The sequence below is a fragment of the Humulus lupulus genome, chromosome X (genome assembly GCF_963169125.1).
Source record: "Humulus lupulus chromosome X, drHumLupu1.1, whole genome shotgun sequence".
NCBI classification, from domain to species: Eukaryota; Viridiplantae; Streptophyta; class Magnoliopsida; order Rosales; family Cannabaceae; genus Humulus; species Humulus lupulus.
Genome location: NC_084802.1, coordinates 160,682,126 through 160,754,214, shown reverse-complemented (window position 1 = coordinate 160,754,214; position 72,089 = coordinate 160,682,126).

The following is a 72,089-nucleotide window of genomic DNA, read 5'->3' as shown; positions in this document are numbered from 1 at the left end:
TTCCTAATGAAAACCGAAAATTACATCAAAAAGACTATTGGACTCACACAAGTCAAGTGTTTGACTTTTCACAAAATAAACAAAGACTAAATAAGAAAACGTGATTAAAATAAAAAAAAAATACAAGATGCCAAAATCCAATAAGACTCATTACAAGAAGATAAATATTGATCAAGCTCCTAAACTGGTGTCCTCATCATTCCCCCCCTCTTGAGAAAGATTTGACCTTAAATCGTCACCTGCATCAAAAGGACTCAAATCAGACACATTAAAAGTAGCACTAACAGTATACTCACCAGGTAAATCGAGTCTGTAGGCATTGTCATTGATCCTTTCTAGCACTTGAAACGGCCCATCTCCTCGAGGTAGCAATTTGGAACGTCTTTGTGCTGGGAATCGCTCTTTCCTCATGTGTAACCATACCCAATCACCGGGATCAAAAACCTGCTTGTGACGACCCTTGTTAGCATCAAGTTGGTTAGTGTTTAAAAGAGCCTCCTTGTACAAGAGTAAATTCTGTGGCTGTTGTGTACACAATGCTCGCGTAACCTCACTTTTTTTTGCATAAAAATTATTTTCTTTTCTCTCTAATTTTCCCTCATTGATCGAACTCTTCTCTTTCTTTTCTCTCTCACTTGATTCGACCCTTTTCTCTCTTTGTTTCTCTTTTTTCTCACTCTCATTCATCTTTTCACTCTCCTTCTTTTGCTCACTCAATTTTTTTTTATCACTCAATTTTTGCAACCTCATTTGGTCTTCATATACTTGCTTTGGCGTCAATGGAGCTAGAGTGATTGTTCGTTGACGGAACGTGAATGAGTACTTGTTGGTGAAGCCATCATGCTGGACTCGCCGATCAAATAGCCAAGGCCTTCCTAGAAGGAGGTGTCCAGCTTGCATTGGAACCACATCGCACAATACCTCATCCTCATATTTGCCAATTCGAAATGATACCATAACTTGTTTTGTAACCCTCACTTCACCACTATCATTCTACCACTGCAACTTGTATGGACGAGGATGTTTAAGCGTTGGGAGCCCTAGCTTTTCAACCATGGAAGAACTAGCAACGTTAGTGCAACTACCACCATCAATAATAACACTGCATACCTTGTCTTTCACATGACAACGAGTGTGAAAGATGTTCTCCCGCTGCACCTCTTCTTCCTCTTCTTTTGCTTGCAAATTTAAGGCTCGTCGTGTGACTAGTGCAAGCATCTCACCAGATTCTGCCCCAAATTCCTCACCACCCATAGAAGCGTCCTCCAATGGTGGCATGTCATCAAGATCACCTTCCTCTTCGGAATCTATCTCCCCATTATCCCGAATTACCATAACTCGCTTGTTTGGACATTGGCTAGCTATGTGTCCTCGCCCCTGACATTTGAAACATTTTATCTCACTAGAACGGGACGAAGTAGGGGCTGTTTTACCTTGAGGGGTCATGGCTGTTGTGGCTGGTTTTGTGTAAAGGATGAAGTAGGTTGGTCTTCTTTCCTTGGATAGTTCGACCTCCAAGGTGATGAGGACACCAAGACTAAAAATCCAAGTCAAGTTCCAGTTGATCCAAGTCAAGAGGGGAGGAATGATGAGGACACCAGTTTAGGAGCTTGATCAATATTTAGCTTCCTGTAATGAGTCTTTTTATTTTTAATCACGTTTTTTATTTAGTCTTTGTTTTGTGATAAGTCAAACATTTGACTTGTGTGAGTCCAATAGTCCTTTTGTCTTTAATTTTCGGTTTTTATTAGGAAGACAAAGGTTGTCTTTAAATTTCAGTTTTCATTAGGAAGACAAAGGGTTGTCTTTATTTTTCGGTTTCATTAGGAAGACAAAAGGCTTGTCTTTAATATTTCGGTTTTTAGGAAGACAAAGGGGCTTGTATTGATGTAATTTTCGGCTATATAAGGCCTTGAAAACATTTGGAAAAATCAGATTATGTTGAATGAAATTGTGAGTTTATTTCTTCTTGAGTTCTTGAAGAAACTTTTGAACTTATCAAGGAGATTCCTTGTGGCGTTCATCCTGACTTATCAAACGGATTCCATCCCCGTTTGTGGCGTCTTCCTCATACCAAGGTTCATGCTTGGCTAAGCATTGGGTCGCGGTTCCATTCCAATCTCGTGTGTTCTTGGTGGCTGTTCCATATTTGGTGTCGGGTTTCGTCACACTTGTTGGCGTAGTTCGTATCAGTTGGTATCAGAGCTTAGGATCATTCGGTTTGGCCTATCCTTTTTTTTTTATTATTATTCTTTCATTTGTGTTTCTATTCTAGTCGTATTTCAATTTTAGGGTTTCTGAAATAAAAAAAAAAAAAAATCTATCTATTCGTGTTCTTGATTTTCTTAGTCTTTGTTCTTGTTTTCTCTAAAAATCCGAAACCATTATAGTTAATCTCTTTATTCCAGATTGTTTCTTTGTTCAAATCGTGTTCTTATTTCCTTGTTTATATTAGTTCTTTGTGAAATCCCTTGAAATCCGAAACTAATCAACTGAAATTGTTATTGAGTTTGTGAAAATCCTTGTTTCCTTTGTGAAAATCTGAGATTGTTATTGAGTCAATTGTTTACTTTGTGATAGTGCCACGGATTGATTGGTCCTTTTCTATTTTGGGGTTGTTATTTTTGGGAATATTTGTTCTCTGTTATTGGGAGTGTACCACCAATTGAAATTTTGTTTCCCTTTATTTGGGAGAAATTCGAGATTGTTATAGTGCTACAAGTCTATTTGGGTTTTTCTGAAATTGGGATTGAGGGTTCTCTTATTCTTATTGTGAAATCTGAAATTGGGATTGAGAATCTGAATTGGGATCGAGTTTTTTTTTTCTCTGGTTCTTGTTGTGAAATCCGAATTGGGATTGAGTTCTCTTTTCTTATTGTGAAATCCAAAATTGGGATTGGGGTCTCTTGTTCTTGTTGTGAAATATCTAATTGTTCTTGTTCTTGTTGTGCAATCCGAGTTGTATTGTTTTCGAATTGTTGTAATTCCACCAATTCTGATTCTTCTTGTGTCTTGTATCTGCATTTGAGAAAAAAAAAATAATAAATAGAAAAAAAAGAAGAAGAAAACAAAGAGTCTGGAAACCTCTCTTAAATTTTTTTGTTCTAATCTTGTTCCTTATGGTCTAGAGGCCTTTTTGCCAAAACCCCACACAAGTGTTCCAAAAAATCATCATTTTTCGTCATTTTCACCAGTTTTCGTCGGTGTTCGTTTGGTTTGTTTGGTTGGATTTGCTGCTTGAACCTCCATATTACTGTTTGATTAGTTTTTAAAGGGCTTAAAGAAGAATACGAGTGGAAAAAGGCAGAGGTGTGAGCCTATTTGAGGGTAAAAGCCATTGAAATTGAGTGAAACACGAGGGGATTTGAGTGAAAATATTATTTGAGCGAAACACGTGAGGGAGTGTGGTGAGGTCTTTTCTCCATATTATTCTAACCTTATTTTGCAGATTTCCATCATGGCACAAAATCCAGAGAAAAATGCAAGCAATGATATTCCACCACTTGAAGTTCCGAATCTGCAAATGCAAGCACTAATTGGGGAGATGCGAAGGATGATGAGAGCGGAGTGTGAGCAAATACATGAGAGATTGGATAGGGTAGAAGAAGGAACACAACGGAGGCCACGGAGGAATAGGGTGTACCAAAGGGAGGATGAGAATGAAGGGGATTTGGAAGGGTTAGTTTCTGATGAAGAGTTTGATAGGATGTCGGCGGGTAACCATAGGAGGTATGGTCGGGATAGAGAAGCTAGGAACCAGGTAGATGATTATTTAGGAAATATAAAGATGAGAATTCCAGCATTTCAGGGGAAGAGCGATCCTGAGGCATACCTTGAGTGGGAAAAGAAGATCGAGTTAGTTTTTGATTGTCACAACTACTCCGACATGAAGAAGGTAAAACTAGCTGCCATTGAGTTTACTGATTATGCTATTGTTTGGTGGGATCAGTTGTGCATCAACAGGAGGCGGAGTGGAGATCGACCTATTGACACATGGGAGGCAATGAAGAGGGTGATGAGGCAACGGTTTGTACCAACTCATTATTATCGAGATCTATACCTTAAGTTGCAGGGCCTTCGTCAAGGTTCCAAGAGTGTTGATGAGTATTACAAGGAGATGGAGATGGCTATGATTAGAGCCAATGTTGAAGAGGATCGGGAGGCAACCATGGCAAGGTTTTTGAATGGGTTGAACCGAGAGATTGCTAATCCAATTGAGCTACACCATTATGTGGAATTGGAAGATTTGGTGCATATGGCAATCAAAGTTGAGAGGCAGCTCAAGAGGGGAAGTACAAGTTCAAAGCCAAGACCGAGCCCACACCATTCAAGTGCAACACATTGGCAGTCGAACTATCCAAAGAAGGAAGAAGACCAACCTACTTCATCCTTTACACCAAAACCAGCCACGACTCCTCAAGGTAAAACAGCCCCTACTTCGTCCCATTCTAGTGAGATAAAATGCTTCAAATGTCAGGGGCGAGGACACATAGCTAGCCAATGTCCAAACAAGCGAGTTATGGTAATTCGGGATAATGGGGAGATAGATTCCGAAGAGGAAGATGATCTTGATGACATGCCACCATTGGAGGACGCTTCTATGGGTGATGAGGAGTTTGGGGCAGAATCTGGTGAAATGCTTGCACTAGTCACAAGATGAGCCTTAAACTTGCAAGCAAAAGAAGAGGAAGAAGAGGTGCAGCGAGAGAACATCTTTCACACTCGTTGTCATGTGAAAGACAAGGTATGCATTGTTATTATTGATGGTGGTAGTTGTACTAACGTTGCTAGTTCTTCCATGGTTGAAAAGCTGGGGCTCCCAACGCTTAAACATCCTTGTCCATACAAGTTGCGGTGGTTGAATGATAGTGGTGAAGTGAGGGTTACAAAACAGGTGCTGGTATCATTTCGAATTGGCAAGTATGAGGATGAGGTATTGTGCGATGTGGTTCCCATGCAAGCTGGACACCTCCTTCTAGGAAGGCCTTGGCTATTTGATCGGCGAGTCCAGCTTGATGGCTTCACCAACAAGTACTCATTCACGTTCCGCCAACGAACAATCACTCTAGCTCCATTGACGCCAAAGCAAGTATATGAAGACCAAGTGCGGTTGCAAAAATTGAGTGATCAAAAAAAATTGAGTGAGCAAAAGAAGGAGAGTGAAAAGATGAATGAGAGTGAGAAAAAAAAGAGACAAAGAGAGAAAAGGGTCGAATCAAGTGAGAGAGAAAAGAAAGAGAAGAGTTCGATCAATGAGGGAAAATTAGAGAGAAAACAAAATAATTTTTATGCAAAAAAAAGTGAGGTTAAGGAGGCTCTTTTAAACACTAACCAACTTGATGCTAACAAGCAGGTTTTTTATCCCGGTGATTGGGTATGGTTACACATGAGGAAAGAGCGATTCCCAGCACAAAGACGTTCCAAATTGCTACCTCGAGGAGATGGGCCGTTTCAAGTGCTAGAAAGGATCAATGACAATGCCTACAGACTCGATTTACCAGGTGAGTATACTGTTAGTGCTACTTTTAATGTTTCTGATTTGAGTCCTTTTGATGCAGGTGACGATTTGAGGTCAAATCTTTCTCAAGAGGGGGGGAATGATGAGGACACCAAGACTAAAAATCCAAGTCAAGTTCCAGTTGATCCAAGTCAAGAGGGGAGGAATGATGAGGACACCAGTTTAGGAGCTTGATCAATATTTAGCTTCCTGTAATGAGTCTTTTTATTTTTAATCACGTTTTTTATTTAGTCTTTGTTTTGTGATAAGTCAAACATTTGACTTGTGTGAGTCCAATAGTCCTTTTGTCTTTAATTTTCGGTTTTTATTAGGAAGACAAAGGGTTGTCTTTAAATTTCAGTTTTCATTAGGAAGACAAAGGGTTGTCTTTATTTTTCGGTTTCATTAGGAAGACAAAAGGCTTGTCTTTAATATTTCGGTTTTTAGGAAGACAAAGGGGCTTGTATTGATGTAATTTTCGGCTATATAAGGCCTTGAAAACATTTGGAAAAATCAGATTATGTTGAATGAAATTGTGAGTTTATTTCTTCTTGAGTTCTTGAAGAAACTTTTGAACTTATCAAGGAGATTCCTTGTGGCGTTCATCCTGACTTATCAAACGGATTCCATCCCCGTTTGTGGCGTCTTCCTCATACCAAGGTTCATGCTTGGCTAAGCATTGGGTCGCGGTTCCATTCCAATCTCGTGTGTTCTTGGTGGCTGTTCCATATTTGGTGTCGGGTTTCGTCACACTTGTTGGCGTGGTTCGTATCACAAGGTGTTGTACTTGGATCGTGTGGGCTCGGTCTTGGTTTTGAACTTGTACTACCCTTCTTGAGCTGCCTCTCAACTTTGATTGCCATATGCACCAAATCTTCCAATTTCACATAATGGTGTAGCTCAATTGGATTAGCAATCTCTCGGTTCAACCCATTCAAAATCCTTGCCATTGTTGCCTCCCGATCCTCTTCCACATTGGCTCTAATCATAGCCATCTCCATCTCCTTGTAATACTCATCAACACTCTTGTAACCTTGACGAAGACCTTGCAACTTAAGGTATAGATCTCGATAATAATGAGATGGTACAAACCGTCACCTCATCACCCTCTTCATAGCCTCCCAAGTGTCAATGGAACGATCTCCATTTTGCCTCCAGTTGATGCACAACTGATCCCACAAACAATAGCATAATCAGTAAATTCAATGGCAGCTAGTTTTACCTTCTTCATGTCAGAGTAGTTGTGACAATCGAAAACCAACTCCATCTTCTTCTCCCACTCAAGGTATGCTTCAGGAATACTCTTCCCCTGAAATACTGGAATTCTCATCTTGACATTTCCTAAATAATTATCTACCTGGTTCCTAGCTTCTCTATCCCGACCATAGCTCCTATGGTTACCCGCTGACATCCTATCAAATTCTTCATCAGAAACTACCCCTTCCAAATCCCCTTCATTCTCATCCTCCCTTTGGTGCACCCTATTCCTCCGTGGCGTCCGTTGTGTTCCCTCTTCTACCCTATCCAACCGCTCATGTATTTGTTCACACTCCTCCCTCAACATCCTCCTCATCTCCCCCATTAAAGCTTCAATTTGTAGATTTGGAACTGTAGGTGGTGGAGTGACATGATTGAAAATCTGCAAAAAAAATAAGGTTAGAACAGTTATAGAAAAAGACCTCACCATACTCCCTCACGTGTTTTCACTCAAAAATTGTCACTCAAGTACACTCAACTTTGATGGCTTTTACCCTCAAATAAGCTCACACCTCTGCCTTTTTCCACTCGTATTCTTCTTTAAGCCCTTTGAAAACTAATCAAACGGTAATATGGAGGTTCAAGCAGCAAATCCTACCAAACAAACCAAATGAACACCGATTAAAAATTCGCGAAAACTGATGGTTTTGGGAACACTTGTGTGGTGTTTTGGCAAAAAGGCCCCTAGACCATAGGGAACAAGAATAGAACAAAAATTTTTAAGACAGGTTTCCAGACTCTTTTTTTTTTTTTAGATCGGATCCTCTTGATTTTTTCTTCTTCTTTCTTTTCTGTGGTATCCTCTTGATTTTATCAGTTGGTATCAGAGATTAGGATCATCCGGTTTGGCCTATCCTTTTTCATTTGTGTTTTCTATTCAATTCGTTTTTCAATATTAGGGTTTCTGAAATAAAAAAAAAAATTATTCTTCATCTAGTCGTGTTTTGAGTTCTTTGTCCTTGTTTTTTTTTTCTTGTGAAATCCAAAACTACTATAGTTAATTTCCTTATTTCAATTGTTTCCTTGTTCAATCATTTCCTTATTTCCAAAGTTTCCATTATTTCTTTGTGAAATCCCTTGAAATCCGAAACTAGTCTACACAAAGTTTCAATTCCTTTGTTATCCCTTGTTTCAATTGATTTTTTTTTGTGAAATCCGAAAGTACTCTAGAGCCACAAATTGGTATCGTTAATTCCCTTGTTTCAATTGTGTCCCTGGTTTCAATTGTTGCTTTATTTGTGGTGAAATCTGAGATTGTTTTGGTGCCACGGATTGATTGGTTCTCTATTATTGGTTTTGGGGAATATTGGTTCTCTGTTATTGGGCGTGTACCACAGATTGTTATTGGGGGAGTATGGGTTTTCACAGATTGGTTTTCATGTTATTAGGAGTGTTGTTGAATCATAGATTGGTTTGTTCTTGAATCTGTTTTAGTAACACAGATTGCTTTATTTTTGGGTTGGCTCTTTGGTATTCATTTTTTTTTCTTTTTAGAACTTGAGTATCTGGTTTATCAAAAAGGAAGAAAGAAAAGGAAAAGTCAAGGGGATCCGAGACCTAAAAAAAAAAAAAGGAAACAATTGAAACAAGGAAACAAATGAAATAAGGAAATTAACATGCTCTAGAATAGTTTCAGATTTCACAAGGAAACAAGGACAAAGAAATCAAAACACGACTAGATGATGATTTTATTTTTCTTTCAAAAACCTAATATAGAAACACAAATTGAAAGAAAAACACAAAGGAAAGGATAGGCCAAACCGGATGATCCTAAGCTTTGATACCAACTGATACGAACCACACCAACGATTGTGGTGAAACCCGACACCAAATATGGCAACCACCAAGAACACACGAAATGGGAATGAAGAACCGCGACCCAATGCTTAGCCAAGCACGAACCTTGGTATGAGGAAGACACCACAAACGGGGATGGGAATCCGTTTGATAAGTCAGGTTGAATGCCACAAGGAACCCCTTGATAAGTTCTAATAGTTTCTTCAAGAACTCAAGAAGAAAAACTCACAAATTTCATTTCATCATAATCTGCCTTTCCCAAACGTTTACAAGGCCTAATATAGCCGAAAATTACATCAAAGACAAGCCCCTTTGTCTTCCTAATGAAAAACCGAAAATTACATCAAGACAAGCCCCTTTGTCTTCCTAATGAAAATCGAAAATTACATCAAAAGGACTATTGGACTCACATAAGTCAAGTGTTTGACTTTTCACAAAATAAACAAAGACTAAATAAAAAAAATGTGATTAAAATAAAAAAAAATACAAGATGCCAAAATCCAATAAGACTCATTACAAGAAGCTAAATATTGATCAAGCTCCTAAACTGGTGTCCTCATCAACTACTTGTGACTTATGGGTTCAAGCCAGTTTATGAACGTTTCAGAAAGCAAGCCCCACCGACCTTTGAAGGGAAAGCTAATCCTTTGGTAGCGAAAGATTGGTTAAGATTAGTTAAGGCCATCTTTGATCGTATGGAGTTAAACGATCGCCAGAGAATCTCTTATGTAGCCCACTTACTTAAGTTGAATGCGTGGATATGGTGGGATGTGATTAAACAGAATTGAGACCTAAAAACCATGACTTGGGTAGATTTCGTTCAGGCTTTTAGCAAGAAGTATCACAGTGGGGCTGTGTTAGCAACCAAAGTAGACGAGTTCGTGACTTTGGTTCATGGAAACCTATGATGAGGACACCAAGACTAAAGATCCAAGTCTAGTTCCAGTTGGTCTGGTGACGAGGGCGCGAGCCAAAAGACTCAGTTTAGGAGCTTGATCAGTCTTATTGTATTTTGTCATCTTGTATTTTTTAGTCTTTGTTTCTTTTGTGAAAAGTCAAACACTTGACTTGTGTGAGTCCAAGAGTCCTTTTGTCTTTAATTTTCGGTTTTCATTAGGAAGACAAAAGGCTTTGTCTTTAATTTTTGGTTTTCATTAGGAAGACAAAGGGCTTGTCTTTAATTTTCGGTTTTCTTTAGGAAGACAAAGGGCTGTCTTGATGTAATTTTCGCCTATATTAGGCCTTTGTAAACGATTGGGATTGACAGATTTTTATGAAATGAAAATTGAGAGGTTTTCTTCTTGAGTTCTTGAAGAGACTATTCGAACTTATCAAGGGTATTCCTTGTGGCATTCAATCCGACTTATCAAACGGATTCCCATCCCCGTTTGTGGCGTCTTCCTCATACCAAGGTTCGTGCTTGGCTAAGCATTGGGTCGCGGTTCTTCATTCCCATTTCGTGTGTTCTTGGTGGCTGCCATATTTGGTGTCGGGTTTCACCACAATCGTTGGTGTGGTTCGTATCAACCTATCTATCACTGATTATGCACAGAAGTTCGATAGGTTGGCAAAATTTTCTCCTGAAGTTGTACCAACTGAAGCTCTGCGAGTTCAAAGGAGGGGACTCAAGTCTATGATTGCTATGGACGTTAAGATGATCAGTGCTGAAGTGGTCAGTTATGCCAAAGTACTAGATAGGGCACTTGAAGCATAATACTTGGAGGATTGGATATGGAAGGACAATGCTGCCCGAAGGGGGGCCCACCAAAACAAGGGCTTCAATGAGGGCAATAAGAGGAAATCTAATGAAGGGATGAATAGTGGCACCAAAAAGAGACTGAGACCCCTGACCACAAATAACAACAGTCACAACACTCAGAACCACCCTAACAACCGTAACAGCCGCTATAATGATCGGAACCATGGGAATCACCAAAGAAACAGAGTAGAGCACCCCACCTGTCCTAAATGCTCGAACCGAAATATGGGAGAATACTAGGCTAGCACCAAAAAATGTTTCAAGTGCGGTCAGGCAGGACCTCTGAGAAAGGATTGCCCACAATGGAAGACGGGACAGAACAGTAACAACAATCTAGTGTCAGCACAGGTTTTTTCCTTAACCCAGAATGAAGCAGCCAACAGTAACACCGTAGTCACAGGTTAACTCCCTATATCTGGTATGATGTGTAGAGTCCTTATTGATTGTGGAGTGACTCACTCTTATATTTCTATGAATATGATTGATAAGTTGGGTATGCCTTATAAAATGTTTGAGCATAGTTTTAGTACAATGTTACCGTCAGGAGACATGATGTTGTCAACTAGGTGGTTACAGTCAACACCTATAATGATAGAGGGCAGGGAGTGCCAGACAGACCTTATAGAACTAAGTATACCAGACTATGATGTCATACTTGGCATGGATTGGTTATCCAAACAGGGAGCGTCGAATGACTGTTGGAAGAAACTTTGGAGTTCAAACCAGAAGAAGGGGAACTCTTTTCTTTTAAAGGAAAATTAGCGGTTTTTCGCACACCCATAATATCGGCACTGGAAGCACGAAATATGATGCAACATGGATGTTCGACATTTCTAGCTAGTGTGGTGGATAAATCCAAGGAAACAGAGTTGAAACTAGAGAATGTGCATATTGTTTGCGAGTTTCCGGAAGTGTTTCCCGAGGAATTACCAGGATTACCCCCAGACAGAGAAATCGAATTCGTGATTGAACTTGCACCAAAAATAACACCGGTCTCTAAAGCACCCTATCGAATGGCACTTGCAGAATTGAAGGAACTCAAGATCCAACTACATGAATTGTTGGATAAAGGGTTCATAAGGCCTAGTCATTCGCCATGGGGAGCACCAGTCCTATTTGTGAAAAAGAAGGACAGGAGCATGAGAATGTGAAAAAGAAGGTCACCATTAAGAACAAATATCCTTTGCCTAGGATAGATGACCTTTTTGATCAACTGTAAGGGGTAGCAGTATTCTCAAAGATTGTTCTATAATCCGGGTATCATCAGTTGAAAGTAAAGGTGGGAGACATTCCGAAGACGGCTTTCAGAACTCGCTACAGGCACTATGAGTTCCTAGTGATGTCTTTTGGACTCACTAATGCCTCAGCAGCATTCATGGACATGATGAACATGATATTTAAGGACTATTTGGACAAGTTTGTAGTAGTGTTCATAGACGATATCCTTATATACTTGAAGACCAAGGAGGAGCATGAGGAACATTTGAGGTTGACCCTAAAAAGACTACAAGAACATCAGTTATGCGCTATGTTCTCTAAGTGTGAGTTTTGGCTGGAGCAAGTAACTTTCCTAGGGCATATAGTATCCAAGAATGGGATAGCAGTAGATCTGTCCAAGATCGAGGCCATTAGGGATTGGCCCCAGCCGAAGAATGCCTCAGAGGTTCAAAGATTCTTAGGATTGGCGGGTTATTATCGAAAGTTTGTCGAGAGATTTTCAAAGATCGCCACACCCTTGACCAACTTGACCCGCAAACATCAGAAGTTTGCATGGACCGAGAAATGTGAAGAAAGCTTTCAGACCATGAAGGATAAGTTGATTTCTGCGCCTATCCTTTGTGTTCCCACAGAGGGCGAGAAATTTGTGGTGTATTGTGAACCATCAAAGAACGACTTAGGGTGTTTGTTGATGCAGGATGGGAAGGTGATGAGGACACCAAGACCCAAGTATCAAGTCAAGTTCCAGTTGGTCCAGTGACGAGGGCACGAGCCAAGAGATTCAAGGAAGAACTTAACAGCCTAGTCCACAAAGTCCTAAAACAAGAGGAGACCGTGGTCAACATTGAAGGAGAACAAAGACTTGTCTTACTCATCAAAGTTGACTGAGTTTAGGAGCTTAATGAGTCTTTTTATTTTTAGTCACGTTTTTTAGTCTTTGTTTAATTTGTGATAAGTCAAACATTTGACTTGTGTGAGTCCAATAGTCCTTTTGTCTTTAATTTTCGGTTTTCATGAGGAAGACAAAAGGCTTGTCTTTTATTTCGGTTTTCATTAGGAAGACAAAGGGGCTGTCCTTAATTTTTCGGTTTCATTAGGAAGACCAAGGGTCTTGTTTTCATGTAATTTTCGTCCTTATAAGGACTGCCAAAACAATGTGAAAAATCAGATTATGTTGAATGAAATTGTGAGTTTATTTCTTCTTGAGTTCTTGAAGAAACTTTTGAACTTATCAAGGAGATTCCTTGTGGCGTTCATCCTGACTTATCAAACGGATTCCATCCCCGTTTGTGGCGTCTTCCTCATACCAAGGTTCGTGCTTGGCTAAGCATTGGGTCGCGGTTCCATTCCAATCTCGTGTGTTCTTGGTGGCTGTTCCATATTTGGTGTCGGGTTTCGTCACACTTGTTGGCGTGGTTCGTATCAGTTGGTATCAGAGATTAGGATCATCCGGTTTGGCCTATCCTTTTTTTTTTTTCATTTGTGTTTGCTATTCTATTCGTATTTCAATTTTAGGGTTTCTGAAATCAAAAAAAAAAAAAATCTATCTATTCGTGTTCTTGATTTTCTTAGTCTTTGTTCTTGTTTTCCTTCTAAAAATCCGAAACCATTATAGTTAATCTCTTTATTCCAGATTATTTCTTTGTTCAAATCGTGTTCTTAATATTCTTGTTCCAATTGTTTGTTGTGAAATCAGAAACTATTCTAGAGCTTGTTGAAATCGTGAATTAGGGCTTTGAGTTTTTTTTTTTTTTTTTCTCTTGTTCTAATTGTAGAATCTGAATTTTCATTGAGTTTCTAGTGCTGTTTTGTTTTGAAATCCGAATTTTGCCTTGGGTTTCTCTTGTTCTTGTTGTGAAATCCGAAATTGGTATTGATAATTCCCTTGTTTCAATTGTGTCCCTGGTTTCAATTGGTTCCTTTATTTGTTGTGGAATCCGAGACTGTTATAGTGCCACCAATTATTTTGGTTTTGATCTTATTGTTTGAATCACAGATTGGATTTTGGGAATATTGGTTTCTGTAATTGGGATTGAGTTTTCTCTTGTTCTTGTAGTGAAATCTGAATTGAGATTGGGTTTTATCTTGTTCTTATGGTGAAATCTGAGTTGGGATTGAGTTTCACTTATTCTTATTGTTAAATCCGAAAGTGGGTTGGGTTTTCTCTTTTCTTTTTGTGAAATCTGAATCTGCATTGTTTCTCTTTTCTTTTTGAGTCTCCATTGTTTCTCTTGTGAAAACCGATTCATTTTTTTGCTTTCAAATTCGTTCCTTGCATCTGCATTTGAGAAATCAAAGAAAAGAAGAAAGAAAGAAAAGAAAGAAGAAGAAAACCAAGAGGATCCGAATTTAAAAAAAAAAAAAAAAAGAGTCTGGAAACCTCTCTTAAAATTTTTTGTTATATTCTTGTTCCTTATGGTCTAGAGGCCTTTTGGCCAAAACCCCACACAAGTGTTCAAAAAAATCCTCATTTTTTCGTCATTTTCACTAGTTTTCGTCGGTGTTCGTTTGGTTGTTTGGTTGGATTTCTTGAATACTCCATATTACCGTTTCATTAGTTTTCAAAGAGCTTAAAGAAGGAAATAGAGTGGAAAAAGGCAGAGGTGTGAGCTTATTTGAGGGTAAAGGCCATCATTGAGTGCAAACACGAGTGTACTTGAGTGACCATTTTCTTTGAGTGAAACACGTGAGGGAGTGCAGCGAGGTCCTTTCTATAATTGTCTAACCTTATTGTTTTGCAGATTCTCTATCATGTCACAAAATCCAGAGAAAGATGCAAGCAATGATAATCCGCCACCTGAGGTTCCGAATCTACAAATGCAAGCATTAATCGGGGAGATGCGAAGGATGATGAGGGCGGAGTGTGAGCAGATACATGAGAGGTTGGATAGGGTAGAAGAGGGAACACAAAGGAGGCCACGGAGGAATAGGATGTACCAAAGGGAGGATGAGAATGAAAGGGATTTGGAAGGGTTAGTTTCTGATGATGAGTTTGATAGGATGTCGACGGGTAACCATAGGAGGTATGGTCGGGATAGAGAAGCTAGGAACCAGGTAGATGATTATTTAGGAAATATAAAGATGAGAATTCCAGCATTTCAGGGGAAGAGCGATCCTGAGGCATACCTTGAGTGGGAAAAGAAGATGGAGTTAGTTTTTGATTGTCACAACTACTCCGACATGAAGAAGGTAAAACTAGCTGCCATTGAGTTTACTGATTATGCTATTGTTTGGTGGGATCAGTTGTGCATCAACAGGAGGCGGAGTGGAGATCGTCCTATTGACACATGGGAGGCAATGAAGAGGGTGATGAGGCGACGGTTTGTACCACCTCATTATTATCGAGATCTATACCTTAAGTTGCAGGGCCTTCGTCAAGGTTCCAAGAGTGTTGATGAGTATTACAAGGAGATGGAGATGGCTATGATTAGAGCCAATGTTGAAGAGGATCGGGAGGCAACCATGGCAAGGTTTTTGAGTGGGTTGAACCGAGAGATTGCTGACCCAATCGAGCTACACCATTATGTGGAATTGGAGGATTTGGTTCATATGGCAATCAAAGTGGAGAGGCAACTCAAGAAGGGTAGTTCAAGTTCGAGGTCAAGACCGAGCCCACACGATCCAAGTACAACACCTTGGAGGTCGAACTATCCAAAGAAAGAAGACCAACCCACTTCATCATCTACACCAAAACCAGCCACCACAGCCACACCACCTCAAGGTAAAACAACTCCTACTAAGTCTCATTCTAGTGAGATAAGGTGTTTCAAATGTCAGGGGCGAGGACACATAGCTAGCCAGTGTCCAAACAAGAGAGTCATGGTGATTCGAGAAAGTGGAGAGATAGATTCTGAAGATGAAGATGATCTTGCTGACATGCCACCTTTGGAAGATGCTTCTGACAATGAGTATGGACCAGAATCTGGTGAGATGCTTGCACTAGTCACAAGGCGAGTCCTGAATTTGCAAGCAAAAGAAGAGGAAGAAGAGGTGCAGCGAGAGAACATCTTTCACACTCGTTGTCATGTGAGAGACAAGGTATGTAGTGTCATTATTGATGGAGGTAGTTGTACTAATGTTGCTAGTGCTTCCATGGTTGCCAAGCTGGGGCTTACAACTCTTAGGCATCCTTGTCCATACAAATTGCAATGGCTGAATGATAGTGGTGAAGTGAGGGTTACAAAACAGGGGCTAGTCTCATTTCGAATTGGCAAGTATGAAGATGAGGTGTTGTGTGATGTGGTTCCCATGCAAGCTGGACACCTCCTTCTAGGAAGGCCTTGGCAATTTGATCGGCGGGTGCAGCATGACGGCTTCACCAACAAGTATTCATTCACATTCCGTCAACGAACAATCACTCTAGCGCCTTTGACACCAAAGCAAGTGTATGAAGATCAAGTGAGGTTGCAAAAATTGAGTGACAAAAAGAAAATGAGTGAGCACAAAGAGAGTGAAAAGATGAATGAGAGTAAGGAAAAAGAGAGACAAAGAGAGAAAAGTGTGGAATCAAGTGAGAGAAAACAAAATAATTTTTATGCAAAAAAAAGTGAGGTTAAGAGAGCATTGTGTACAAAACAGCCCATGATTTTACTCATGTATAAGGAGGCTCTTTTAAATACTAACCAACTTGATTCTTCGCTGCCAAGTGTTGTTGTGTCTATTTTGCAGGAATTTGAGGATGTGTTTCCTGAGAAAGTACCACATGGATTGCCACCTGTTCGAGGAATAGAACATCAAATTGATTTTGTTCCAGGTGCTTCCATCCCAAACCGACCAGCCTACAGAAGTAATCCTGATGAAACAAAGGAATTGCAAAGGCAAATTGAAGAATTGATGGAGAAAGGGCATGTGAGAGAAAGCATGAGCCCTTGTGCTGTTCCAGTGATTCTAGTTCCCAAGAAGGATGGAACATGGAGGATGTGTGTTGACTGTCGAGCCATCAACAATATAACGGTAAAATATCGACATCCCATTCCTCGTTTAGATGACATGTTAGATGAATTGCATGGTTCTTGTGTGTTTTCCAAAATTGATCTTAAAAGTGGGTATCATCAGATACGTATGAAAGAAGGGGATGAGTGGAAAACTGCTTTTAAAACTAAACATGGATTGTATGAGTGGTTAGTCATGCCTTTTGGACTAACTAATGCACCTAGCACTTTCATGCGCTTAATGAATCATGTATTGCGTGCTTTCATTGGAAAATTTGTGGTTGTGTATTTTGATGATATTCTTATTTATAGTAAGAATTTGCATGACCATGTTTTGCAATTGCATTCTGTTTTGGATGTTCTTAGGAAACAGAGTTTATATGCTAACCTCAGTAAGTGTACTTTCTGCACCGATAAGCTTGTTTTCCTAGGCTTTGTTGTAAGTGCTACAGGTATTCAGGTGGATGAAGAAAAGATCAAAGCCATCCAAGAGTGGCCGACCCCTGCAACTATAGGTAATGTTAGAAGTTTTCATGGACTTGCTAGCTTCTACAGGAGGTTTGTGAAAAATTTTAGCACCATCGCCGCACCACTTACAGAAGTTATCAAAAAGAATGTGATATTTAAATGGGGCGAAGCTCAAGAGGAGGCATTTCAGCTACTGAAATACAAGCTTACTCATGCTCCTTTACTTGCTTTGCCTAACTTTTCTAACACTTTTGAAGTTGAATGTGATGCTTCTGGAATAGGTATTGGCGCTGTTCTTATGCAGGATGGGAGACCACTTGCATACTTTAGCGAAAAGCTAAGTGGGGCTGCCCTCAATTACCCCACCTATGACAAAGAATTGTATGCACTAGTGCGTGCTTTAGAAACATGGCAGCACTATTTGTGGCCAAAGGAGTTTGTGATTCGCACAGATCATGAATCCTTGAAACATTTGAAAGGCCAACACAAGCTCAACAAGAGACATGCAAGATGGGTTGAGTTCATTGAGACATTTCCTTATGTCATTCGCTATAAACAAGGTAAGGAGAATGTGGTTGCTGATGCCCTTTCTCGCAGGTATGCCCTAATCTCCACTCTTGATGCTAAATTACTTGGGTTTGAACACATAAAGGAGCTGTATTCTGCTGACCATGATTTTGGGGAAATTTATGGTGTTTGTGAAAAATCTGCTGAAGGAAAATTTTATAGGCATGAGGGTTTCTTGTTTAGGGAGCATAGGTTGTGTGTACCTAATTGTTCTTTGAGAGATTTGCTAGTTAGAGAGTCCCACGGGGGAGGGTTGATGGGACATTTTGGAGTTGCTAAGACCCTAGCTATGTTGCAAGAGCACTTCTTTTGGCCCCACATGAAACGAGATGTTGAGCGAATTTGTGGTAGGTGTGTCACTTGTAGGCAAGCTAAATCAAGAGTTCAGCCAAATGGCCTTTACACACCCCTACCTATCCCTAGTTCACCATGGGTTGACATTTCAATGGATTTTGTGTTGGGTTTACCTAGAAGTAAGCGTGGGAGGGATTCAATCTTTGTGGTTGTAGACAGATTCTCTAAGATGGCTCATTTTATTCCTTGTCATAAAACTGATGATGCCTCTAACGTTGCAGATTTGTTCTTTAGGGAGATTGTGAGATTACATGGTATGCCTAGAACAATTGTATCAGATAGGGATGCCAAGTTCTTAAGCTATTTTTGGAAAACATTGTGGGGAAAACTTGGGACAAAACTATTATTTTCTACTACTTGTCACCCTCAAACCGATGGTCAAACAGAAGTAGTTAATAGGACCCTATCCACCTTGTTGAGGGCTATCATAAGTAAAAATATTAAGACTTGGGAAGATTGTTTGCCACATGTTGAGTTTGCTTATAATCGTTCAATGCATTCTGCTACTAAATTTTCACCATTTGAAATTGTTTATGGTTTTAATCCTCTAACTCCTTTGGATTTATCACCTTTACCTGTTTCTGAGCATTTGAATTTAGATGGCGAGAAGAAGGCAGAATTTGTGAAGAAAATCCATGAGAGGGCGCGACTCAACATAGAGAGAAGGACTGAACAATACATTAAGCAAGCTAACAAGGGTCGTCATAAGCAGGTTTTTGAGCCCGGTGATTGGGTATGGTTACACATGAGGAAAGAGCGATTCCCAACACAAAGGCGTTCAAAATTGCTACCTCGAGGAGATGGTCCATTTCAAGTACTTGAAAGGATCAATGACAATGCCTACAGACTCGATTTACCAGGTGAGTATAATGTTAGTGCTACTTTTAATGTTTCTGATTTGAGTCCTTTTGATGCAGGTGACGATTTGAGGTCAAATCCTTCTAAAGAGGGGGGGAATGATGAGGACACCAAGACCCAAGTATCAAGTCAAGTTCCAGTTGGTCCAGTGACGAGGGCACGAGCCAAGAGATTCAAGGAAGAACTTAACAGCCTAGTCCACAAAGTCCTAAAACAAGAGGAGACCGTGGTCAACATTGAAGGAGAACAAAGACTTGTCTTACTCATCAAAGTTGACTGAGTTTAGGAGCTTAATGAGTCTTTTTATTTTTAGTCACGTTTTTTAGTCTTTGTTTAATTTGTGATAAGTCAAACATTTGACTTGTGTGAGTCCAATAGTCCTTTTGTCTTTAATTTTCGGTTTTCATGAGGAAGACAAAAGGCTTGTCTTTTATTTCGGTTTTCATTAGGAAGACAAAGGGGCTGTCCTTAATTTTTCGGTTTCATTAGGAAGACCAAGGGTCTTGTTTTCATGTAATTTTCGTCCTTATAAGGACTGCCAAAACAATGTGAAAAATCAGATTATGTTGAATGAAATTGTGAGTTTATTTCTTCTTGAGTTCTTGAAGAAACTTTTGAACTTATCAAGGAGATTCCTTGTGGCGTTCATCCTGACTTATCAAACGGATTCCATCCCCGTTTGTGGCGTCTTCCTCATACCAAGGTTCGTGCTTGGCTAAGCATTGGGTCGCGGTTCCATTCCAATCTCGTGTGTTCTTGGTGGCTGTTCCATATTTGGTGTCGGGTTTCGTCACACTTGTTGGCGTGGTTCGTATCAGAAGGTGGTAGCTTATGCTTCAAGACAACTCAAGGACTATGAGGAATGATATCCCACTCATGATCTTGAGTTGGCAGCAGTGGTGTTCGCACTAGATATGGAGACATCACCTATATGGGGACAAGTGCAAAATGTACACTGACCAGAAAAGTCTGAAATACTTCTTCATTCAAAAGGAACTGAATATGAGGCAACGAAGGTGGTTGGAATTAATGAAAAACTACGATTATGAAATTCTATACCACCCAGGCAAGGCCAATGTGGTTGCAAATGTATTGACTAGGTGGGGACATGGGAGTGTCTCAGAACTGAATACAATAGAGATGCCTCTTTAGAAGGAGAATATAAATGTCGGCATTGAATTCATGATAGGAGGCCTATCAAGGAGGTAGTTGATCTCTAAACCTTATTTTTGATTTTGTTGTTATATTGAAAAGATCTTGAGGTTTTGATGGCTATTTGAATCCTTGCTATGTGTTGATTTGGGTTGTCTTTGAGATACTTGAATAAGATGCATGGTGATTTTGATTATTTGGATGGTGGGTTTCGGCCAAGCATGTATAGGGGTTTCCTTTATATTTTTAAAATTTTATTATTGTTATTTTATGTTAGGTCCATGTTCTAGGGTTCTATGTGTTTTCAGCATAATAAATGATTTTGACTCTTGTTATTGAATCCATGAATTTGATGAACATGTTTATGAGAGTTATATGCATGGGTGATGATAGATACATGCTAGGTTTCATGTGAATGTAAATGAGGATTGTGGTATTTTATGTTTATTTTCAAGAGGGTTTCGGCCTAGGGGAGATTATTGATGCATGTTGTTCAATTTATTTGATGTCACCTACACTAATTAGAAATATGCTAGGTTATTGGGTTAATTGAGAATTTTTCTTAAGCCTTTTATAAATGTTAATTTGATGATACATGAAAGTTGTAGTATGAGTTTTGAGAAGCATGATGTAAAGATGAATTTCATGATTAAATATGATTGTTGATTTTGTGTATAATTGGTGAATAAGTTTGGTGAAATAATGATTTGCATGCATAAGTGATGTTCCAAATGATATGTTGATTTTAATGTAAATAAAATGGTATTTTTACTCAATCAATACCTACAGTTTTTTTTATATATATTTTATGAAGAAAATATAAATTTTAATCCAAGTTAATGATTTTTGAGTGAGCAATTTGTTGCTGGAAGTTTTGGGTAAAAATAAGAAATGCCTTTTTAAATGAAAGAAATAATGCGTGTTTATTGAAATAATTTAATACCCTAAACTATGTATATAATAAAATGATATTTTAAAATATAATCATGAATTTTCACATTTTTAATAAGTGAGGTTCTCTTTATTTTTAATAAGACAATGTTTGAGTTTAAATTCACTTGGGACTTTTAAACAAAATAAATAGTTGCTGAAAGTTTAGGTTAGTAAATTAAAAATAATTATTTTGTTTTTCATATATGAGTTACACTACATAAATTAAGCCTTAACTAATACAAGCAAAAATATATATTTTTTTTCCACATTAAAATTATATTTTTCTCACATCAAATCTTGTAATTTTATTAATTTAAATAAAATGTTATTTCTAAAGGAAACATGATATTTATAAGTACCTTTAGATAATTTCAAGCTTTTGTTATTTTCTATGCAATTTAAAAATAATAAATGATTTTTTTTAAATGGCTAAATAAATTATTTTTATGAAACAAAAATAATGTCTTAAGAGGTTTTTATCAACTTAGGGATTTAAAAGAAATAAACAATGGTGAGGAAATTTATGTCACTAAATCTTTATTTTTGAAAAGGTTAGAAATAAGCATGTAGAAATTATCGTTTTTAACGTCACGTTTTAACAACGCTCCAATGTATGCATGCCGCATGCAAATGCACTTTTACGTTAAAAAATATGTCTTTTATTCAACCATATAATTTTGACTTGAAAACCATGCATGGATAATAGGTAGAATTGACATTATTCTTTTGTGATTCTATGTGAAAAATGTGCATGTTTGGAAATTATGTGTAATGCACACATGGGGTATATGAGTTAGGCACAAGAACATTATATGTGATGCTAAAGAATGCTATTTGATGGTTATAGGCTCCTTGTGAAGTTTGTTCAATTTTTGCTTTGCTCGGACCTGAGGTAAGGAAGTTAGATAGAACCTTTTATTTATGCTACGAACGGTAAGATTGGTTTGAATGAGGATATATGCTATGTATAACGAAGTACCATGTGATATGAAGTATGAAATGCAATTTTGAGATGATGTGATGAATTTGATGAATCATGTATTTCCTTTTGTGTTGATATGACTGGATTGCATGTGTTTTGTATGTTGTATGAAAAGCAAATGGTTGTTAGCGTGTTGAACACGACACAACAAAGGGGTTATTAAGAATGTAAAGACATAACCCGAGTTACTAAGGTACGATGTAACTCATAGGGCGGACGCGCTGAAGTTATTCAAGGACTAGAGCCTCATGTTTACCTCAAGATGTGACATGGACAAGAGAGGGGGGCCATGTTCACAAGAATGTTATGATGATGTTTGAATATGTTAATGATATATGGTGCATGATAATGATGTATGATGTATGATGATAATGTTTGTGTATGATGATGACGTTAATTATGATGTATGACGATATATGGATATTGATGAGGACACCAAGACTAAAGATCCAAGTCAAGTTCCAGTTGATCCAAGTCAAGTTCCAGTTGATCCAAGTCAAGAGGGGGGGAATGATGAGGACACAAGTCTAGGAGCTTGATCAATATTTAGCTTCTTGTAATGAGTTTTATTGGATTTTGGCATCTTGTATTTTTATTTTAATCAGTCACTTAATCACGTTTTATTTAGTCTTTGTGTTTTATCTTGTGAAAAGTCAAACACTTGACTTGTGTGAGTCCAATAGTCTTTTTTTTGTAATGTTCGGTTTTCATTAGGAAGACAAAGGGCTTGTCTTTGATGTAATTTTCGGTTTTCATTAGGAAGACAAAGGGGCTTGTCTTGATGTAATTTTCAGTTTTTCATTAGGAAGACAAAGGGGGTTGTCTTTGATGTAATTTTCGGCTATATTAGGCCTTGTAAACGTTTGGGAAAGGCAGATTATGATGAAATGAAGTTTGTGAGTTTTTCTTCTTGAGTTCTTGAAGAAACTATTAGAACTTATCAAGGGGTTCCTTGTGACGTTCAACCTGACTTATCAAACGGATTCCCATCCCCGTTTGTGGCGTCTTCCTCATACCAAGGTTCGTGCTTGGCTAAGCGTTGGGTTGCGGTTCTTCATTCCAATTTCGTGTGTTCTTGGTGGCTGCCATATTTGGTGTCGGGTTTCACCACAATCGGTTGTGTGGTTCGTATCAGATATGATATTTTATGAGTCTTACGATATGATTATGTCTTTGTTGTGTTTTCTTTGTGTTGACCTGCAGAATTGGCAACATATCGTATGTACAATATACGACACATTTTGAACGGAATGAATACAAAATATGACAGAGTACATGATGAGGACACCAAGACTAAAGATTCAAGTCAAGTTCCAGTTGGTACGGTGACGAGGGCGCGAGCCAAGAGATTCAAAGAAGAACTTAACAACCTAGTCCACAGAGTCCTAAAACAAGAGGAGACCGTGGTCAACACGGAAGGAGAACAAAGACTTGTCCTGCTCATCAAAGTAGACTCAATTTAGGAGCTTGATCAATATTTAGCTTCTTGTAATGAGTCTTATTGGATTTTGGCATCTTGTTTTTTTTTTAATCAGCCACTTAATCACGTTTTTTATTTAGTCTTTATTGTTTTTGTGAAAAGTCAAACACTTGACTTGTGTGAGTCCAAGAGTCTTGATGTAACTTTCGGTTTTCATTAGGAAGACAAAGGGGTTGTCTTTAATTTTCGGTTTTCATTAGGAAGACAAAAGGCTTGTCTTTAATTAGGAAGACAAAGGGGTTGTCTTTAATTTTTCGGTTTCATTAGGAAGACAAAGGAGCTTGTCTTGATGTAATTTTCGGCTATATAAGGCCTTGAAAACATTTGGAAAAAAACAAATTTTGATGAAATGAAAATTGAGAGGTTTTCTTCTTGAGTTCTTGAAGAGACTATTCGAACTTATCAAGGGTATTCCTTGTGGCATTCAATCCGACTTATCAAACGGATTCCCATCCCCGTTTGTGGCGTCTTCCTCATACCAAGGTTCGTGCTTGGCTAAGCATTGGGTCGCGGTTCTTCATTCCCATTTCGTGTGTTCTTGGTGGCTGCCATATTTGGTGTCGGGTTTCACCACAATCATTGGTGTGGTTCGTATCAGTACAAATATCTTAAATAAACACACGGGAATTTATAGTGGTTCATCCCTGTTTTGATGAGCAGTAATAACCTAATCCACTTAGTCTTTAATATTGAATCACTTGATTGACAATTACAAATACGAATTGAAGAGTTCACTCGTCAAAAAGATCGATCCCAAAAATTCCAGCCAAAGAGATCCCTTGAAACGAAGCCCTCAGTCCTTTATTTATAGTACTCAGGGGTTGTTTCATGATTAGTAAGAGTGGGGATTTGGTACACGATCATTGGGAGTGGAGATACTTGTCCACCCTCCCATGATTAAGGGATCATGGGTCTTCCCATTGTCTTCTCTGGATCGTGGTTGATAATGCATTATTGCGACTCTTGAGAAAACGCTAAGTCTTGATTGGTCTATGAGACTTAGTGATGAGGACACCAAGAATAAAGATCCAAGTCTAGTTCCAGTTGGTCTGGTGACGAGGGCGCGAGCCAAAAGACTCAGTTTAGGAGCTTGATGAGTCTTTTGCGTTTTGTCATCTTGTATTTTTTATTTAGTCTTTGTTTTTTTTTTTGTGAAAAGTCAAACACTTGACTTGTGTGAGTCCAAGAGTCCTTTTTGTCTTTAATTTTCGATTTTTATTAGGAAGACAAAGGGTTGTCTTTAAATTTCAGTTTTCATTAGGAAGACAAAGGGTTGTCTTTATTTTTCGGTTTCATTAGGAAGACAAAAGGCTTGTCTTTAATATTTCGGTTTTTAGGAAGACAAAGGGGCTTGTATTGATGTAATTTTCGGCTATATAAGGCCTTGAAAACATTTGGAAAAATCAGATTATGTTGAATGAAAATTTGTGAGTTTTCTTCTTGAGTTCTTGAAGAGACTATCCGAACTTATCAAGGGTATCCCTTGTGGCGTTCAATCCGACTTATCAAACGGATTCCCATCCCCGTTTGTGGCGTCTTCCTCATACCAAGGTTCGTGCTTTGCTAAGCATTGAGTCGCGGTTCTTCATTCCATTTCGTGTGCTCTTGGTGGCTGTGCCATATTTGGTGTCGGGTTTCATCACAGTGTTGGTGTGGTTCGTATCACTTAGGTGCTAGGCTGAATGACCTTGTAGAGCTTGGGTGCTAGGCCCATTGATCCTCTTGGTGCTAGGCCTTGATCTAAGTTTGAACAAGTGTGGGTTTTTCCCAGTGAAGTGTCTCTGGGATTGTAGGCCGACCACCCTATGGAGGATTGTAGGCCGACCATCCCTAGGGGTTGGGGTCAGGCCGACCACCCCTAGGGGACAATTGCAGGACGATCACCCTTAGGGGGTTTAGGCCTATGATGCATGCCATATATTGTTGGGAAGACCGTGGCAGTATGATTTGAGGGTTACGCATGATGGATTCACGAATAGGTATTCTTTCACTCTTAAAACGCAACCTATTACTCTTGTTCCATTAACTCCAAAACAGGTCATGGAGGATCAACTAAAGTTACAAAGATCAAATGAAAAAAATAAAGAAAGGAAGGCTGAAATAGAAAAAAGAAAAGAGTTGAAAAATAAAGAAAGAGAGAAAGACATTGGTCAGAGTGAAAAAGAAAGAGAGAAAAACATTGATCATAGTGAAAAAGAAAGAGAGAGGATTTCAGCCATAGTGAGAGCAAGAGAGGAAAAATTCAGTTATATTGCAAAAAAAAGTGAGATCAAGAGAGCATTTTTTTCACACCAGCCCCTTATTGTACTCATGTACAAGGAGGCTCTTTTATGTACTAATGATCTTGTCGGTACTTTGCCGAGTGATATTGTTTCTCTTTTGCAAGAGTTTGAAGATGTCCTTCCCGAAGAGGTACCTTATGGCTTACCTCCAATTCGAGGGATTGAACATCAAATTGATTTCATACCCGGTGCATCCATTCCAAACCGACCTGCTTATAGGAGCAATCCTGAGGAGACCAAGGAGCTTCAGAGGCAAGTAGGTGAATTATTGGAGAAGGGGTATGTGCGTGAAAGCATGAGTCCTTGTGCTGTTCCGGTGCTATTAGTTCCTAAGAAGGATGTGATGAGGACACCAAGACTAAAGATCCAAGTCTAGTTCCAGTAGGTCTGCTGACGAGGGCGCGAGCCAAAAGACTCAGTTTAGGAGCTTGATGAGTCTTATTGTATTTTGTCATCTTGTATTTTTTATTTAGTCTTTGTTTTTTTTTGTGAAAAGTCAAACACTTGACTTGTGTGAGTCCAAGAGTCCTTTTTGTCTTTAATTTTCAGTTTTTATTAGGAAGACAAAGGGTTGTCTTTAAATTTCGGTTTTCATTAGGAAGACAAAGGGTTGTCTTTATTTTTCGGTTTCATTAGGAAGACAAAACGCTTGTCTTTAATTTTTCGGTTTTTAGGAAGACAAAGGGGCTTGCATTGATGTAATTTTCGGCAATATAAGGCCTTGAAAACATTTGGAAAAAAATCAGATTATGTTGAATGAAAATTTGTGAGTTTTCTTCTTGAGTTCTTGAAGAGACTATCCGAACTTATCAAGGGTATCCCTTGTGGCGTTCAATCCGACTTATCAAACGGATTCCCATCCCCGTTTGTGGCGTCTTCCTCATACCAAGGTTCGTGCTTTGCTAAGCATAGGGTCGCGGTTTACCATTCCAAATTTCGTATGTTCTTGGTGGCTGCCATATTTGGTGTCGGGTTTCATCACAATGTTGGTGTGGTTCGTATCAGTTGGTATCAGAGATTAGGATCATCCGGTTTGGCCTATCCTTTTTCATTTTTTTTTTCTATTCAGTTCGTGTTATTATATTAGGATTTCTGAAGAAAAAAAAAAAATCAATTCGTGTTCCTCTATATTCAATTCGTGTTCATCTAGTCATGTTTTTCTATTCTAAAGCTTATTAATTTCCTTGTTGCAATTGTTTCCTTGTTTCCCTTATTTGTTGTGAAATCCGAAACTATTCTAGAGCTTGTTTTAGGGTTCTTAACGTGAATTAGGGCTTTGAGTTTCTCTTGTTCTAATTGTGGAATCTGAATTTTCATTGAGTTACTCTTGCTGTTTTGTTTTGAAATCCGAATTTTGCCTTGGGTTTCTCTTGTTCTTGTTGTGAAATTCGAAATTGGAATTGAGTTCCCTTGTTCTTATTGTGAAATCTGAATTGGGATTGAGTAAATCTGAATTGGGATTGATATTCTCTTATTCATAGTGTTAAATCCGAATGTGGGTTGAGTTTTCTCTTTTCTTTTTTGTGAAATCCGAATCTGCATTGTTTCTCTTTTCTTTTTGAGTCTCTATTGTTTCTCTTGTGAAAACCGATTCATTTTGTTTTTGAATTGTTCCTTGTATCTGCACTTGAGAAAAAGAAAAGAAAAGAAGAAAGAAAGAAAAGAAAGAAAAAGAAAACCAAGAGGATCCGAATTCTAAAAAAAAAAAAAAATTCAAAAACCCCACACAAGTGTTCCAAAAATCATCATTTTTCATCAGTTTTTCTATGTTCGTTTGGTTTGTTCTAGTTTGATTTGCTACTTGAATCCTCCATGATATTGTGGATTAGTTTTGAAAGAACTTAAAGAAGAATACGAGTGGAAAAAGGCAGAGGTGTGAGCCTATTAGAGGGTAAAAGCCATTGAAATTGAGTGAAACACGAGGGGATTTGAGTGAAAATATTGTTCGAGCGAAACACGTGAGGGAGTGTGGTGAGGTCTTTTCTCTATATTATTCTAACCTTATTTTGCAGATTTCCATCATGGCACAAAATCCAGAGAAAGATGCAAGCAATGATATTCCGCCACCTGAGGTTCCGAATCTACAAATGCAAGCATTAATTGGGGAGATGCGAAGATTGATGAGGGCGGAGTGTGAGCAGATACATGAGAGGTTGGATAGGGTAGAAGAGGGAACGCAATGGAGGGCACGGAGGAACAGGGTGCAACAACGGGCTGTTGAGGGTGAAAGAGAGTTTGATGGGGGCGATTTAGAGGAAGAATATGATAGGATGTCAGAGGGTAACCATAGGAGGTATGGCCGAGATAGAGAAGCTAGGAACTGGGTAGACAATAATTTGGGAAATATCAAGATGAGAATCCCCGCCTTTCAAGGCAAGAGTGATCCTGAGGCATACCTTGAGTGGGAGAAGAAAATGGAGTTGGTTTTCGATTGTCACAACTACTCTGACATGAAGAAGGTAAAACTAGCTGTCATTGAATTTACTGATTATGCTATTGTTTGGTGGGATCAGTTGTGCATCAATAGGAGGCGAAATGGAGATCGTGCCATTGACACTTGGGAGGCTATGAAAAGGGTGATGAGGCGACGGTTTGTACCATCTCATTATTATCGAGATCTATACCTTAAGTTGCAGGGTCTTCGTCAAGGTTCCAAGAGTGTTGATGAGTATTACAAGGAGATGGAGATGGCTATGATTAGAGCCAATGTGGAAGAGGATCGGGAGGCAACCATGGCAAGGTTTTTGAATGGCTTGAACCGAGAGATTGCTAATCCAATTGAGCTACACCATTATGTGGAATTGGAAGATTTGGTGCATATGGCAATCAAAGTTGAGAGGCAGCTCAAGAGGGGTAGTACAAGTGCAACACCTTGGCGGTCGAACTATCCAAAGATGGAAGAAGACCAACCTACTTCATCCTTTACACCAAAACCAGCCACGACCCCTCAAGGTAAAACAGCCCCTACTTCGTCCCGTTCTAGTGAGATAAAGTGTTTCAAATGTCAGGGGCGAGGACACATAGCTAGCCAATGTCCAAACAAGAGAGTTATGGTGATTCGAGAAAGTGGCGAGCTCGATTATGAAGATGAAGATCTTGCTGACATGCCACCATTGGAAGATGTTTCTATCGATGATGAGGAGTTTGGGGCAGAATCTGGTGAGATGCTTGCACTAGTCACACGACGAGCCTTAAATTTGCATGCAAAAGAAGAGGTGCAGCGAGAGAACATCTTTCACACTCGTTGTCATGTGAAAGGCAAGGTATGTAGTGTGATTATTGATGGAGGTAGTTGTACTAACGTTGCTAGTTCTTCCATGGTTGACAAGCTGGGGCTCCCAACGCTTAAACATCCTTGTCCATACAAGTTGCAGTGGTTGAATGATAGTGGTGAAGTGAGGGTTACAAAACAGGTGCTGGTATCATTTCGAATTGGCAAGTATGAGGATGAGGTATTGTGCGATGTGGTTCCCATGCAAGCTGGACACCTCCTTCTAGGAAGGCCTTGGCTATTTGATCGGCGAGTCCGGCATGATGGCTTCACCAACAAGTACTCATTCACGTTCCATCAACGAACAATCACTCTAGCTCCATTGACGCCAAAACAAGTATATGAAGACCAAGGGAGGTTGCAAAAATTGAGTGATAAAAAAAAATTGAGTGAGCAAAAGAAGGAGAGTGAAAAGATGAATGAGAGTGAGAAAAAAGAGAGACAAAGAGAGAAAAGGGTCGAATCAAGTGAGAGAGAAAAGAAAGAGAAGAGTTCGATCAATGAGGGAAAATTAGAGAGAAAACAAAATAATTTTTATGCAAAAAAAAGTGAGGTTAAGGAGGCTCTTTTAAACACTAACCAACTTGATGCTAACAAGGGTCGTCACAAGCAGGTTTTTGACCCCGGTGATTGGGTATGGTTACACATCAGGAAAGAGCGATTCCCAGCACAAAGATGTTCCAAATTTCTACCTCGAGGAGATGGTCCGTTTCAAGTGCTAGAAAAGATTAATGACAATGCCTACAAACTCGATTTACCAGGTGAGTATACTGTTAGTGCTACTTTTAATGTTTCTGATTTGAGTCCTTTTGATGCAGGTGAAGATTTGAGGACAAATCCTTCTCAAGAGGGGGGGAATGATGAGGACACCAAGACTAAAGATCCAAGTCTAGTTCCAGTAGGTCTGCTGACGAGGGCGCGAGTCAAAAGACTCAGTTTAGGAGCTTGATGAGTCTTATTGTATTTTGTCATCTTGTATTTTTTATTTAGTCTTTGTTTTTTTTTGTGAAAAGTCAAACACTTGACTTGTGTGAGTCCAAGAGTCCTTTTTGTCTTTAATTTTCGGTTTTTATTAGGAAGACAAAGGGTTGTCTTTAAATTTCGGTTTTCATTAGGAAGACAAAGGGTTGTCTTTATTTTTCGGTTTCATTAGGAAGACAAAACGCTTGTCTTTAATTTTTCGGTTTTTAGGAAGACAAAGGGGCTTGTATTGATGTAATTTTCGGCAATATAAGGCCTTGAAAACATTTGGAAAAAAATCAGATTATGTTGAATGAAAATTTGTGAGTTTTCTTCTTGAGTTCTTGAAGAGACTATCCGAACTTATCAAGGGTATCCCTTGTGGCGTTCAATCCGACTTATCAAACGGATTCCCATCCCCGTTTGTGGCGTCTTCCTCATACCAAGGTTCGTGCTTTGCTAAGCATAGGGTCGCGGTTTACCATTCCAAATTTCGTATGTTCTTGGTGGCTGCCATATTTGGTGTCGGGTTTCATCACAATGTTGGTGTGGTTCGTATCAGGATGGAACATGGAGGATGTGTGTTGACTGTCGAGCCATCAACAACATAACGGTAAAGTATCGTCATCCCATTACTAGATTAGATGATATGTTGGATGAATTGCATGGTTCTTGTGTCTTTACAAAAATTGATCTTAAGAGTGGGTATCATCAGATTAGGATGAAGGAAGGTGATGAATGGAAAACTGCTTTTAAGACTAAATATGGTTTGTATGAGTGGTTAGTAATGCCTTTCGGTTTAACTAATGCTCCGGGCACATTTATGCGTTTGATGAACCATGTTTTACGTGCATTTATTGGCAGATTTGTAGTTATATATTTTGATGATATCTTAATTTATAGCAAAAACTTGGAAGAACATGTAATGCATTTGAAATCTGTTTTGGAAATTCTAAGAAAAGAAAAGTTGTTTGCAAACCTCAAGAAGTGCACCTTTTGCATGGATAAGCTTGTGTTTCTTGGTTTTGTTGTTAGTAAGAGCGGAATTGAGGGGGACGAGGAAAAGGTGAAGGCAATCCAAGAGTGGCCAACACCTACAACAATCAGCCAAGTGAGGAGTTTCCACGACTTAGCTAGCTTCTATAGACGGTTTGTGCGTGATTTTAGTAGCTTAGCCGCACCTCTTACTGAAGTCATCAAGAAAAATGTGCAGTTTAAGTGGGGGAAAGAACAAGAAAAGGCATTTAATCTGATCAAAGAAAAGTTAACTAATGCACCTATGCTTGTTTTACCTAACTTTGCTAAAACTTTTGAAATTGAGTGTGATGCTTCAGGAATAGGTATTGGAGCTATTTTGATGCAAGAAGGATGTCCAGTTGCTTATTTCAATGAAAAGTTGAGTGGGGCGGCCCTAAATTATCCCACTTATGATAAGGAGATGTATGCCTTGGTAAGGGCTTTGGAAAATTGGCAGCACTATCTATGGCCAAAGGAATTCGTGATTCACACAGATCATGAATCTTTGAAGCATTTAAAAGGACAGCAAAGGTTGAACAAACGCCATGCCAAGTGGGTGGAATTCATTGAAACATTTCCTTATGTGATCAGATACAAGCAAGGTAAGGAAAATGTGGTGGCTGATGCATTGTCTCGCAGGTATGCTTTACTTTCCATTCTAGATACAAAATTGCTTGGCATTGAATACATTAAGGATTTGTATGCACAAGATTCTGATTTCCGTGATGTGTTCAATGCATGTGAAAAAGTGGCGTTTGGTAAGTTTTATAGGCATGATGGATTTTTGTTTCGAGAAAATAAATTGTGTGCCTATGTGTTCTTTGCGTGAATTGCTTGTGAGAGAAGCTCATGGTGGTGGTTTGATGGGTCATTTTGGTGTAGCTAAGACTCTAGGAATTTTGCATGATAATTTTTTTTGGCCTCATATGAAACGTGATGTGGAAAGAATCTGCGAGAAGTGTATCACGTGTAAACAGGCTAAGTCTAAATTGAAACCCCATGGTTTGTACACCCCTTTGCCAATACCTCATGAACCTTGGACTGATGTTTCTATGGATTTTGTTTTAGGTTTACCTAGGACTAAGAGGGGGAGAGATTCAGTTTTTGTGGTGGTATATCGATTTTCCAAGATGGCACACTTCATTGCATGTCATAAAACTGATGATGCATCACATATAGCTGATTTGTTCTTCAAAGAAATTGTTAGGTTACATGGCATGCCTAGGACCATTGTTTCTGATCCGGATGCAAAATTTTTGAGTTACTTTTGGAAGACTTTGTGGGGAAAGTTGGGAACCAAGTTGTTGTTTTCTACTACTTGTCATCCACAAACGGATGGTCAAACCGAGGTAGTGAATAGAACTTTGTCTTCTTTGTTGCGTGCTATCATTAAAAAGAACTTGAAAACATGGGAAGATTGTTTGCCACATGTTGAATTTGCTTACAATAGAAGTACACATTCTGCAACTAAGTTTTCACCATTTGAAATTGTTTATGGCTTTAACCCATTGTCACCTTTGGATTTAACTCCTTTACCTTTGAGTGAACGTGTGAACTTAGATGGCAAAAAGAAGGCAGAATTTGTAAAGATGATTCATGAAAAGGCACGGTTGAACATTGAAAGGAGGACTAAACAATATGTCCATCAAGCCGACAAGGGACTCAAGAAGGTAGTGTTTGAACCAGAAGATTGGGTTTGGTTGCACTTAAGGAAGGACCGTTTTCCGGAGAAACGGCATTCAAAACACCTACCACGGGGTGACGGACCATTTCAAGTAGTGGCACGCATCAATGATAATGCCTACAAGCTTGACCTACCAGGTGAGTATGGTGTTAGTGCAAGTTTTAATGTTGCTGATTTGTCTCCTTTTGATGTAGGTGATGATTTGAGGTAAATCCTTCTCAAGAGGGGGAGAATGATGCAAACCAAGGAGCTGGACATGTTGATCATACATGTGGGAATGGAGCTGGATTTGCACTAGACCCTTTGTCACATCCTAGTGGCCCAATTACAAGACTTAGAGCCAAGCGTTTCAAGGAAGCACTAAAATGGGCTAATCCAAGAGAATTGGGCTGATTCTAAAAAGACCAATATGGACTCAAATAATAATCAAGGCTTAGTCCATGTCATCAAAGCAAGTGAAGGGGCTAAATAACATCCAAAAACGTAATCAGCATGGTTTAGTCATTAAAGGGCATGAATTTGATGAGTTTCAAGGACATTAAATAGGGGAATGCCAATGGCCTTGGCTGGTTATGTTAATGCATTGAATTTAGTCATTAAAGGGCATGAATTTGATGAGTTTCAAGGACATTAAATTGGGGAATGCCAATGGCCTTGGCTGGTTAAGTTAATGCATTAAATTTAGTCATTTAAGTTATTTTTGGCAGTCTTTTGAAGTCCAAAAAGCCTAAAAGCGTGGGGAGTTATTATTTTTATGTTTATGGTGATTTTAAGTCTGAATTATGACTTTTCCTATTCTTGGAGGATTGTTCCAAGTATATATAGGGGTTTTATGAACATTGTAAGACATTATGTTTTTGAGAAATATTATTATTATTGTGAGGTGTGTTCCTCTTCGTTCTTGAAAAAACTCTTGAACTTATCAAGTTAATCTTGTGGCGTTCAAACAACCAAACTTATCACCTTGATCCTTGAGATATTCTTAGGTTCCTTGATGTGGCGTTTTCTATCCTTAGTAGTCTTGGTTTTCATCTAATTAGGTGACGGGTCAAGGCTCAACAAATATTGTCTACACGATCTTGGGGTTCCAAACCATCATTGTTATCGGGTTTCATCACAATTGTTGGTGAGGTTCATATCAATGATTTTGATGATTATGTGATTAGAAATGCATGTGTTAGGCGAATTAAATGTGCATGTGGGCCCCATTTGGCTATTAGGGGGAATATTTATAATTTTAGCCCTTTGAGGGCATAAATACAATATTTGTGTATATTAAGATTGATACCACGAGTGAGTGGTGATATATGTGTGATGCACGATCCGAGATGGTTCTAGGGAGCAGTTTAGCTCGATAGTCACAACGGGGTCGAATACCCGATTGGACTTGTAAGGATTAAACCGGGATTTATAGGAACACTCGAGGAACTAGCGGGACTTGGCAATTGACGAAATTTCCCTTGGTAGCACTAGAGGATTAGGATAAGCTTAAGGGCATTTTAGACTTTTGACTAAGGTTGGATATACTCTTAGATGGATTGAGAAACCACTAGAATTAAGTGAAGGACAAGCAGCCACTCTCTACTCTTTTTTTCCATCATTTTTCTATCTTTCTTGGAGACTTAAGCAAGCTTTGGGAATTCAAGTGGTTAAGGCTGTGTATTTGAGGCTGAAGTTTGAGGGAATTGAAGTTAGCTCAGGGTTAATCTTGTACAAAGGTAAGCTCTTAAACTTGATCATCATGTTGAATTCTTCTGGGATTGGAGGTTTGCATGAGAGTTCGATTTTAAGTTTTATTTTGAATGTTTGATGTGTGTGAGAAGTTGTTTGTGGTTCTATTGTGATGTTTAGGTTATGTGGATGGGAATTCTAGGCTTAAATTTATGTTGGGTTTAATGATTGGGGTGTGAATTTGGTGTTTAGGCTCGAGGAAAATGCAGGAAATAGTGTGATTTTCTGGGGTTGAGGTCTCAAGTCGCGGCCCTGTTCTTCAGGCGTCGCGTCCTGTGTGTGTCGAAGAGGCTAGAAAGCCCCTGTTTTCCTAGGCGCGCCACAATGCAAGTTATAGCGCGCCGCAGCCCGTGTCCCTCAGCAGAGAGGCATTTTGCCTCTGACTTTGAGTACGCCGCAACCCTTAAGAGTTGGGCCGCACCTCAAATGCAAAATAATGGTTTTGAAGGTTTTTAGCTCAAGAACTCAAATGTTAAGGCTCAGGAAGGATTTTTCTACTCGGATTGGTAGAATCCAAGGTCCCAAAAGGCTAGATTTATATTCTGAAGTTATTTATTGGTTTAGAACATGATGGATGGTTAAAAATGTTGTGACTAGTTTTTAAACAAGGCTCGAGTTAGGGGACTATGCTCGTGATCGCGGTGCTCAGATAGCTTAGGACACAGGTAAGAAAACTGTTGTACCCGCAGAGCAGACGACCCTATTGTTTGTATTGCAGGACATAGCCTTAATGATTGTGTTGCAGGGCGTGGCCCTAATGTTTATAATAAGCATGTGTTTAAATATATGTTGACATCTATTGATATTGTGATATGTGATGCATATTTGTGAGTGAGCGACGAAGGCCGGGAATGACGAAGCCAAGAACGGCAGGATGCCGATTACGGCAAGGGGCCAAGGTCGACGTTGAGAATGCTAAGTGCAGGCCATTAGGTCGAGACCCCCCCTAGGGTGCTGGAGCCACCCTCTCGGGGAAGACCGTGAACCTAGGGGCCAGTAAAGCGTCTAGAACGGCGTTGTCCGCTTTGTGTTTAGCCTGCTGGCTGTTTGGTTATATACTGTGGGTTGCTATGCATATGTTATATATTTTGGGTTGAGTTTTCTTGCTGGGCTTGGACTCACGGGTTCTCTATGGTGCAAGTAAGGGAAAAGGAATGGTCGACCAACCATGAGTACGGAGAGCGTGGAGCGACGGGCACATGTTCGGCCTGCCTGATCGCCACAACTAGGGTTATTTTTGGGAAAATGTACTGTAATAGTTGTTTTGTTGCCTAAGTCGACCATATGTATATTTTGATTTGTAATGTATTTTCTAAACAGTATTTTGGGATCCCAACTGTAAAACTTTCTAAGATTTCAATGAACAACCTGCTAATGGAACATTTTTAACTCACTTAGTAACGACTCTAAGGAAGTAGGGCGTTACTAGAGTGGTTTTCAAACCGGCAGGGGAAGAGTTGTTTACGTTCCAATGCGCAACTAGGGAAAATAAATTCGCTATGATCTCATCTATGAAAGCGAGGAATATGTTAGGGGACGGTTGAATTGGATATCTGGTACACGACGTGGATAAGGATAAAGAGGGCATGTTACAACCAGCTGAAGTACCCATCATGCAAATATCCTGAAGTATTTCTCGATGACCTTCCCGGGCAACTGCCGGAGCGAGAAGTGGTGTTCGAAATAGAAATTATTCCGGGGATGACGCCCATTTCGAAAGCTCTGTACCAGATGGTGCCAGCAGAATTGAAGGAGCTACAGGCTCAACTGCAAGAGCAGTTGGATTAAAAATTCATAAGACCGAGTCATTCTCCATGGGGAGCCTTGGTATTGTTTGTAAAGAAGAAAGACAACTCCATGAGAATGTGTATATACTATCAGGAGCTGAACAAGGTGACGATTAAGAACTGGTACCCGCTTCCCAAGATCGATGATTTATTTGATCAACTACATGGAGCATCAGTATTCTCCAAGATAGATATCCGTTACCATCAACTCAGAGTTAAGGAGTTAGACGTACCTAAGACAGCGTTTCAAACACGGTATGGGCACTACAAATTCGTAGTGATGTCCTTCGGACTCACCAATGCACCCACTACAATGGACCTACCTCATGAATAGGGTGTTTAGTAAGTTTTTGGATAAATTCGTCATCGTGTTTATTGATGATATTTTGATATACTCGAGGAACCCGAAGGAACATGCCGTGCATTTGGAGATGGTTCTTTAGCATTTGAAGGAACAAAAACATTATGCCAAACATCCCATGTGTGAGTTTTGGCTGGAAAATGTAAGTTTCTTAGGCTATGTGGTGTCAGGAGAAGGGATATCCATGGATCCTACCAAGATAGAGGCAGTAAGTCAGTGGAAATCTCTGAAAAATGCTCAGGAAGTGAGAAGTTTTCTCAGATTAGCAGGGTATTATTGGAGGTTCGTTGAAGGGTTCTCAAAAATAGCTACATCAATGACTACTCTTACCCGTAAAAAATGCAAAGTTTGTATGGACCGAACGGTGTGAGAGGAGTTTCCAAGAACTAAAGACGAGGTTGACCACCACCCCAGTGTTGACTATCCCCAATGGGACAGAGGGATACGCAATCTATAGCGATGCCTCAAGACAAGGACTGGGGGCTGTACCAATGCAACATGGCAAGGTGATAGCTTATACGTCCCGACAGCTAAAGAATTACGAAAAGAACTACCCGACGCATGACTTAGAGTTGGCTGCTGCAGTGCTCACATTAAAAATCTAGAGGCATTATCTCTATGGGATACATTGCGATGTTTACACCAACCACAAGTGCCTCAAGTACTTCTTCACCAGAAGGAATTGAACATGAGGGTGCGTCGGGGGTTAGAATTGTTTAACGATTATCATTGTCACATTCTATACCATCCTAGAAAGGGCAATAAGGTGGCAGACGCTCTTAGTCGGAAGCCAATGGCATACGTGATGACAGTGTGGGAAACGCCCTTGGAACTGCAAGGCGACATCTCTATGTTGGATCTCTGTAGAGTCCCAGAACTTTACTTAGCTAGTTAGATAGTAGTAGTAGTAGTAGCTAATGGTAGTTATAGTATGATAGTTACTGTGGTTTTTAGTTCAAGTCGAGACTTAGTTGAACGCTGGTAGCAACACTTACAGATTTTATAAGTTTAACCTATAGTTTAAGAATATTTATTATAACATAAGGTTTGATTAATATAGTTGATTATAAAGATGTCATTTATACTATAAGGTTTAGATAGAATTAATAAGTTCATGACACTTGTCGTGTGCATGTTTATTTAAGGATTTAATTATAGTTTAAATAAAAGAAAGTTCTAGAAACTCTAGAATCTTCCAAGACCATTAAGAGCATGACACTTGTCACAATCTTGTTTATTTGAGGATTTAAGCATTTTAAGTGGATAATTCAAAAATAGAAGTTTCTAGAAGCTCTAGACCCTTCCAGAATTTGCTGGAATCACGTATTGTGCAGTCAAATGATGAGGACATCCAGACTAACAATCCAATTCAAGTTCCAGTTGGTCCGGTGACAAGGGCGCGAGCTAGGAGATTCAAAGAAGAGCTTAACAACTTAGTCCGGAGAATTCTACAACAGGAAGAGGTTGAGTTCACTACTGAGGGTGAACAAAGGCTTGTGCTGCTCATCAAAGTTGATTTAGTTTAAGGAGCTCGATTCCTTACTTTAATTATTTGTTTTAGTTTGAACTATATTTTCATGTTTTATTAGAGTCTTTGTTGGAGTCAAAGACATGGTTTTGGGCTTTTTCATTATGGGTATTTTAGGGTTTTTTTTATATGTCTAAAAAAACCCTATTTGTAATTTTCGGCTATATTAGGCCATGTGGACGGTTTGGAATTCAGATAGTTTTTGGTGAATGAAAAACATTGTGAGTTTCCTTCTTGAGTTCTTGAAGAGACTTTTCGAACTTATCAAGGGTTTCCTTGTGGCGTTCAAATTTGACTTATCAAACGGATAATCCATCCCCGTTTGTGGCGTCTTCACCATACCAAGGTTCGTGCTTTGCTAAGCATTGGGTCATGGTTTCCATTCCAAATTCGAGTGTTCTATGGTTTTTTTTCCAGATTTGGTTCGGGTTTCATCACGATTGTTGGCGTGGTTCGTATCAGTTGGTATCAGAGAGAAAACAAAGAAATTTTTATGCAAAAACAAGAGAGGTTAAGCGAGCATTGATTGCAAAATGGCCGATGATTGTACTCATGTACAAGGAGGCTCTTTCAAACACTAACCAACTTGATTCTTCGCTGCCTAGTGTTGTTGTTTCTATTTTGCAGGAGTTCGAGGATGTGTTTCCCGAGGAGGTACCACATGTTTTACCACCCATCCGAGGGATTGAACATCAAATTGATTTTGTTCCCGGTGCTTCTATCCCAAACCGACCAGCAAACAGGAGCAATCCGGAGGAGACGAAGGAACTTCAAAGGCAAGTTGAAGAATTGATGGAGAAAGGGCATGTGAGAGAAAGCATGTCCCTGTGCTGTTCCAGTGATTATAGTTCCCAAGAAGGATGGGACATGGAGAATGTTTGTTGACTACCGAGCCATCAACAACATAACGGTAAAATATTGACACCCCCATTCCTCGTTTAGATGATATGTTGGATGAGTTGCATGGCTCTTGTGTGTTTTCTAAGATTGATCTTAAGAGTGGGTATCATCAAATACGAATGAAAGAAGAAGATGAATGGAAGACAGCATTTAAAACTAAACATGGATTGTATGAGTGGTTAGTCATGCCTTTTGGATTAACTAATGCACCTAGCACATTCATGCGCTTCATGAATCATGTTTTGCGTGCTTTCATTGGAAAATTCATTGTTGTGTATTTTGATGATATTCTTATTTATAGCAAGAGTTTGCATGATCATGCCTCACCTTTGCATTCGGTTTTGGATGTGCTTAGGATAGAGAAGTTGTATGCTAACCTCAAGAAGTGTACTTTCTGCACCGATAAGCTTGTTTTCCTAGGTTTTGTTGTGAGTGCTACAGGTATTGAGGTTGATGAAGAGAAGATCAAAGCCATCCAAGAGTGGCCGACCCCCTCTCTAGTGTAGGTAATGTTAGAAGTTTTCATGGACTTGCTAGCTTTTACAGGAGGTTTGTGAAGTATTTTAGCACCATTGCCACACCACTTACCGAAGTTATCAAGAAGAACGTTGCATTCAAATGGGGTGAAGCACAAGAGGAAGCATTTCAGCTTATTAAACAAAAGCTTACTCACGCTCCTTTACTTGCATTGCCTAACTTTTCTAACACGTTTGAAGTCAAATGTGATGCTTCTGGGGTAGGTATTGGCACTATTCTTATGCAAGATGGGAGACCACTTGCGTACTTTAGCGAGAAGATAAGTGGGGCTGCACTTAACTACCCCACTTATGACAAAGAGTTGTACTCATTGGTTCGAGCCTTAGAGACATGGCAGCACTATTTGTGGCCGAAGGAGTTTGTGATTCATACGGATCATGAATCTTTGAAACATTTGAAAGGACAACATAAGCTGAACAAGAGGCATGCACGATGGGTTGAGTACATTGAGACGTTTCCTTATGTCATTCGGTATAAACAAGGTAAGGAGAATGTGGTGGCTGATGCACTTTCAAGAAGTAAAATGGTGAGAATCTAAAGAGAAAGATGAATATGAGAACTAAACCATCAAGAAGAAACTTACCAAGAAGAAACTTAAGTTTCAAGAACTTAAATGCCTAATCAAGAATCATAAACAAGATTTAGGATCTGAATAAAGAAAACTAAAGAACCATATAGAACTAAACTTAGTAATAGAAATACCTTGAATGACCTTATGGATTTGTCTAAACCTCAATACCGAAATCACACTAATTCTCACTTCCCAAGTGTTTGTAAAAGTTTAGAATGATAAAGCATTAACCCAAAACCCAAGTGCTCTACAGTAACTGATACGAACCACGCCAACAAGTGTGACGAAACCCGACACCAAATATGGAACAGCCACCAAGAACACACGAGATTGGAATGGAACCGCGACCCAATGCTTAGCCAAGCATGAACCTTGGTATGAGGAAGACGCCACAAACGGGGATGGAATCCGTTTGATAAGTCAGGATGAACGCCACAAGGAATCTCCTTGATAAGTTCAAAAGTTTCTTCAAGAACTCAAGAAGAAATAAACTCACAATTTCATTCAACATAATCTGATTTTTCACATTGTTTTGGCAGTCCTTATAAGGACGAAAATTACATGAAAACAAGACCCTTGGTCTTCCTAATGAAACCGAAAAATTAAGGACAGCCCCTTTGTCTTCCTAATGAAAACCGAAATAAAAGACAAGCCTTTTGTCTTCCTCATGAAAACCGAAAATTAAAGACAAAAGGACTATTGGACTCACACAAGTCAAATGTTTGACTTATCACAAATTAAACAAAGACTATTCTTTTTGTTTTTGAATTGTTCCTTGTATCTGCATTTGAGAAAACGTGACTAAAAATAAAAAGACTCATTAAGCTCCTAAACTCAGTCAACTTTGATGAGTAAGACAAGTCTTTGTTCTCCTTCAATGTTGACCACGGTCTCCTCTTGTTTTAGGACTTTGTGGACTAGGCTGTTAAGTTCTTCCTTGAATCTCTTGGCTCGTGCCCTCGTCACTGGACCAACTGGAACTTGACTTGATACTTGGGTCTTGGTGTCCTCATCAGTAACACTAGCACCTTGGAGGCTCTGATCAAATGCTTGAAGTATGAAGAAAATTGCTGAGCACTAGGTCCTATTTATAGAGCTCAAGGAGTGAAACTAACCCCTTTTAATTTGAATAAATAAATGATTATAAAATGAAAAAGATTTGAATCTTTGTTCAACAGACGCCCAGAATGATGAGGACACCAAGACTAAAGATCCAAGTCTAGTTCCAGTTGGTCTGGTGACGAGGGCGCGAGCCAAAAGACTCAGTTTAGGAGCTTGATGAGTCTTATTGTATTTTGTCATCTTGTATTTTTTTTATTTAGTCTTTGTTTATTTTGTGAAAAGTCAAACACTTGACTTGTGTGAGTCCAAGAGTCCTTTTGTCTTTAATTTTCGGTTTTCATTAGGAAGACAAAGGGTTGTCTTTAATTTTCGGTTTTCATTAGGAAGACAAAGGGGCTTGTCTTGATGTAATTTTCGCCTATATTAGGCCTTTGTAAACGTTTGGGAAGGGCAGATTTTGATGAAATGAAAATTGAGAGGTTTTCTTCTTGAGTTCTTGAAGAGACTATTCGAACTTATCAAGGGTATTCCTTGTGGCGTTCAATCCGACTTATCAAACGGATTTCCCATCCCCGTTTGTGGCATCTTCCTCATACCAAGGTTCGTGCTTGGCTAAGCATTGGGTCGCGGTTCTTCATTCCCATTTTGTGTGTTCTTGGTGGCTGCCATATTTGGTGTCGGGTTTCACCACAATCGTTGGTGTGGTTCATATCAGTTGGTATCAGAGCTTAGGATCATCCGGTTTGGCCTATCCTTAACTTTGTGTTTTTCTTTCAATTCGTGTTTCTATATTAAAAAAAATTCATCATCTAGTCGTGTTTTGAGTTCTTTTCTCTTGTTTTTGTTGTGAAATCCAAATGTGCTTTGGGTTTCTCTTGTTCTAATTGTGGAATCTGAATTTGCATTGGTTTTTTTCTAGTTCATATTGTGAAATCCGAATTTTCCTTGAGTTTCTCTTGCTTTGCTTTTGAAATCCGAATTTTACCTTGGGTTTCTCTTGTTCTTATTGTGCAATCCAAATTGGGATTGAGTTCCCTTGTTCTTATTGTGAAATCTGAATTGGGATTGAGTTTTCTCTTGTTCTTGTAGTGAAATCTGAATTGAGATTGGGTTTTATCTTGTTCTTATGGTGAAATCTGAATTGGGATTGAGTTTCTCTTATTCTTAGTGTTAAATCCGAATGTGGGTTGAGTTTTCTCTTTTCTTTTTGAGTCTCTATTGTTTCTCTTGTGAAAACTGATTCATTATTTTGCTTTCAAATCGTTCCTTGTATCTGCATTTGAGAAATCAAAGAAAAAGAAAAGAAAAGAAGAAAGAAAGAAAGAAAAGAAAGAAGAAGAAAAACCAAGTGAGTTTCCCTCACGTGTTTCGCTCGGATTTCTTCTTCTTTCTTTCTATGGGAATGAAGAACCGCGACCCAATGCTTAGCCAAGCACGAACCTTGGTATGAGGAAGACGCCACAAACGGGGATGGGAATCCGTTTGATAAGTCGGATTGAACGCCACAAGGAATACCCTTGATAAGTTCGAATAGTCTCTTCAAGAACTCAAGAAGAAAACCTCTCAATTTTCATTTCATCAAAATCTGATTTTCCCAAACGTTTACAAAGGCCTAATATAGGCGAAAATTACATCAAGACAAGCCCCTTTGTATTCCTAAAGAAAACCGAAAATTAAAGACAACCCTTTGTCTTCCTAATGAAAACCGAAATTTAAAGACAAAAGGACTCTTGGACTCACACAAGTCAAGTGTTTGACTTTTCACAAAAATAAACAAAGACTAAATAAAAAAAAAACGTGACTAAAAATAAAAAGACAAGATGACAAAATACAATAAGACTCATTACAAGAGGCTAAATATTGATCAAGCTCCTAAACTGAGTCTTTTGGCTCGCGCCCTCGTCACCGGACCAACTGGAACTATACTTGGATCTTTAGTCTTGGTGTCCTCATCAAAGAGAATCGTGGCTGCTATTAAGCGTACTGAACGGAGCTCGGCCTAAGCGAGCCGGGATCAGCTAGATAGCCAGAGGGCTCGGCCTAAGGGCGTCGACTGTAACACCCCAAAATTACCTATTAAGTTACGGCCTTGATTAGGGGGCTGGGATGGCAATATGTGGAAATATGTGTTTTATTGCTATATTAATTGTTAATATGTGAATTATGTGATAATATGATTAAATGCACATATTTAGGGATATTAAATATGCATGTCGGCCCGCTTCTTATTAGAAGGGCGACTTTGGTAATTTGGCCTGTTGCGGGCATAAATGTGATATATGTGAGAGACCACATTATTATGTGGATTTAATTTAACTTTTCGACATGAGGCGATCCTAGGGAGCAAGTTAGCAAGAAGGTCACAGATGGACCTAATACCCGACTCGGGGTGAGTCAAGGAGTATTTTGGGTGTTGGATAATTAATCAGGTTATGAAAATAAATAATTGGTGATATATTTAGAGTTAGAGAGTCTAGGAGGGAATGTTGGGGAAATTTACCATTTTGCCCTCGGGGACGTTTTTGGTAACTCGAGCCTTGATATTAACTTAAGTTAGATAAGCTTAATTAATTAAAGACAAAACAACAGATATACTAGGAGCTGCCATCAAAGCTGCCATCAAAACTGACACTCTCTCTCTCTCTAAATTCACTCTTTGTTTCTCAAGTTACTCTCAAGTTAACCATTGGAATTAAGGGGACTTAGTGACTAGAAGCCACATAATAGAAGCTTGGGAATGGGTTTCAGATTTCTTGAGGCTAGAAGGTATTCTTCTTCAACTGAGGTAAACATCTGAACTTCCTTTAATGGTTTAATTCATGTAGAATTCATGGCTCCTTGAGGTGTTTTTGAATCTCTTAGCTCAAGGTTTGAATTGGAGTTTGATGAGATTTTAAGCTAGCTTTTTGTTGGGTTTTGCTGCTGGGAACATGTTAGAGTGTTTGTGATGATTTAGTTGTGTTATTGGGATGATTTTGAGTTAAATTGATTGGGTTTTAGTTGCTGACAGGTAGGTTTTTTTGGGTTCAAAGGGGTCGGGCCGCGACTCTGTTCTTGGTGTGCCGCGGCCCTCTAGAACAAGATGGGAGCCAGGAAGGAGGGCGGGCCGTGACGCCACTATGGCTGGGCCGCGGCGCGTGTTTGCTGATTGGGGGAGACTGGGCCTCTGATTGGAGGAGAGTCGCAGCATGGGGGCTTAGGGCCGCGAGTCTTAAGGGGTTTTTGGACCCCTAGAAGGTTTTGAGAGTGGGAACTTAACCTTAGGGGCTCGGGATTGTTTCCAGTACCCCGTTTGGTGGAACCCGAGGTCCCGGAGGCTAGGACTTGGTCCAGAAGCCTTTGATAGCTCAATTTTAATAGGATCCTATTTTATGGTAGTGACTTAGGGTATCGCTAAGGGCTCGGAACTGGGATCGTGCTCAAGGGTTGTTCTCGTTTACGCTTGTTTGGACCTAAGGTAAGAAAACTGCACCCAGAATGTGTTGTGTGTGACTAGAACTCGACCCATTCATTATGTGTTATTATGATTAGGGCTTGGCCCGTATATTGTATTTGAATATGGTTAGGGCTTGTGATACGAACCACGCCAACAAGTGTGACGAAACCCGACACCAAATATGGAACAGCCACCAAGAGCACACGAAATGGAATGAAGAACCGCGACCCAATGCTTAGCAAAGCACGAACCTTGGTATGAGGAAGACACCACAAACGGGGATGGGAATCCGTTTGATAAGTCGGATTGAACGCCACAAGGGATACCCTTGATAAGTTCGGATAGTCTCTTCAAGAACTCAAGAAGAAAAACTCACAAATTTTCATTCAACATAATCTGATTTTTCCAAATGTTTTCAAGGCCTTATATAGCCGAAAATTACACCAATACAAGCCCCTTTATCTTCCTAAAAACCGAAATATTAAAGACAAGCCTTTTGTCTTCCTAATGAAACCGAAAAATAAAGACAACCCTTTGTCTTCCTAATGAAAACCGAAATTTAAAGACAACCCTTTGTCTTCCTAATAAAAACCGAAAATTAAAGACAAAAAGGACTCTTGGACTCACACAAGTCAAGTGTTTGACTTATCACAAAATAAACAAAGACTAAAAAAACGTGATTAAAAATAAAAAGACTCATTACAAGAAGCTAAATATTGATCAAGCTCCTAAACTGGTGTCCTCATCATTCCTCCCCTCTTGGCTTGGATCAACTGGAACTTGACTTGGATTTTGAGTCTTGGTGTCCTCATCAGCTTGGGCCCCTGGATTGGTTATGTTAGGCTATTGTTTTAAATGCTTCCTGATGAATGTTTAAGTGCTTATATTCGTTACATGAATTCTATGATTAGGGCATGTGGCCCCATTATGTGAATATGCCTATTATGGAAATAATTATCCAAGGGGATTAAATGATTAGCATGAATATGTGCTTAATTGTCGGGATGTGCCTATCCACATCTATTTCTTATAAGTAAGGTATGAAATCCTAGATCAGGGCTTGACTTATATAAGTCAAGGGCGGCAATAGTGCACTGTGCGCTAGTCGAAAGGCATTGGCCTAAACCAGCAATGTATTATTACGTTGATCGACTCTAAGGTCGAAGGTGAACCACGGGGGTTGGGCTAGCTCTATGGCTAGTGAGACAAAGCTAAGGGAGAGGCCCAGGTGACTCTATGGTCACGTAGCTAGGGCATAGGCTCGAGATTTGGCGTAAAGTCCAACTGAATAGGGCGACATCCCCAGGTTAATCCAATGATTATGTGATTGAACTTTAATGATAACGGCTACGAATTGATATTAATGATTATTATTGAATGGTTATTTTAAAGTTATATTCTTTGTTATTGCACGTTCTGTTTTCTTGCTGAGCCTCGGCTCACGGGTACTTTGTGGTGTAGGTAAGGGAAAGGGAAAGCTTGACCAGTCATGAGTTGGAGAGCTTCGGTGGCGGCGTGTACATATGCGGCTGCTCGACCATCACGGCCGAGGTTATCTCAGAGGAACTAGGGTTACAACCCTGTTTTGTCGCTTAGGCCAGCTGATGTAACTTTTGATATGTATCTATCTTTTTTAATAGTTGAGTTGTAATATTTTGGGATCCCATGTTATGTAATACTTTTGGAATAAAAGTCAATTGTTCTTTGACCAAAAATTTTAACCCTAACCCCTTGTCACTGACCTTAGTTACACAATTTAAGCCAAATGACCTGATCAGCAGGTATGACACAATTTTAAGTACATTGTGCAACGGTCCTTGATTAGGAGGGCGTTACACCTACCCTTTTATAAATTTATTATGGTTGACTTATATGTTTTGATTGAACTATTATCATCGCCAATTTTAGCACTTGTATTTTGCGGTTAATTGAACTGATTGATGTAATGTTTACTATGCACTTTTTGTGTTGTCTATGGTTGTTGAATATGGTTTTCTTGTTGATCCTTGGCTCACGGGTGCTACATGGTGCAGGTAAAGGCAAGGGTAAGCTGGACCAACCATGAGGTGGAGAGCTTTTGGGGCGGAGTGTACATAGGCAGCTGCTCAACCGCCACAGTCGAGGGAATTACAGGGACTAGAGCTTCAACTTGTGTTTTTCCATTTAGGTTGGCTACTATTGTGCTAACTTTTGAGGGTTGTATCATCCATGTAAGCATTATTTTTGGGTTCCCATGTATCATTCTCTTATTTTAATGAAAATCACCCATTTTGCGATCAAAATCTTTTAACCCTAACTTGTCACTTGACTTTAGAAACACATTTATGTTCAAACGACTTGATTAGCAAGTCTTACACTATTCGAAACACACAGTGTAACGGTCTTTGGTTATCTTGAGCGTTACAAAATGTTTAAAGACTAAATTTGCAACAACATGGAAGTATACGTCGACGATATGTTAGAAAAATCAAAGAAAGCTCAGGGGCACATCAAAGATCTCGAGGAATTCTTTAACGTCTTGAAGAAATATCAGATGAAGTTAAATCCTCTCAACGTGCTCCTTTGGAGTTGGTTCTGGTAAATTTCTAGGATTCATAGTCAATGCACGAGGAATATAAGTGAGTCCGGAAAAAATTCAAGCTCTGATCGATATGAAGTCACCAACCAAAACCAAAGACGTTCAAAGTCCAATAGGAAGAATTTATGCTATTAGAAGATTTATATCAAAATTATGAGACAAATACATCCCATTTTTTAATCTGTTAAGGGGCAGCAAGAAATTTGAATGGACGGAAGAGTGCGGACATGCATTTCAGGCCATCAAAAAGCACATGGCGCAACCTCCCAATCGACCAAAACTAATCAATGGAGAGACTTTAAACATCTATCTAGGTCACTGAATACAATGCTAATGCTTTATTGGTCACTGAAGAAAATAAAGTTCAACATTCGATGTATTACATCAGAAAAGGCTCGTAAGAGCGGAATCAAAGTATTAAGCAATTGAAACATTAGCCTATTAGCCTATTTCCTACTGCTTGCATCAAGAAAGTACTCAAACAAGTGTCGCAAAAACCTGAAGCAACTGGTCACCTATTGAAATGGGCTGCATAATTAAGTCAATTCAAGATCACCTATCATTGACGAGTAGCAATAAAAGGACAAGTACTGCTGATTTTGAACTTGATTACACAGGATTGCCAACCAACAAGCAGACCCCTATAGAAAAATAATTAGAAGAAGAATCTCCTATTTGGAAGTTGTTTGTAGATGGTTCTTCTAACAAACACAACTTCGAAACAGGACTAATTTTGATCACTCCATAAGGATATCGTTTTCATTCCGCGCTTAGATTCGAGTTTGTTGCCTCAAACAACGAAGTAGAATATGAAGCATTACTCCCCAGTCTACGATTAACAAAAGATGTTAGTGCACAATTGCTCAAAATATACAGTGATTCACAATTAGTGGTGAGTCAAATACTAGGAGATTATCAAGCACGAGGATTGAAAATGGTCGCTTACTTGAACAAAGCTAAAGGCCTGTTGGCATAGTTTGATAAGTATACTATACAACAAGTACCTCATGACCAGAACTCCAATGTAGATGTTAGGCGAAACTGACTGGTGAAATTTAAATACACTAAATATTTTTCCAATTGAGCGTCTAACAACTCTTAGCGTACAAGAAATAGACTCCACCATGGTTATTAATGTCTTCCATACCTGGGTCACTCCAATAATACAATATCTTGAGTAGGGTATACTACCTACTGATCGAGACGAGTTGAGAAAACTAATAAGAAAATCTACTCGATACATATTACAAGATAGAATCCTGTACCAACGAGGGTATTCACTACCATTTTTACGCTGTGTCACCAAAGAAAAAGCCAAATAACTTTTGCAAGAAGTACATGAAGGGTTTTGTGGTGACTACACTGGGGATAGAGTCTATATAAAAAAGTATTAACGCAAGGCTACATCTGGAAAATAATGTGGTGACTACACTGGGGGTTAGAGTCTATCTAAAACAGTATTAACGCAAGGGTAATTCTGGCAAACAATGAATGAGGATGCTATGGAGTATGTGCGGAAATGCAAAAAGTGTTAGAGATTCTCCAAAATCCCTCGAACAACCCCAAATGATTTAAAATAGATGCAAAGCCCTTGGCCATTTGTAGCTTGGGATCTGATCAGAGCCTTACCAACAAGAAAGGGAGGAGTCAAATATGCGGTTGTAGCTGTTGACCACTTCACCAAATGGAAAGAAGTTGAGCTACTTGCAACCATCACATCAGAAAAGGTTCTTGACTTTGTTGTCAAAAAAATAATTTGTCTCTATTGATACGAACCACGCCAACAATTGTGACGAAACCCGAACCAAATCTGGACAAACAACCCAAGAACAATCGAAATTGGAAAGGAAACCGCGACCCAATGCTTAGCAAAGTACGAACCTTGGTATGGTGAAAGATGCCACAAACGGGGATGGATTATCCGTTTGATAAGTCAGGTTTGAACGCCACAAGGAATCCCTTGATAAGTTCAAAAGTTTCTTCAAGAACTCAAGAAGAAAACTCACAATATTTCTCATTAACAAAAACTATCTGCATTCCAAGTTGTCCACAAGGCCTAATATAGCCGAAAAAATACAAAGAGGGTTTTTAGACATATAAAATCCCTAAAAAACCCATAATGAAAAAGTCCAAAGCGACATGTCTTTATGACTCCAACAAAAACTCTAATAAAACATGAACATATAGTTCAAACTAAAAACAAATAATCAAAGGAATCAAGCTCCTAAACTGAATGAACTTTGATGAGCAGCACAAGCTTTTGTTCACCCTCAGTAGTGAACTTGACCTTTTCCTATTGTAGAATTCTCCGGACTAAGTTGTTAAGTTCTTCTTTGAATCTCCTAGCTCGCGCCCTCATCACCGGACCAACTGGAACTTGAATTGGGTCGTTAGTCTTGATGTCCTCATCATTCCTCCCCTCTTAAGAAGGATTTGTCCTCAAATCGTCACCTACGTCAAAAGGACTCAGATCAGTAACATTGAAAGTAGCACTAACATTGTACTCACCTGGTAAATCTAGTCGGTAGGCATTGTCATTGATTCGTTCTAGCACTTAAAACGGACCATCTCCTCGAGGTAGCAACTTGGAACGTCTTTGTGCTGGAAATCTTTCTTTCCTCATGTGTGATGAGGACACCAAGACTAAAGATCCAAGTCTAGTTCCAGTTGGTCTGGTGACGAGGGCATGAGCCAAAAGACTCAGTTTAGGAGCTTGATGAGTCTTATTGTATTTTGTCATCTTGTATTTTTTTTATTTAGTCTTTGTTTATTTTGTGAAAAGTCAAACACTTGACTTGTGTGAGTCCAAGAGTCCTTTTGTCTTTAATTTTCGGTTTTCATTAGGAAGACAAAAGGCTTGTCTTTAATTTTTGGTTTTCTTTAGGAAGACAAAAGGGCTGTCTTGATGTAATTTTCGCCTATATTAGGCCTTTGTAAACGTTTGGGAATGGCAGATTATGTGGAATGAAAATTGTGAGTGTTTTTCTTCTTGAGTTCTTGAAGATACTTTTGAACTTATCAAGGGGTTCCTTGTGGCGTTCAACCTGACTTATCAAACGGATTCCCATCCCCGTTTGTGGCGTCTTCCTCATACCAAGGTTCGTGCTTGGCTAAGCATTGGGTCGCGGTTCTTCATACCAAATTTCGTGTGTTCTTGGTGGCTGCCATATTTGGTGTCGGGTTAAAAGGGCTGTCTTGATGTAATTTTCGCCTATATTAGGCCTTTGTAAACGTTTGGGAATGGCAGATTATTATGAAATGAAAATTTAGAGGTTTTCTTCTTGAGTTCTTGAAGAAACTTTTGAACTTATCAAGGGGTTCCTTGTGGCATTCAACCTGACTTATCAAACGGATTCCCATCCCCGTTTGTGGCGTCTTCCTCATACCAAGGTTCGTGCTTGGTTAAGCATTGGGCGTGGTTCTTCATCCCCAATTTCGTGTGTTCTTGGTGGCTGTGCCATATTTGGTGTCGGGTTTCACCACAATCGTTGGTGTGGTTCGTATCAATGTACAACCACACCCAATCACCGGGCTGGCTCAAAAACCTGCTTGTGCCATCCCTTGTTAGCTTGCTTGATGTATTGCTCTGTCCTCATCTCTATGTTGAGGCGTGCCCTCTCATGGAATTGCTTCACAAATTCTGCCTTCTTCTTGCCATCTAAATTCACATGCTCAGAAACAGGTAAAGGTGATAAATCCAAAGGAGTTAAAGGGTTAAAACCATAAACAATTTCAAACGGTGAAAACTTAGTAGAAGAATGCATGGAACGATTATAAGCAAACTCAACAGGTGGTAAACACTCCTCCCAAGTCTTAATGTTCTTACTAATGATAGCCCTCAACAAAGTGGATAAAGTTCTATTAACTACTTCTGTTTGACCATCAGTTTGAGGATGACAAGTAGAAGAAAACAACAGTTTTGTTCCAAGTTTACCCCACAACGTCTTCCAAAAATTAACTCAAGTACTTAGCATCCTGATTTGACACAATTGTCCTAGGCATACCATGTAATCTCACAATCTCCCTAAAGAACAAATCTGCAAAATTAGAAGTATCATCAGTTTTATGACAAGGTATAAAGTGAGCCATCATAGAAAACCAGTCTACAAAAACAAAGATTGAATCCCTCCCATGCTTACTCCTAGGTAAACCCAAAACAAAATCCATCGAAATATCAACCCAGGGAGAACTAGGAATAGGTAGTGGTGTGTAAAGACCATTTGGCTGGACTCTCGATTTAGCCTGCCTACAAGTGACACACCTACCCCAAATTCGCTCAACATCTCGTTTCATGTGTGGCCAATAGAAGTGCTCCTGTAACATAGCTAGAGTCTTAGCGACTCCAAAATGTCCCATCAACCCTCCACCGTGGGTCTCCCGAACTAACAAATCTCTCAAAGAACAATTAGGTACACACAACCGATGCTCCCTAAACAAGAAACCCTCATGCCTATAAAACATTCCCTTAGCAGATTTTTCACAAGCACCATAAATCTCCCCAAAGTCATGGTCAACATGATAAAGTTCCTTAATGTGCTCAAAACCAAGTAATTTAGCATCAAGAGTAGAGATTAAGGTATACCTGCGTGAAAGTGCATCAGCAACCACATTCTCCTTACCTTGTTTATACCGAATGACATAAGGAAACGTCTCAATGAACTCAACCCATCGTGCATGTCTCTTGTTCAGCTTATGTTGTCCTTTCAAATGTTTCAAAGATTCATGATCCGTACGAATCACAAACTCCTTCGGCCACAAATAGTGCTGCCATGTCTCTAAAGCTTGAACCAATGCGTACAAGTCTTTGTCATAAGTGGGGTAGTTAAGTGCAGCCCCACTTAGTTTCTCGCTAAAGTACGCAAGTGGTCTCCCATCCTGCATAAGAACATCACCAATACCTATACCAGAAGCATCACATTCAACTTCAAATGTGTTAGAAAAGTTATATAAAGCAAGTAAAGGAGCGTGAGTAAGCTTGTGTTTAATAAGTTGAAATGCCTCCTCTTGTGCATCACCCCATTTGAATGCAATGTTCTTCTTGATAACTTCGGTAAGTGGTGCAGCGATGGTGCTAAAATCCTTTACAAACCTCATGTAAAAGGTAGCAAGTCCATGAAACTTCTAATATTACTTACACTGGAGGGGGTCGGCCACTCTTGGATGGCTTTGATCTTCTCTTCATCAACCTCAATACCTGTAGCACTCACAACAAAACATAGGAAAACAAGCTTATCGGTGCAGAAAGTACATTTCTTGAGGTTAGCATTTATAATTTCTCTTTCCTAAGCACATCCAAAACCGAATGCAAAAATGTGAGGCATGATCATGCAAACTCTTGCTATAAATAAGAATATCATCAAAATACACAACAACGAATTTTCCAATGAAAGCACCCAAAACATGATTCATCAAGCGCATGAAAGTGCTAGGTGCATTAGTTAATCCAAAAGGCATGACTAACCACTCATACAATCCATGTTTAGTTTTAAATGCGGTCTTCCATTCATCACCTTCTTTTCATTCGTATTTGATGATACCCACTCTTAAGATCAATCTTAGAAAATACACAAGAACCATGCAACTCATCCAACATATCATCTAAACGAGGAATGGGGTGTCGATATTTTACCGTTATGTTGTTGATGGCTCGGCAGTCAACACACATTCTCCATGTCCCATCCTTCTTGGGAACTAGAATCACTGGAACAGCACAAGGACTCATGCTTTCTCTCACATGCCTTTTTTCCATCAATTCTTCAACTTGCCTTTGAAGTTCCTTCGTCTCCTCCAGATTGCCCCTGTATGCTGGTCAGTTTTGGATTGAAGCACCGGGAACAAAATCAATTTGATGTTCAATCCCTCGGATAGGTGGTAAACCATGTGGTACCTCCTCAGGAAACACATCCTCGAGCTTCTGCAAAATAGAAACAACAACACTTGGCAGCGAAGAATCAGGTTGGTTAGTGTTTAAAAGAGCCTCCTTGTACATGAGTACAATCATCGGCCGTTTTGCAATCAATGCTCGCTTAACCTCACTTGTTTTTGCATAAAAATTTCTTTGTTTTCTCTCTGATTTTCCCTCCTTGGCCGAACTCTTCTATCTCTTTTCTCTCTCACTTGATTCGACCTTGCTCTCTGTTGGTCTCTCTTTTCCCTCACTCTCATTCATCTTTTCACTCTCTTTCTTTTGCTCACTAAATTTTTTTTTATCACTCAATTTTTGCAGTCTCACTTGATCTTCATATACTAGTTTTGGTGTCAACGGAGCTAGAGTGATTGTCCGTTGACGGAACGTGAATGAGTACTTGTTGGTGAAGCCATCATGCTGCACCCGCCGATCAAATTGCCAAGGTCTTCCTAGAAGGAGATGTCCAGCATGCATTGGAACCACATCGGACAATACTTCATCCTCGTATTTGCCAATTCTAAATGATACAACAACCTGCTTTGTAACCCTTACTTCACCACTATCATTCAACCATTGCAACTTGTATGGACGAGGATGTCTAAGTGTTGTGAGCCCCAACTTCTCAACCATGGAAGAACTAGCAACGTTAGTGCAACTACCACCATCAATAATAACACTACATACCTTGTCTTTCACATGACAACGAGTGTGAAAGATGTTCTCCCGCTATACCTCTTCTTCCTCTTCTTTTGCTTGCAAAATTTAAGGCTCGTCATGTGACTAGTCAAGCATATCACCATTTTCTGCCCCAAACTCCTCACCAGCCATAGAAGCGTCCTCCAATGATGGCACGTCATCAAGATCATCTTCATCTTCGGAATCTATCTCCCCATTATCCCGAATTACCATAACTCGCTTGTTTGGGCATTGGCTAGCTATGTGGCCTCTCCCCTGACATTTGAAACACTTGATCTCACTAGAACGGGACGAAGTAGGGGCTGTTTTACCTTGAGAGGCTGTGGTTGTGGTGGCTGGTTTTGGCTCGGTTTTAGGCTTGTGTGTGAAAGGGTTTTCTTCTTTCTTTGGATAGTTCGACCGCCAAGGTGTTGCACTTGAATTTTGTGGGATTTGTCTCGGATTTGAACTTGTACTACCCCTCTTGAGCTGCCTCTCAACTTTCATTGCCACATGCACCAAATCTTCCAATTCCACATAATGGTGTAGCTCAATTGTATTAGCAATCTCTCGGTTCAATCCATTCAAAAACCTTGCCATTGTCGCCTCCCGATCTTCTTCCACATTGGCTTTAATCATAGCCATCTCCATCTCTTTGTAATACTCATCAACACTCTTGTAACCTTGACGAAGACCCTGCAACTTAAGGTATAGATCCCGATAGTAATGAGCTGGTACAAAACGTCGCCTCATCACCCTCTTCATATCCCAAGTCTCAATAGGACGATCTCCATTTCGCCTCCTGTTGATGCACAACTGATCCCACCAAACAATAGCATAATCAGTAAATTCAATTGCAGCAAGTTTTACCTTCTTCACTTCGGAATAGTTGTGACAATTGAAAACCAACTCCATCTTCTTTTCCCACTCAAGGTAAGCTTCGGGATCACTCTTCCCTTGAAATGCCGGGATTCTCATTTTGATATTTCCCAAATTATTATCTACCCAGTTCCTAGCTTCTCTATCTCGACCATACCTCCTATGGTTACCCTCTGACACCCTATCAAACTCTTCCTCTAAATCTCCCCTTCAAACTATCTTTCATCCTCAACATCCCATTGTTGCACCCTGTTCCTCCGTGCTTTCCCTTGCGTTCCCTCTTCAACCCTATCCAACCTCTCATGTATTTGTTCACACTCCACCCTCATCATCCGTCGCATCTCCCCCCATTAATGCTTGAATTTGTAGATTCGGAACCTCAAGTGGTGGAATCTCATTGCTTGCATTTTTCTCTGGATTTTGTGCCATGATGGAAATCTGCAAAATAAGGTTAGAACAATATGGAGAAGAGACCTCACCACACTCCCACACGTGTTTCACTCGAACAATATTTTCACTCAAATTCACTCGTGTTTCACTCAAATTCAATGGCTTTTACCCTCAAATAGGTTCGCACCTCTGCCTTTTCCCACTCGTATTCTTCTCTAAGCTCTTTCAAAACTAATCAAACGATATGATGAAGGATTCTAGTAGCAAATCAAACCACAACAAACCAAACGAATATAGCAAAACTGATGATTTTTTTATACACTTGTGTGAAGATTTGGCAAAAGAGCCTCTAGGACATAAGGAACAAGATTAGAACAAAATTTTTTAAGAGAGGTTTCTAGACTTTTTTTTTTTCGGTTCCTCTTGATTTTTCTTCTTCTTTCTTTCTTCTTCTTTTTTTTTTTTGATTTCTCAAATGCAAGTACAAGACACAAGAAAAAAAATCAGACTTCGATTCAAAAACAAAACAACTCGGATTTCACAAAAGAGCTAGAGAAACTCAATGTAAATTTGGATTTTCACAATGAAAACAAGAGAAACTCACTGCCAATTCAGATTTCACAATAAGAACAAGAGAAACTCAAGGCCAATTCGGATTTCACAATAAGAACAAGATCAATGCTAATTCAGATTTCTCAATAAGAACAAGAGAAAATCAATGCAAATTCGGATTGGACAATAAAATAAGAGAAACTCAATGTCAATTCAGATTCACAATAAGAACCCTAATTTCACGATTTCATAAAAGAAAAGGAAAAAAATAGGGGAATTTTCAGAAACCCTAATTCAATTGCACGTTTTGAACAAAAAAACGAAAAGAAAACAAGAAAAAGGATAGGTCAAACCGTATGAACCCGGCTCTGATACCAACTGATACGAACCACGCCAACAATTGTGACGAAACCCGAACCATATCTGGACAAACAACCCAAGAACACTCGAAATTGAAATGAAAACCGCGACCCAATGCTTAGCAAAGCACGAACCTTGGTATGGTGAAAGACGCCACAAACGGGGATGGATTATCCGTTTGATAAGTAAGGTTTGAATGCCACAAGGAATCCCTTGATAAGTTCAAAAGTTTCTTCAAGAACTCAAGAAGAAAACTAACAATATTTCTCATTAACAAAAACTATCTGCATTCCAAGTTGTCCACAAGGCCTAATATAGCCGAAAAAAATACAAAGAGGGATTTTAGACAAATAAAAACCATAAAATACCCATAATGAAAAAGCCCAAAACGACATGTCTTTATGACTCCAACAAAAACTCTAATAAAACATGAACATATAGTTCGAACTAAATACAAATAATCAAAGGAATCAAGCTCCTAAACTGAATCAACTTTGATGAGCAACACAAGCTTTTGTTCACCCTCAGTAGTGAACTCGACCTTTTCCTGTTGTAGAATTCTCCGGACTAAGTTGTTAAGTTCTTCTTTGAATCTCCTAGCTCGCGCCCTCGTCACCGGACCAACTGGAACTTGAATTGGGTCGTTAGTCTTGATGTCCTCATCAAAACGTGTTAGAAAAGTTAGGCAAAGCAAGTAAAGGAGCGTGAGTAAGCTTGTGTTTAATAAGCTGAAATGCCTCCTCTTTTGCTTCACCCCATTTGAATGCAACGTTCTTCTTGATAACTTCGGTAAGTGGTGCAGCGATGGTGCTAAAATCCTTCACAAACCTCCTGTAAAAGCTAGCAAGTCCATGAAAGCTTCTAATATTACCTACACTGGAGGGGGTTGGCCACTCTTGGATGGCTTTGATCTTCTCTTCATCAACCTCAATACCTGTTGCACTCACAACAAAACCTAGGAAAACAAGCTAATCGGTGCAGAAAGTACACTTCTTGAGGTTAGCATTTATAACTTCTCTTTCCGAAGCACATCCAAAACCGAATGCAAATGTGAGGCATGATCATGCAAACTCTTGCTATAAATAAGAATATCATCAAAATACACAACAACGAATTTTCCAATGAAAGCACGCAAAACATGATTCATTAAGCGCATGAAAGTGCTATTAGTTAATCCAAAAGGCATGACTAACCACTCATACAATCCATGTTTAGTTTTAAATGTGTTCCATTCATCTCCTTCTTTCATTCGTATTTGATGATACCCACTCTTAAGATCAATCTTAGAAAACACACAAGAACCATGCAACTCATCCAACATATCATCTAAACGAGGAATGGGGTGTTGATATTTTACCGTTATGTTGTTGATGGCTCGGCAGTCAACACACATTCTCCATGTCCCATCCTTCTTGGGAACTAGAATCACTGGAACAGCACAAGGACTCATGCTTTCTCTCACATGCCTTTTTTCCATCAATTCTTCAACTTGCCTTTGAAGTTCCTTCGTCTCCTCCAGATTGCCCCTGTATGCTGGTCAGTTTTGGATTGAAGCACCGGGAACAAAATCAATTTGATGTTCAATCCCTCGGATAGGTGGTAAACCATGTGGTACCTCCTCAGGAAACACATCCTCGAGCTTCTGCAAAATAGAAACAACAACACTTGGCAGCGAAGAATCAGGTTGGTTAGTGTTTAAAAGAGCCTCCTTGTACATGAGTACAATCATCGGCCGTTTTGCAATCAATGCTCGCTTAACCTCACTTGTTTTTGCATAAAAATTTCTTTGTTTTCTCTCTGATTTTCCCTCCTTGGCCGAACTCTTCTATCTCTTTTCTCTCTCACTTGATTCGACCTTGCTCTCTGTTGGTCTCTCTTTTCCCTCACTCTCATTCATCTTTTCACTCTCTTTCTTTTGCTCACTAAATTTTTTTTTATCACTCAATTTTTGCAGTCTCACTTGATCTTCATATACTAGTTTTGGTGTCAACGGAGCTAGAGTGATTGTCCGTTGACGGAACGTGAATGAGTACTTGTTGGTGAAGCCATCATGCTGCACCCGCCGATCAAATTGCCAAGGTCTTCCTAGAAGGAGATGTCCAGCATGCATTGGAACCACATCGGACAATACTTCATCCTCGTATTTGCCAATTCTAAATGATACAACAACCTGCTTTGTAACCCTTACTTCACCACTATCATTCAACCATTGCAACTTGTATGGACGAGGATGTCTAAGTGTTGTGAGCCCCAACTTCTCAACCATGGAAGAACTAGCAACGTTAGTGCAACTACCACCATCAATAATAACACTACATACCTTGTCTTTCACATGACAACGAGTGTGAAAGATGTTCTCCCGCTATACCTCTTCTTCCTCTTCTTTTGCTTGCAAAATTTAAGGCTCGTCATGTGACTAGTCAAGCATATCACCATTTTCTGCCCCAAACTCCTCACCAGCCATAGAAGCGTCCTCCAATGATGGCACGTCATCAAGATCATCTTCATCTTCGGAATCTATCTCCCCATTATCCCGAATTACCATAACTCGCTTGTTTGGGCATTGGCTAGCTATGTGGCCTCTCCCCTGACATTTGAAACACTTGATCTCACTAGAACGGGACGAAGTAGGGGCTGTTTTACCTTGAGAGGCTGTGGTTGTGGTGGCTGGTTTTGGCTCGGTTTTAGGCTTGTGTGTGAAAGGGTTTTCTTCTTTCTTTGGATAGTTCGACCGCCAAGGTGTTGCACTTGAATTTTGTGGGATTTGTCTCGGATTTGAACTTGTACTACCCCTCTTGAGCTGCCTCTCAACTTTCATTGCCACATGCACCAAATCTTCCAATTCCACATAATGGTGTAGCTCAATTGTATTAGCAATCTCTCGGTTCAATCCATTCAAAAACCTTGCCATTGTCGCCTCCCGATCTTCTTCCACATTGGCTTTAATCATAGCCATCTCCATCTCTTTGTAATACTCATCAACACTCTTGTAACCTTGACGAAGACCCTGCAACTTAAGGTATAGATCCCGATAGTAATGAGCTGGTACAAAACGTCGCCTCATCACCCTCTTCATATCCCAAGTCTCAATAGGACGATCTCCATTTCGCCTCCTGTTGATGCACAACTGATCCCACCAAACAATAGCATAATCAGTAAATTCAATTGCAGCAAGTTTTACCTTCTTCACTTCGGAATAGTTGTGACAATTGAAAACCAACTCCATCTTCTTTTCCCACTCAAGGTAAGCTTCGGGATCACTCTTCCCTTGAAATGCCGGGATTCTCATTTTGATATTTCCCAAATTATTATCTACCCAGTTCCTAGCTTCTCTATCTCGACCATACCTCCTATGGTTACCCTCTGACACCCTATCAAACTCTTCCTCTAAATCTCCCCTTCAAACTATCTTTCATCCTCAACATCCCATTGTTGCACCCTGTTCCTCCGTGCTTTCCCTTGCGTTCCCTCTTCAACCCTATCCAACCTCTCATGTATTTGTTCACACTCCACCCTCATCATCCGTCGCATCTCCCCCCATTAATGCTTGAATTTGTAGATTCGGAACCTCAAGTGGTGGAATCTCATTGCTTGCATTTTTCTCTGGATTTTGTGCCATGATGGAAATCTGCAAAATAAGGTTAGAACAATATGGAGAAGAGACCTCACCACACTCCCACACGTGTTTCACTCGAACAATATTTTCACTCAAATTCACTCGTGTTTCACTCAAATTCAATGGCTTTTACCCTCAAATAGGTTCGCACCTCTGCCTTTTCCCACTCGTATTCTTCTCTAAGCTCTTTCAAAACTAATCAAACGATATGATGAAGGATTCTAGTAGCAAATCAAACCACAACAAACCAAACGAATATAGCAAAACTGATGATTTTTTTATACACTTGTGTGAAGATTTGGCAAAAGAGCCTCTAGGACATAAGGAACAAGATTAGAACAAAATTTTTTAAGAGAGGTTTCTAGACTTTTTTTTTTTCGGTTCCTCTTGATTTTTCTTCTTCTTTCTTTCTTCTTCTTTTTTTTTTTTGATTTCTCAAATGCAAGTACAAGACACAAGAAAAAAAATCAGACTTCGATTCAAAAACAAAACAACTCGGATTTCACAAAAGAGCTAGAGAAACTCAATGTAAATTTGGATTTTCACAATGAAAACAAGAGAAACTCACTGCCAATTCAGATTTCACAATAAGAACAAGAGAAACTCAAGGCCAATTCGGATTTCACAATAAGAACAAGATCAATGCTAATTCAGATTTCTCAATAAGAACAAGAGAAAATCAATGCAAATTCGGATTGGACAATAAAATAAGAGAAACTCAATGTCAATTCAGATTCACAATAAGAACCCTAATTTCACGATTTCATAAAAGAAAAGGAAAAAAATAGGGGAATTTTCAGAAACCCTAATTCAATTGCACGTTTTGAACAAAAAAACGAAAAGAAAACAAGAAAAAGGATAGGTCAAACCGTATGAACCCGGCTCTGATACCAACTGATACGAACCACGCCAACAATTGTGACGAAACCCGAACCATATCTGGACAAACAACCCAAGAACACTCGAAATTGAAATGAAAACCGCGACCCAATGCTTAGCAAAGCACGAACCTTGGTATGGTGAAAGACGCCACAAACGGGGATGGATTATCCGTTTGATAAGTAAGGTTTGAATGCCACAAGGAATCCCTTGATAAGTTCAAAAGTTTCTTCAAGAACTCAAGAAGAAAACTAACAATATTTCTCATTAACAAAAACTATCTGCATTCCAAGTTGTCCACAAGGCCTAATATAGCCGAAAAAAATACAAAGAGGGATTTTAGACAAATAAAAACCATAAAATACCCATAATGAAAAAGCCCAAAACGACATGTCTTTATGACTCCAACAAAAACTCTAATAAAACATGAACATATAGTTCGAACTAAATACAAATAATCAAAGGAATCAAGCTCCTAAACTGAATCAACTTTGATGAGCAACACAAGCTTTTGTTCACCCTCAGTAGTGAACTCGACCTTTTCCTGTTGTAGAATTCTCCGGACTAAGTTGTTAAGTTCTTCTTTGAATCTCCTAGCTCGCGCCCTCGTCACCGGACCAACTGGAACTTGAATTGGGTCGTTAGTCTTGATGTCCTCATCAAAACGTGTTAGAAAAGTTAGGCAAAGCAAGTAAAGGAGCGTGAGTAAGCTTGTGTTTAATAAGCTGAAATGCCTCCTCTTTTGCTTCACCCCATTTGAATGCAACGTTCTTCTTGATAACTTCGGTAAGTGGTGCAGCGATGGTGCTAAAATCCTTCACAAACCTCCTGTAAAAGCTAGCAAGTCCATGAAAGCTTCTAATATTACCTACACTGGAGGGGGTTGGCCACTCTTGGATGGCTTTGATCTTCTCTTCATCAACCTCAATACCTGTTGCACTCACAACAAAACCTAGGAAAACAAGCTAATCGGTGCAGAAAGTACACTTCTTGAGGTTAGCATTTATAACTTCTCTTTCCGAAGCACATCCAAAACCGAATGCAAATGTGAGGCATGATCATGCAAACTCTTGCTATAAATAAGAATATCATCAAAATACACAACAACGAATTTTCCAATGAAAGCACGCAAAACATGATTCATTAAGCGCATGAAAGTGCTATTAGTTAATCCAAAAGGCATGACTAACCACTCATACAATCCATGTTTAGTTTTAAATGTGTTCCATTCATCTCCTTCTTTCATTCGTATTTGATGATACCCACTCTTAAGATCAATCTTAGAAAACACACAAGAACCATGCAACTCATCCAACATATCATCTAAACGAGGAATGGGGTGTTGATATTTTACCGTTATGTTGTTGATGGCTCGGCAGTCAACACAAATTCTCCATGACTCCAACAAAAACTCTAATAAAACATGAACATATAGTTCAAACTAAAAACAAATAATAAAAGGAATCAAGCTCCTAAACTAAATCAACTTTGATGAGCAACATAAGCTTTTGTTCACCCTTAGTAGTGAACTCGACCTTTTCCTGTTGTAGAATTCTCCGAACTAAGTTGTTAAGTTCTTCTTTGAATCTCCTAGCTCGCGCCCTCATCACCAGACCAACTGGAACTTGAATTGGATCGTTAGTCTTGATGTCCTCATCATCTATGGCCTAAAAAAACGATAGGTTCGGACTATGGAATGCGATTTGACAGTGACTTGTTTATAGACTTTTACGAGCGACATGGTATTACTAAAAGCTTCACTTTCGTTGCTCATCTGAAGGCTAATGGACAAGTCGAGTCTGTGAATAAGACCCTGAAAGACACCCTCAAGAAAAGGCTAATGGAGTGTGGCTAGAAGAACTACCCGAAGTACTCTTGTCGTATAGAACAACCCACTGAACAACAACTAGCCATACTCCATTTTCCTTAGAATATTTGTATGAAGCTATGTTACTAGTTGAATTAGATCCACTATTTAACCAAATAATCACATATGACCAGGGTAATAATCACCAACTATTGGCATAATCAATTGACTTGATCAAGGAATGATGAGAACAAGGCCAATTACAAGTAGCAGCTCACCAACAAAAAGTTGCTCGATATTTTAACTCTAGAGTACACAAGAGGAAGTTTGTTGTTGGAGACTTAGTATATAGACGTGTTTTTCTAAACACATGTGACCAAGTTGTCGGAGTACTCAGACCAAATTTGGAGGGCCCTTATCAAGTTGAAGAGATTCTCCAACTAGAAACTTACAAACTTGCTCAGTTGAATGGCGATTTGATTCCTCAATACTGGAATGGGGAGCACCTACATAAGTACTACCAATTAACATCGCTTCTTTAAGGGGTGGCATGTATTTAATTGTTTTTTATTTACAAGTTTTGAAGACGGGGGTGGTTAATTTTTATGGCTGGTCATTTATAAGAGTAACACAAATTATTGTCACTTGTACATACACGGTTAGCCAATTTTTCATGAGTTAATAAAAGGAACTATGCATAGTCAGTTATTCTTTCTAATTATTGTATTTTATATAAGCATTTGCTCTTTAGGGTATTTTTTTGCAATATTATGAAATTCATTACTAGTTGTCACAAATAGTAATGTTCGAGCATGTATGGTCTATGGCATGTGATCGAGCACCTTTAGCTCATCGATCACTTGGGGGCACACGATATATAAGGCACGAGAAAAGCATGTAAAAAACTGTAAACACGTGACTAAAATAGGTGAAAGCATGAAAAAGCACTTAGAATAATGGGGAGATAGATTCCGAAGAGGAAGATGATCTTGATGACATGCCACCATTGGAGGACGCTTCTATGGGTCGTGAGGAGTTTGGGGCAGAATCTGGTGAGATGCTTGCACTAGTCACACAACGAGCCTTAAACTTGCAAGCAAAAGAAGAGGAAGAAGAGGTGCAGCGGGAGAACATCTTTCACACTCGTTGTCATGTGATAGACAAGGTATGCAGTGTTATTATTGATGGTGGTAGTTGCACTAACGTTGCTTGCTCTTCCATGGTTGAAAAGCTGGGGCTCCCAACGCTTAAACATCCTTGTCCATACAAGTTGCAGTGGTTGAATGATAGTGGTGAAGTGAGGGTTACAAAACAGGTGCTGGTATCATTTCGAATTGGCAAGTATGAGGATGAGGTATTGTGCGATGTGGTTCCCATGCAAGCTGGACACCTCCTTCTAGGAAGGCCTTGGCAATTTGATCGGCGAGTGCAGCATGATGGCTTCACCAACAAGTACTCGTTCACGTTCCGTCAATGAACAATCACTCTAGCTCTATTGACGCCAAAGCAAGTGTATGAAGACCAAATGAGGTTGCAAAAATTGAGTGATAAAAAAAAATTGAGTGAGCAAAAGAAGGAGAGTGAAAAGATGAATGAGAGTGAGAAAAAAGAGAGACAAAGAGAGAAAAGGGTCTAATCAAGTGAGAGAGAAAAGAAAGAGAAGAGTTCGATCAATGAGGGAAAATTAGAGAGAAAACAAAATAATTTTTATGCAAAAAAAAGTGAGGTTAAGCGAGCATTGCTTACAAAACAGCCAATGATTTTACTCATGTACAAGGAGGCTCTTTTGAACACTAACCAACTTGATTCTTCGCTGTCTAGTGTTGTTGTTTCTATTTTGCAGGAATTCGAGGATGTGTTTCCCGAGGAGGTACCACATGGTTTACCACCTATTCGAGGGATAGAACATCAAATTGATTTTGTTCCAGGTGCTTCAATCCCAAACCGACCAGCATATAGAAGTAATCCTGACGAAACTAAAGAACTACAAAGGCAAGTCGAAGAATTGATGGAGAAAGGGCATGTGAGAGAAAGCATGAGCCCTTGTGTTGTTCCAGTGATTCTTGTTCCTAAGAAGGATGGAACATGGAGGATGTGTGTTGACTGTCGAGCCATCAACAACATAACGGTAAAATATCGACATCCCATCCCTCGTTTAGATGATATGTTAGATGAGTTGCATGGTTCTTGTGTGTTTTCCAAGATTGATCTTAAGAGTGGGTATCATCAAATACGAATGAAAGAAGGAGGTGAGTGGAAAACTGCATTTAAAACTAAACATGGATTGTATGAGTGGTTAGTCATGCCTTTTGGATTAACTAATATACCTAGCACTTTCATGCGATTAATGAATCATGTATTGCGTGCTTTCATTGGAAAATTTGTTGTTGTGTATTTTGATGATATTCTTATTTATAGCAAGAGCTTGCATGATCATGCCTCACATTTGCATTCTGTTTTGGATGTGCTTAGGAAAGAGAAATTATATATGCTAACCTCAAGAAATGTGCTTTTTGCACCGATAAGCTTGTTTTCCTAGGTTTTGTTGTGAGTGCTACAGGTATTGAGGTTGATGAGGAGAAGATCAAAGCCATCCAAGAATGGCCGACCCCCACCAGTGTAAGTAATGTTAGAAGTTTTTATGGACTTGCTAGCTTTTACAGGAGGTTTGTGAAGGATTTTAGCACCATCGCCGCACCACTTACAGAAGTTATCAAAAAGAATGTAACATTTAAATGGGGTGAAGCACAAGAGGAGGCATTTCAGCTACTTAAATACAAGCTTACTCATGCTCCTTTACTTGCTTTGCCTAACTTTTCTAACACGTTTGAAGTTGAATGTGATGCTTCTGGTATAGGTATTGGCGCTGTTCTTATGCAGGATGGGAGACCGCTTGCATAATTTAGCGAAAAGCTAAGTGGGGCTGCCCTTAATTACCCCACCTATGACAAAGAGTTGTATGCACTAATGCGAGCTTTAGAAACATGGCAGCACTATTTGTGGCCGAAAGAGTTTGTGATTCGCACAGATCATGAATCCTTGAAACATTTGAAAGGCCAACACAAGCTCAACAAGAGACATGCACGATGGGTTGAGTTCATTGAGACATTTCCTTATGTCATTCGGAATAAGCAAGGAAAGGAGAATGTGGTTGCTGATGCCCTTTCTCGCAGGTATGCCTTAATCTCTACTCTTGATGCTAAGTTACTTGGTTTTGAACACATTAAGGAGCTTTATCCTGTTGACCATGACTTTGGGGAGATTTATGGTGTTTGTGAAAAATCTGCTGAGGGAAAATTTTATAGGCATGAGGGTTTCTTGTTTAGGGAGCATAGGTTGTGTGTACCTAATTGTTCTTTAAGAGACTTGTTAGTTCGGGAATCCCATGGGGGAGGGTTGATGGGACATTTTGGAGTTGCTAAGACCCTAGTTATGTTACAAGAGCACTTCTTTTGGCCCCACATGAAACGAGATGTTGAGCGAATTTGTGGTAGGTGTGTCACTTGTAGGCAAGCTAAATCGAGAGATCAACCAAATGGCCTTTACACACCCCTACCTATTCCTAGTTCACCATGGGTTGATATTTCGATGGATTTTGTGTTGGGTTTACCTAGAAGTAAGCATGGGAGGGATTCAATCTTTGTGGTACTAGACCGATTTTCTAAGATGGCTCATTTTATCCCTTGTCATAAAACTGATGATGCTTCTAACGTTGCAGATTTGTTCTTTAAGGAGATTGTGAGATTACATGGTATGCCTAGGACAATTGTATCAAATAGGGATGCTAAATTCTTAAGCTACTTTTGGAAAACATTGTGGGGTAAACTTGGGACAAAACTATTGTTTTCTACTACTTGTCATCCTCAAACCGATGGTCAAACAGAAGTAGTTAATAGGACTCTATCCACCTTGTTGAGGGCTATCATAAGTAAAATATTAAGACTTGGGAAGATTGTTTACCATATGTTGAGTTTTCTTATAATCGTTCCATGCATTCTACTACTAAATTTTCACCATTTGAAATTGTTTATGGTTTTAATCCTCGAACTCCTTTGGATTTATCACCTTTACCTGTTTCTGAGCATTTGAATTTAGATGGAAAGAAGAAGGCAGAATTTGTGAAGCAAATCCATGAGAGGGTACGACTCAACATAGAGAGAAGGACTGAACAATACATTAAGCAAGCTAACAAGGGTCGTCATAAGCAGGATTTTGAGCCCAGTGATTGGGTATGGTTACACATGAGGAAAGAGCGATTCCCAGCACAAAGACGTTCCAAATTGCTACCTCGAGGAGATGGTCCATTTCAAGTACTTGAAAGGATCAATGATAATGTCTACCGACTCGATTTACCTGGTGAGTATACTGTTAGTGCTACTTTTAATGTTTCTGATTTGAGTCCTTTTGATGCAAGTGATGATTTGAGGTCAAATCCTTCTCAAGAGGGGGGGGAATGATGAGGACACCAAGATTAAAGATCCAAGTCAAGTTCCAGTTGGTCTGGTGACGAGGGCACGAGCCAAGAGATTCAAAGAAGAACTTAACAGCCTAGTCCACAGAGTCCTAAAACAAGAGGAGACCGTGGTCAACACTGAAGGAGAACAAAGACTTGTCCTACTCATCAAAGTAGACTTAGTTTAGGAGCTTGATGAGTCTTATTACATTTTGTCATCTTGTATTTTTTATTTTAATCACGTTTTTTATTTAGTCTTTGTTTATTTTGTGAAAAGTCAAACACTTGACTTGTGTGAGTCCAATAGTCTTTCTTTGTCTTTAATTTTCGGTTTTCATTAGGAAGACAAAGGGTTGTCTTTAATTTTCGGTTTTCATTAGGAAGACAAAAGGCTTGTTTTTAAATTTCGGTTTTCATTAGGAAGACAAAGGGTTGTCTTTAATTTTCGGTTTTCATTCGGAAGACAAAGGGTTGTTTTTAATTTTCGCCTATATTAGGCCTTTGTAAACGTTTGGGAATGGCAGATTATGATGAAATGAAATTTGTGAGTTTTTCTTCTTGAGTTCTTGAAGAAACTATTAGAACTTATCAAGGGGTTCCTTGTGGCGTTCAACCTGACTTATCAAACGGATTCCCATCCCCGTTTGTGGCGTCTTCCTCATACCAAGGTTCATGCTTGGCTAAGCATTGGGTCGTGATTCTTCATTCCCATTTCGTGTGTTCTTGGTGGCTGCCATATTTGGTGTCGGGTTTCACCATAATCGTTGGTGTGGTTCGTATCACTATTCATGTTTAATTGGTTAATTAGTATGCTATATTGGCTTTTCTTGCTGGACCTTGGCTCACGATTGCTCTGTGGTGCAGGTAAGGGCAAAGGGAAGGTCGACCAAACATGAGTCAGGTGGCTTTATAGTGGCGCCTATTTATTATAATTTAATTAACTATTTTTGGGTCCTTTGCACATATTTAGAAGTTTAATGAAAAGTTTATATCTTTAACCAAAAAAATTTATACCTAAACCTTTGATTAGCTTTAGTTACACTTTTGAGTCCAAATTACTCGCTTAACGAGTTAAGCACTACTTTAAATACACATTGTAATGACTCTAGATTAGTAGGGCGTTACAGAGAGACAAGGTGGCACCAACCTCAATGTTGTATCTCGACCAGGCGCTCCCCTGAGACGTTGGCACACTGGTCGGGTGTGGGTATGTACTTCTTGGGGAGATTTTCAACCACCTTGCTTGATAGTTGGCTAGGTTTGGAAATATACTAAGGGAGTTGCTCATTCTTGGTGCCTAACTTCACGACAGCATGAGAAAGAACAAGTTCTAAAACATCTTCCTCCTCAGCAGTAGATGCTTCTACATTAGTTTCCCTATGACCGACATGTGGGTATCTCTGTTTTTCTACGAGCCACCTGTTTGACTCTCCATCCTGGTCGTGGGTCTTGAAGGAGGGGGATTAGAAGAGAATTCAAGAATGGAAGCTTGAATATAAGGTTGAGGAGTAGGCTGCTCAGTGTCTTCATACAATAGTGTGAGTAGGTCGTCGTCTATTGGCCTCTCACCTCCCCAATAATCTTACAAGAATATCTAAGAAGGAGAAGGGAAAGTGAGAATCTAATGACCAATAGAGTTAAAGAGTTACAAGAAAGATGAAGGCTACTCAAGGATGTTTTAAGACAAACAAGATTGAACATACGACCGGTAGAGATTCATATCAAAAAGTTCAAATGAAAAGTTTTTTCAAGAAAAAATTTCATCTTCTTAAGAGGCGAGAAAAACCCATTTTTTCTAGAAGGGTAAAACTCAAATTTTCACCAAGATATAGTGTCCAGAATTCTAGGTTTTTAGTACTAAAGTCTACCTATCGTCTCTACACACCCTAAAAAACTACTTTTCTTGTCTCATAACCATAGAATTACAACACAAATTCATAAAAAGTTTGAGAAAAACTCAAGAACAAGGCACGGTTTTTGATAGAACAGAATATGCATATTTTTTGAAAAAAAATGGCAGAAAATGAAAGATATGAGAACTTACTTGGAACGAACAATGATGAAGACATTGGTGAAAAATTGCTTGCAATAGCTGCAGATTGACCACGACACGGGAGGTGTTCTTGAAGAGAGAGAAAGATAACGTAAAACTGAAAAAGATGAGGTGAAATGATTTATATACTCATGTAGGTGGGAGATGTCAGCAAGTACCTTTTTTGAGTATTAAGATTCATGAAATCGTCAATTTTTCTCTTGGAAAGTGTTTCATCATGATATTTACCTTTCCAAGGCAAAACGAAGTACAATTTAAAAGACAAGTTAATAGGGAATGGTCGTATAAAATATGTTGTAACGTCCTCCTAATCCAGGACTGTTACACTGTGTACTTTCAATAGTGCCAGACTTGCCGATAAAGTCCCTTGTTATAAATGTGTAACTAATGTTAGTGACAAGGGTTAGGGCTAAAAAATTTGGTCTAAAGGAAACATTGAATTTTCATTAAAAATATTTATGTTCGTACATGGGATCGAAAAATATTTAGCAAATGTTTAATAGCTCTATTACAGATCAAAAGTTACAACCAGCTGACCTAAGCGGAAAAAAAAGGGATACAACCCTTCCTCAAAGATAACCCCGACCATGGTGGTCGACCAGCCGCATATGTATACACAGCTACCGAAGCTCTCCAACTCATGGCTAGTCCAGCTTCCCTTTCCCCTTACCTACACCACATAGCACCCATGAGCCAAGGTACAACAAGAAAACTTAAATATGTGCATGAACATTAAATACAAATTCTAGATGCATAACATGCCCAACAGTAATAACCTATGCATGCATACAATTACAAATAAATGACTACCATGTCATAAAGGGGCCCGCAACCTTAAATAAATGATTAATAAGTCATATTGTGGCCCAACACCCTAGGATATGAGACTAATGAGTTACCCCGGGGGCTCGTGCCCTATCCTTTGTATAACCAGCCTTAGAGCTGGTCTAGCGTATCGACGCTTTAATTTTCCACGACCATTGGGCCAGACAAGCATATAATGTGTAACGCCCTGGATAGTCAAGATCGTTACACTGTGTGTTTATGAAAGTGCAAGTCTTGCTAATCAAGTCATTTAGTTAAAAACGTGTTACTGAAAACTATAATTGAGCTAGGGTTAAAAGAGTTTAGCCACAAAAGTTGCTTTTCATATATTTGAACATTTTAGTACATGGGATCCCAAAAGTAATAATGTTTGAAAGGCAGTTTACAAAATTCAGAACAAAAGTACAACTACTAGCCACTCTAAGGGCAAAACAGACATTTAGGCTTTTCCCGTCCTGTGTCACTCCTCGACCGTGGTGGCCAATCAGCTGACTATGTACATTCAACCCCAAAGCTGACTATGTAATGGAACAAGAGTAATATGTTGCCTTTTAAGAGTGAAAGAATACCTATTCGTGAATCCATCATGCGTAACCCTCAAATCATACTGCCACGGTCTTCCCAACAATAAATGGCATGCATGCATAGGAACCACATCACAAAGCACCTCATCCTCATATTTGCCAATGGATAACGCCACCAACACTTGCCTTGTCACCTTTATTTCGCCACAATCATTCAGCCACTGAAGCCGGTAAGGGTGAGGATGTTTCAAAGTGGTTAAGGCCAATTTCTCCACCAAATAAGTGATGGCTACATTTGTACAACTCCCTCCATCGATAATGACACTACAAACTTTGTTATTTACATAGCACCGAGTATGAAATAAATTCTCCCTTTGGTTACTTTCTTCCTCCTTAATATGCACATTGAGAACACGCCTTGCTACCAATAAATCTCCAACCACAGCATTTTGCTCATCATTAATATCCTCCAAAGGTGGCATGGCATCATCATCTACTTCTTCCTCATTCTCTGACTCAAGCTCTCCTTGGGCATTAATCACCATCACCCTTTTGTTTACACACTGGCTAGCTATGTGTCCCCGCCCCTGACATTTAAAACACTTAATATCACGTGTTTTAGAAGTAGAAGAACCAGTGTTACCTAAAGTAGTGGCGGTCGTTGGCTTGGCATTCGAGGGTTCAAATTTTGGATTATTGTGTAGTTGCTCGTCCCTTTTTGGAGCTGTCTTCCATAGGCTGGTGGTAGCCATAGGTTGTCCCCTCCTAGCCAATCCCTTCCGATTGAGTTGTTCCTCCACCTTTATGGCTTGATGCACCATATCCGTCAGCTCAACATTGTGCTACAACTCAACTATATCTGCAATCTCTCGATTTAAACCGTGCAAAAACCTAGCCATGGTGGCTTCCCTGTCTTCTTCTACATTAGCCCGGATCATAACTACCTCCATCTCCTTGTAATACTCATCCACACTCTTGGAACCTTGATTTAACCTCTGCAACTTTTGATACAATCCCCTATAATAGTGGCTGGGTACAAAACGCTTCCTCATAAGAATTTTCATGTCCTCCCAAGTGTCCACGGGTGGTGATGAGGACACCAAGACTAAAGATCCAAGTCTAGTTCCAGTTGGTCTGGTGACGAGGGCGCGAGCCAAAAGACTCAGTTTAGGAGCTTGATGAGTCTTTTGCGTTTTGTCATCTTGTATTTTTTATTTTGTCTTTGTTTTTTTTTTTTGTGAAAAGTCAAACACTTGACTTGTGTGAGTCCAAGAGTCCTTTTTGTCTTTAATTTTCGGTTTTTATTAGGAAGACAAAGGGTTGTCTTTAAATTTCAGTTTTCATTAGGAAGACAAAGGGTTGTCTTTATTTTTCGGTTTCATTAGGAAGACAAAGGATTGTCTTTAATATTTCGGTTTTTAGGAAGACAAAGGGGCTTGTATTGATGTAATTTTCGGCTATATAAGGCCTTGAAAACATTTGGAAAAATCAGATTATGTTGAATGAAAATTTGTGAGTTTTCTTCTTGAGTTCTTGAAGAGACTATCCGAACTTATCAAGGGTATCCCTTGTGGCGTTCAATCCGACTTATCAAACGGATTCCCATCCCCGTTTGTGGCGTCTTCCTCATACCAAGGTTCGTGCTTTGCTAAGCATTGAGTCGCGGTTCTTCATTCCATTTCGTGTGCTCTTGGTGGCTGTGCCATATTTGGTGATACGAACCACACCAACATTGCGATGAAACCCGACACCAAATATGGAACAGCCACCAAGAACATACGAGATTGGAATGGAACCGCGACCCAATGCTTAGCCAAGCACGAACCTTGGTATGAGGAAGACGCCACAAACGGGGATGGAATCCGTTTGATAAGTCAGGATGAACGCCACAAGGAATCTCCTTGATAAGTTCAAAAGTTTCTTCAAGAACTCAAGAAGAAATAAACTCACAATTTCATTCAACATAATCTGATTTTTCCAAATGTTTTCAAGGCCTTATATAGCCGAAAATTACATCAATACAAGCCCCTTTGTCTTCCTAAAAACCGAAATATTAAAGACAAGCCTTTTGTCTGCCTAATGAAACCGAAAAATAAAGACAACCCTTTGTCTTCCTAATGAAAACTGAAATTTAAAGACAACCCTTTGTCTTCCTAATAAAAACCGAAAATTAAAGACCAAAAGGACTCTTGGACTCACACAAGTCAAGT